Source organism: Gopherus flavomarginatus, chromosome 8 (genome assembly GCF_025201925.1).
Source record: "Gopherus flavomarginatus isolate rGopFla2 chromosome 8, rGopFla2.mat.asm, whole genome shotgun sequence".
Classification (NCBI taxonomy): Eukaryota; Metazoa; Chordata; order Testudines; family Testudinidae; genus Gopherus; species Gopherus flavomarginatus.
In genome coordinates, this window is record NC_066624.1 from 39355607 (window position 1) to 39426445 (window position 70839).

Consider the following 70839-nt stretch of genomic DNA (forward strand, 5'->3'; position numbering starts at 1 on the left):
CCAGAAAAGGAGTAGTCATGAGGAGTTGGTTTCACAGATGTTTCCTGTAAGCAGAGGAATGGTGAGACTTAGAAGTCCTGGGTTCCATTTCAGGCTCTGGAGGGGAGTGTGTCTAGTGGTTATAAACTCTTCTACCTATTATTCCTAAGATGGACCCCCTTCTACCCTGTTCCCTCAAAGCTGTCCTTGTCCCAGTGCTGTCTCTTCTGTAACCTTGATCCTCATCCCATCCTCCTCACCTAGCCACTCTCAATCTCTAGTTCCTAGAGTTCTCATCTCAGTCCTTGCACTGCAAGTCTAATCTCACTGCTATGGACTCTCCATCACAGTCCCAGTCTCTGTCTCCTCCTCTCATCTGAGGATACTTGTCCAGTCATTTCCAGTTTCCTCTTTACCCTGTCTCCTTTTTCCTCAGTCTCTTTGCCCAGCCAGTTCTGGTCTTCCTCCACAGACCTCATTGTCCTAGTCTGCTTCCCCCCTCAACCCCTGCCTACAGGTCTGGCCACTGTCCCATTTGTACTGGACTCTGGCAGCTTCCTCTTCCATGCTGCCTGTACCCAGTAAAGGGGGCACTGAGATCACTGGAGAAGCTACCTGCCCTTAGTTCTGGTGCCCAGCTTTACATGGCCCACGAGAGCCTGGAATGGCAATTGCAGGGAGAGTCCTGCTCATCTCTGTGCTGGTGTGGAACATGCTGTGAATCTTCAATGAATGTACCTGTTAAGTTCTAGCAATCTTCACTGAGCATGTTCAAAGCACATGTACTTCTCCCACCCAACTTGGCTGACATTTTTCACAGGGATGGCAAAAGGCAAGCTCTGGCATACAGGCCACCCTCATGCCAACCTTAATCCCCCTGCTTTGGTGTAGGGACTTGAGAATGTCTCAAAGGAAAAAAGCTTCCAGGGTTGTTTTTAACATGGGTAAAATAACATACCTTTCCTTAGCATTGTTCTCAGAAACAGTTGAACCATTTTGGCTGAAATTTTCCAAAACTCTATCTGAGACAGACACCTGCCATGGAAAACTTCAGCCCAAATGGTTAAAATTTGGCAAAGTTACATGCAACGAAAATGGGCCTTTATAATGGGAAGTGTCAGGTAACCTTAATCGTAGCCAGAGCTACCAGCCCTGACTGTAATATCTGTTTGTATCTGTATCATATGTCCCTAACTAGCCATTTGGCTGGCAATCCAGAAAACACTGGCGCTGATTATATTTGCCTAAGAGCCAGATTAACCCCTGGTATAATTCCAGTGACCTTAATTTACACCATCAATTAATTTGTCCCTGGCTATTGGCTTGAGGCCTTGGGCTGATTCTCTGTGAGAGTCTGACAACCACTGTGATGTCTCTCTAGATTCAAACAGAGCAGGCAGAAAATAGTCTGTGTGCCTGATGTGAAGCCCAGTGAAGTGTTTATGTAAGGATCTTTATGTCAGTGGTCAGAACACAGGACTGGCAGCCAGGAGTCCTGTGCTCTGCTCCTGACTTGCTGTGTGTCTTTGGGAATGGAGCAGGCCCTTACTTTTGTAATCAGTACCGTGGTTCACAGCCTCCTGCATGGATGGCAATGTCAGGCTCAGCTTTGTGTATGTCTCCCTCTGCGGAGGGCTGGGGAGTGAGCAACCCCCTGCAGTGCTGTGAATATGGGAACTGAGAACTGCACAAAAGTGCTTGGGAGCCAGGAGGGAGTTTGGGCTGCTTGATGCCCCTAGGCTGACAGTGTGCTTCTAGCCTTGGGGAAGGGGAGAGGGGCAGTTGTACATTGCCATTCAGGCCCCCCCTTCCCTCCCATGGTTACACTGAGAAAAGAAATATTCAAGCCGCTATGCCTGAAGGGCAGAAACCCAAGTGACTTCTTCTATCACTGCCTCTCTTACAGGGAGGCTGCTGGTTGTCATGGTTACCACATCAGACAAGGGAATTTAAAGTAGTAATTCTGGGACAGAGCAGCTGGCTAGGGAGGGAGATCTCAGGCAGCCTGGCAGGGTGAGAAGAGTGCCTTGCTCCTTCCCAGTTCACACTGGGGGCGTGGGACCCAGGGACCTCCTTGTGCCAACAGGCAGAAGGTGCAAGGGGTGCATAAGGTTTTACAGGGATCCCCATGTCAGATAGTTGCATAACAGTTCACCAAAGGGTGGCATGTAAGGTCTCTAGCTGAGAACCAGTAGCCCACTGGTTGTCATAATCATTGTGAAATGCATGGCTGGAGGAACTTAAGGTGTTACATATCTATACTGGCTGGGGGGGACAAGGTAGGTAAAGGGGTTGGAGAACAGGGTGGGTGGTCCAGATTGGAACCCAAGAGAATCAGGAGTGGGCCAGAGGAAGCTGCAGCAGGGGTGAGGTGGATAGTCCTGCATGGGCAAGTATAGGTGGGCTAGACTGAACTAGAAATACCAACCACACAATGGTCACGCTCACTGGAAGCACTGCACCTGCTGGAGGCCACCTCAGCCTGTCAAGGAGCTGGTGTTTCTGCTGCTTAGGTAGTTCTGAGCAAGGCTAGTTTGAGCACCAAAAACTGATTGCCAGCTTATTTCACTTGTTTGGCCCTAAGCAGTGAAGCAGGCTGAGTTGTCTGTGCCCATTTCTGATGTGGAGCCTCTACTAGGGGGTGAGGCCAGGAACAGGCCAGCATCCCCACTGAAAGTGTTCCCCCAGGGCTGAGCAAAAGCAGTGATGTTTGGGAGAAGGCTGAAGTCAGGTTTGGGTGGAGAAAAGGGAGAGGCAGATGGTTCTAAAAGGTACGAGCCAGTGCTTTGCCCTGCACACCATTAGTGAGAGGCCAGGGCTGGGCTGTCACTCAGAGATCAGCTCTATTGAAAGTTGGCTGTGAGGACAGAGGGAGATTGATGTTCACTCCAGAGTGGAGTAATCAGCTGTGATCTCTGCCTCACCCTGATGCCAGCTGTCAACAAAAGCGCTGGCCCTTCATGGTACTGCAGAACTGTCCAGGCTGCCCTAAGTCTCCGAGGACAGCTGGCAATTCTCTAATGCTGGCTTCTGACCAGCTTGGAAAGGGGAGGACAGATACGGGGGTTGGAGGTGAGGGGGCAACAGGGGAGGAGCTGTCATTTAGTTAGCCGACTCTGTGAGGAGAGCAGTTATGTCCCAAGTAAACCTCACCCTTTACTTCCCACGGGTGAAATAGCTCATAGAAGTGGGACTTGGGGTTTCTACCAGAGATGAGACTCCTCATTAAGATCTTTCCCCTTCTCCCTCACCCCTGTGAGCTTGTATTGCTTCCAAAGCAACTGGAGCTACTGTGTGAGACTCAGCGCCATTCTAAAACTTACTATAGACTGGTTTATTCTCACTGTCTCTCTGGAAGCCACGGAAGGGGTCAGCCTCTGAAATACATGCCCCAGCTATAGCTCATGCATGGGAGCTATGACCAGGCAATTGGCGGTCGTGCTGTCTGGGCAGTGGGCAAACTTTGGATGCATCTTGGGCAGTTAATATAGGGCACTGAAGTAGGGATGAGAGAGGAGGGAAGCAGGTCCCAGGGTCACCATGATGTTGGCTGGGCTGTTTTGTAGCAGTAGTGGTTCAGTGAACTCATTAAAGGGCTACATAGCAGTCTGGGGAAATGTTAATTAAGTTGTTAATATCACCTCAGGGTATATCTCTATCAGGCTGTGTGTGTGCCTAGCACTGCAGAGGAGTTGAGGGATGCAGAGGAGAAAAAGGCATAATTGGTTTTTCTAATGGAAAGAAGAGGAAAGCACCTGTACCACCCTGAGGAGTTAAAAGGAGAAAGGCCATGTGTGTGCATGAGGGAAAGTGTAGGGCTGGATTCATGGAAATTCATCCTGTGTGTCTAATTCTGATCTTACACCAGTGAAACTCCATTGATTCCATGATCTGACTTACACCAATGGGAATGAAAGTAAATATCACCTACTTATGAGTGAGATATGCATCCACTTTATTCCCACCCCACAGGTCCCACAAGCTCAGCAACCTGAGGGAGCCAGCCTAAGCCCCTCACTAGAAAGCTGGCTCTGGTATGACACCCTTTCTGCTAGGAGGCCATAATAACTAGCTCTGCCTGCCTGTGCATGAGGGCAGGTTATATTTCCTTTCATTGTAGCAGTGCTTGCTCTCGGCTCTGATGGAGGGTGGGGAGGGGATCTGGTAATTCTGTTAGAGCGCCACAGGATTTAGAAACTCTTCATTTCTTGGAAGAGTTGGAGCTTCCTATGGATTTTTGCTATGACAGCAGGTAGGTTGTCCCCTATTCCCGCTGCTTGACTCATTTCCAAGGTCGGACCGACTAGATTCTTGAATCTAGGGAATCCATGTGCTGGGGTCTGTGGGACCTGGGAGCAGGAGATTGTCAGTTATGTTACAATATAAAATGTTTCTGTCACAAAGTCAGGATTAGCCTGAAATGAGCCTAGGGAGACAAGCTGACGTGAGTGGCACATACTATGAGACCTGAGACTGGAGGAAGGTAATGCCAGGCCTGCTGACCACCGGATGGGCACACGGAGAACGCAGTGGGAGTTCAAAGGACACTGAGCAGCTTGTGATGCTAGCTGGGACATAATGACGTGGTAAAACATAGGAGACCCAAGGACAAAGGGAGGGGCATAGGCCACTGAGTGACCATAGCTGTGGAATGTTGGGCTGAGTAACCATAGAAGTGACAGTGGAGACTTGGTGATCACAAGTGGAGATGTACAAGAAGCTAAGGCTCTGACCAAGGCACATCCGAAACCATTTAGAGAGTCTGCCCTCTGAAGTTATTAGGATTAGTGAAGGAGAAGATACTCAGGAAACTCCAGGGGGATTCAGCCAAGGTTTTCTCGTCTGCTGGTCCAATAGGGGCATCTGCACAGGGGAGTGCAATTGGGTCTTCACTATGAGTTCCTGGGTCCATGGAGGAGAGTGGGGGACAATGTTATAGATGTGACTCTTCACAGGTTTGAGATGATAGTGGAGGGGGCTATGCCTCTGACCGCTTTTGGGCTATGCCTTCACTGCAGTGGTAATGTCAGTGATCGGCACTGGGCATGAGTAGCCACACTGCAAAGCTGTGTCTGAGGCCTTGGAAACAAAAGGAATATAAAGGAAAATACCAGCCTAGCCATGGAGGCTGGAGGCGTAGCCTGAGGAATTCTCCACACGCAGCGTGACTGGCACTTCTGAGGGGAGCTTGATGGCAGCTGACTGAGACAGGGCTTGTGAGGGGGCATGAGGTCCCAAGCTAAGTGGAGGGATAAGTGCAACTGTACCCCCATCCCTACAGTCAGCAAATGCAGGAGGCTTCCTAGCTACAGGCTCGGAGTGCTGGGCTCAGCAACTGGCTGTGTAATGTCTAATGAAACAAGACAATCACTGCCAATTATGTCAGAAAAATCACCACTGGAGATAACTACATCCCAATGCAATTCTCTGCCAGGGCTGCTTTCCACCTGCAGCTGCCTCAATCTCAAGTCCAGGCTGCTGCATGTGCTGTTAACAGCCCACAGCAGGGAAAGCCAAGAGCACTGTTTACAATTGATTGAGGCCAACATTGCCCTATGGAAACAATATGATACTGAATGTGGGCTTTACTTAATGTGCACTCCCTGCACCAGCGTTGAATGCCTACTAAAGGCATTCTTATCACCTCCCCTCCTTCCGTACCCAGCTATTGTATTGCTGATGCACCTGCCACTGTGAGATCTCATGGTGGCTGACATCCCCTAGTGGGTAAAATTAGTACTGCTTTCACTGTGTCAGGGACCCTGTACTGCTCAATGGAGATTCTCCTTTGCTTCTAAGGGCAGATGCATGTGCTTTTGGAGCAGAGGTATTTGAGATCTTGCCTTGATGCTGCTGGGAAGTTCAGCGTGGCCATGGCATGCATCATAGTGACAGACCCAGGAGACATGGATTTGTAATGTCTCATGGGAAGGCTGCACTCAAGACAGAGCAGACCATAAACACAAGCAACGTAAGCTTCTGTGGGCCCTTCAGTTACTTGTCCTACTTTGTTGGGAGAAAGGCCCTAGACTACTTCTGGGGTTTCCACAGTAATTTTCTTGCTCAGGGTTATAAGAGTGGCCTCTCGTCCAGTGATAGGAGTGGAATGGGGCAACATGCCCCAAAGGTGGTGCTGCAGGAGTGGGGTGGATAGAATCTGTGTTATCTGCTTAGGCTGATAGGTTTCACATCTCCTGACTTGAGCCCTCAGCACAGGAAGCTGCTCTAGAAGTGAAGATGGGAGAAGGGGTGGGAAATTGTGTGTGTGTGAGAGAGTGAGAGAGAGAGAGACTGACTGATGCTGGAGGATGAGGCCATCTAGGTATCCACAGAAGTGAAAGCTTCTCCCCTTAGTGTGGCTCAGCACCGATATGAAGTGATGGGGAGCTCAGTCCTGGCCTCTGCTGAGATGGAGAAGGGGCCAAATGCACGGTGATGGGGAAGGGATTGTGATGGGGACACCTGTCTGTCGAGTACCATCAAATTCATTGCACACAGGCCAAAGAGCAAACATCAGACCATAACAACTTTAATTCACTGCCACAGCAAGCTGGGTCTAAATGTGTGACCCAGGGCCGTTACGTGGTCTACACTGAACCCTGTCTGGCAATCTCCCACTGCTGGTCTAACACAGATTTGGTTCTAACAGCGTTAGGAACAGCAGAAGCACTAGGCTGGGTCAGCCACTGACTGCGTAACCACAATTTTGAGCAGAGTTAGGTCAATGACACAGCTCTTTCTTTTCTTTTTCCCTGTCTTAGGTGAAAGAGAGCTTGTGGTTGATCTACACTAGTGATCCCAGTGCTAGAGCAATGGTGAGATCTTTCAAAGACAGCTCAGTGCAGATGCAGCAGATAAGGTGAAAGGCTCCAGTCCCCAAAGCTGGTCAGCCCCCAAGGGCCTGGATTTTCCTTAAGGAAGTCAGAAGACACTAGTGGAGGGCAGCACTACCTAATTCTCTCAGCGCCAGAGGCTGGGCCTGACACCAAGCCTTGTGTCTATGACACTCCTTGTACAGGAGCACCTCGGAAAGTTTAACTAATGTGATCCCTCACTGCAGATCCTTTCCCTTGACATGCAGCCTCTGCACTAGCTTGTCCTCTCTTCACTGATGAGAAGGAGCTTCTGCAATTTCATTTAAATGGAGATGATTGAAAATGAACCTCTGTAACCAGCCCAGCGTCCTTGCTATGTACAACACTTAACATTGTAGGAAAAGAGTAATGAATATGCAGTGGACTTCTAGTCACGTTTCCCTCTGAGGAACAGGGATGGTCAGTGTAAATAAGTCTCCTTTTTTTTGTAACAAATGAGTTTTTGCTTATTTAATTTAGTACCTGTTAGTAAATATTAACCATTTGATTCTTTTTTTCTTGTATAGTCAATTCATTTACATATTACCTATTCTCCCCAAATCTTTATGGTATTAGCAAAAAGTGTGTTTGAATTCTAAGGCCAGGGTGTTGATTTTTAACCTATGACTGACCTATATTCAGGTACTTCATGTGATCAAATATTAGACTGTACTTCATTATGGCTGATGCCTCCAAGTCTATAGGAAAATAGGTGTCTCAGGGAAGACCCCTTCAAACTACTAAAAGTGCCTGCAGCCATATAAACAGAAGTGGGTGATTGACCAGGAATACTTGTTATGGCAGATGTTTTCTGTAATGGACTGGGTGGTTGATAAAGGATAATTGTTAGGACAAATGGGTTCTGTAAGGGATGAAACAGTACTAATGAGCAGATTAGAATTCCCTTTAGCCTATTAATCATGTAATCTAAGCAGGAACAGCTCTAGACATCAGCACAGCAAGTGCCTGCCTGGGGCAGCAAGCCACGGGGGGGGGGGCGGCCTGCCGGTCGCTGTGAGGGTGGCAGTCAGGCAGCCTTCGGTGGCCCGCCTGCGGGAGATCTGCTGGTCCCATGGCTTCGGCGGCAGGTAATTCGCCTGACTGCTGTGCTTGGGGGGGCAAAAAACATATAGCCACCCCTGAACCTGAGGATACCATCAAAGAAATTCTATAAGTAAAATGAAAATGTCAGAACAGAACACACAGTGAAATTAATCACTTGGAAGTATTTTTTTCCTCCACAATGGGATTTATTTGTTTCAGACCCTATTAAAAGACAGAGGTTTTAGGAATTAATGCTGGGAGTGCAAATTGACAGCATCCCACCAGTTACAGAGAAGAGTGTCTCAGAGGCCACCTCTTACATTATCACCCCTGGTGTACAGTAATCTGTTCTTCCTGAACTAGGGCATGTCTACGCTTATAGCGCTGTAGCGGCGCAGATGTACTGGTCCGGCTGCAGCACGCGTAGTGAAGATGTTCTCACCCCCGTGAGCAGCAGAAGCTATGTTAGCAGGAGGAGCTCTGCCGCTGACATAGCGCTGTGCACACTGGCGTTTATGCCAGCATAACTGTGTTGCTCGGGGGGTGGAATATTCACAGCCTGAGTGACACAAACTTGGCTGACGTAAGTGATAGTGTAGATGTAGCCCTAATCTATGACTGATCATCTTTGATTGCATAATTTCATTTGAGCTTGTTTGACAATCTCAAATTGTTATTACAGTAGATCCTCAAAGATACAAACACCAGAGTTACGTACTTACCGGTCAACTGGATACCCTCTGGAACCAGAAGTAATCAGAGAGCAGCGGACACCTCTCCTCCCCCAAAACAAATACTTTACTGCCTTGGGGCTTCAGCTGGGATAGGGGGGCAGTTAGGGCTGCAGCTGCAGGGTGTAAGTGTCAGGGGTCTGGGCAGGGAGTGGAGGTCAGGGCTTCTGACCCTTGGGAGCACCGGGGCTTGGGGCTTCAGCACTGCAGCTCCTTTCCTGGCTTTAGCCCCACAGGGGGCGCTGAAGCTCGGGGCTTTAGCTACAAGGGGAGTGCTGGTTTCAGTCCCAGTGCTCCCCCTGTAGCTAAAGCACCAAGTCCTGGCACACTCCTTAGCTGAAACTGGGGAGCAGAGCCACAAGGAGCCCCGGCGCCCCTTGCTGGGAAGAAGCTGGGATTGTTGCCCTGAGCCCCAGCACTCCCCCCACATCTACAGTCCTGAGCCCTGGTGCTCCCCAGGGTCAGAAGCCTAGGGGTCTCTCCTCCTCCCCCAGGCTGCAACCCCAACCTGCCCTCTGCCCCCCCCCCCCCCCCCCGATGGCTGAAGTCTATAATGTCTGGTTCAGAGTTATGGACAGCCTCCATTCCCAAGGTGTCTTCAACTCTGAGGTTCTACTGTAAATTCAAACATGCAACACCATTAACATTCTAGCCAAACTACCAACATTGTGTTTGCCTGTATTTACTCTTCTGAAGGGAAGGAATACCTTGCCAGAATGAGGTCCTCAATCAGATCGAAGACTGTACTGCAAAACTTCAGGAACTAAACTTCCAAAATTCTCTCAGAACAGTCTGTCTCCTAACTGGCTATGAGGTGTTTGTGCCTGACTGCCTACAGTCAGACTGGGCTGATTACGTATGTTGTAATTACTGCGTGACTACCTAGAGCTCTTAGGTTGTCACTAACTGCAGCTACATGGCGACAATGGAAAGAAGACAAATCCTCCTGCTCCAGCCCCTATCATCTGAGCTAAAAGGGAAATGTCTATCACCTGTGAGCTGTCTAGGGCCTATGACACACAGCAGAGAGTGGGGAGTTGAAAAAACACTTAATGGCATAGCTGGGGTTTTTGATGCAACAATGAGTTGAGGGACACCAAGGTTTGAATGAATAAGGAGTCTAATTTTCCCTCTGACCCACGGAAAACATGGTTTCTCCTGTGCAGGTTGAGGGTTGTATGCAACTTATGTCAAGACTGAAATGACCATGGAGACTGAATTCCTTCAGACCCCAGGAGAGGGTGGTTTCTTTGTGACAGCAGAGTTCAGATCTGTTGATGACAAAGAGCGAACAAGGGATGCACAGGTTTGAATGACAAAGGAGACCAAATAGTCTTTGTGCTCTTGAAGATGCTATTGTGATCCTCTGCTTCACACTGGGGACCAGTGATGGAGAAAGCAAGATCAGGCAAGAATGATCTCCTCTTTGAAGGGAGTAGGAGGCTTGTGGGAGGTGGCAGCAGGTCAAGACTAACAGGTGTTGTGTCAATGTTAAACTAAATCCCTTCCTCTATAAATAACATTAGCACTATTAATGAAAACCGCAGATACATTTTATTTGTGTAGGAAGATCAATGCTGTTTAAAAATCCCTCATTTCAAAACTTGACACTTCTCCACATGCCATACAATGTATGCACCTCTGGTGCTTCAAGGCTCCTCAGTGCCAGGAGAGAACAGTTAGCAGTTTTGCAAGATAGAGGAAGTGACTTTATACCAGGTGGAGGATCACTTCCAGTGGCCTCAAAGACTTGATCTGTCCAAAAGCAAGTCTTTAAATAGTCAAGTTGGGTTGTTTTCAGGCCAGACCTACCAACCAGGACTCGGAATCAACAACAAAACAAAGGGAGAGAAATATCTAGTAAGCCTGCATGACTTATGGGGACATTACTGGGCCCCATCAACATGAGTGGAACAACACAATGTAATTGATTTGTGGCCAAATAGGGTTCTACTGTAGTTTGACCACTCCTTGGGGAACCCTGGCTGTTACACTGACTCCTTTTGAACAAGTCACTTCAGCTTTCGGCCACCATTTCAATGTCTGTAAAATGGGAACAGCAATATCTACCTACCCACTGATCCCAAAGGGCGGGGCGAGATTTAATTCATTAGCGAATGTTTGTAAAAGTTTTGGATGACAAAAAGCGCTATGGAAGCCCAATCCTATGAGGTGCTGAGCATCCTTGTTGGGTTAAATCCTGACGTTCTTACTCCGGCAACTGATGTCAAGGGGGTAACGCCTGAGAAAAGACTAAGAATTCTCTGTGTCTCTAGATTTGTAGTAGGTTTCCCATCACATTCTGGGCACCTGATGTGACTGCAGTAGGGAGCTGAGGGCACTAGACCTTTCGCTGGGGTATTATTACAGCAGAGAGAGCTCTTGTGATCTGCACTCTGCCCCTTGTTTCCCTGGCCAGCGAGGCTGCTCTCTGGTCTTTTGGCTTTGATTCTGTATATGCTGGGACTGAGGTGGTGGTCTGGCACCAGCTGACTGGGGGCCTGGCTCCAGTCAAAGAGGCTCCCTTGTTCAGCCCCATTACTGTCCCTTGGGCATTGTCCATAAAGTTTTTCAACAAGGCGGATTTGTGCTGTTTGCCCATCTGGACCAGATCTACAATAAGAGGCACTGTGAGATGTGCCAAGACCTTGCCCCCTTTCTGCAGCCTGGCGCTTGGTCCCAGGCATGCAGAGATTTAAAAGGACACCCGCTGCTCACTGTGCTGTGGCTTGCACTTGCCTGTAACGAGCTTCTAGACAAGTGATCATCCCACTTCTCCTGACAAGGCTGTTCTGGTCCAACTGGCAAACACTGGTTCCCTCCCCTGCCCCACCTTGTGCATGGCGTGGAAACCCCAGACATGGCTGTACAGCATGAGCACCAGCATCTCTGAGGAGGTGAGCTATGCTTTGGGCACTGTCTGGGTTAGTTACATGTGAGCAGAGGGAACAGGCAAACTCAAAATGCCAGAGAGGGAGAATGATAGCACAAACATGGTGTTTTGTTTTGTTTTTTGTAGGACCTATATAAATGTTGCCTTTTGCTTTTATTTCTTGGGGCAGAGCAGTGGATTTTTCTAAGCTATTTCAGGTCTGCTCTTCCCCAGATTATTAGATTCCTTAAGATTTAGGCTTAAGTTACTTGACAAGACAACCTTGATGCAACTCCACTGACTTCAATAAAATTGCAACAGGGGTGAATTTGACCCAGTTTAAAATGAGCCAGAGAGCCTAGTGGTGTTGGAAAGGGAAAACAGGCGGGGAATGGAAGGAGATTGGTGAGGGCCAGTACTTCCTCCTGCTGCTCTTGTTATGGTGGGAAAACGCATTCACCCTTTCATGTCCCAGCAGGACTGTATCCTGCTCTCACTGCAACTGGAGGCAACTCCACAGGCGAGATCAAAGGTGCTGATCCAGGGACACTAGCCATCCGCAGACTCATTCCCCTCTGGTATCAGACAAGAAGGCCAATGGCACCTTAGAGAACCCTGCTGCCCAACAAAACCTTTTAAGGCAGATCAACTTTGGGCCTGATCTTGCCAGTTACGAAGAACCTCCTGTTTTGGTTCTGAGCACCATTAAGTTCCAGTTTAACCAGTGGGATTTAGGGGTGCTCATCACACACAGGATTGGGCCCTTATTTATTCTGACCTTTTAAAAAAACCTTCCCTTTCACTCCTGCACCTGAAATCTGTGTTAGAGCTCTGCATAATGTGCAAACTCTGGTGGCTCTGTTCACTTTGACATGAGAAGAGAAGGGGAGTGGACTGTCTGGAGCGTGAGGAGAACTGGGACTGTTTCTTCACAGAGTAAGTCAAGAACATAATCATGGCCCCCTAGACAGACCTTTGAAGCCTTTTCCTTTACAGTGAACCATCTCCACAGCTGGCTTCAGTGCTTTCTGCCTTACTGCCATTTTCACGCCCCAGCCTTCTGACCAGTCTCCTCAGAGTCTCAGAGGAGACTGGGTGTCTTGTACTTGACATGCTCACCAAAAGGGGTGCCCACAGCAAGCACCTCTGCCATAAAGAATCAAGGGATGAAAGCAGGAGACGAGAAGGCTAAGAATGTAAATATCAGAGGAAGAGTTGATTACCCTATGGTGTCCATTGCTGCCTGGCCTGGTTTGCATGGCTGGATGAGCTTTGCCAGTTTAAGAAGAGCTCAAGATTTGGTTAATAACCATAGTGGCAGTACAGCACCCTCCATCATCATGCTAGGTTGTCGGCAGCTGGAGGATGGTACACAACGCTTCTAGCAGCACAATGCATCCTAGCACCATGCTGGGGCTGTGTTGGGAGCACTGTTATGGTGACTTTCATCTAGTCTGACCACGAGCTGACTGTTGTCCACATTTCTACAGCAGATTATGGAGGAGGACAGAACCCCTGGGAGCATAGCATTACCAAGGTAGGGCATTAGCAGGTGGGTTATAGCTGGGTTAGGGAGGACAGCACCTCCAGCAGCAAATACCCTCTGTCACTTTGCTGGGGTGGTGTGAGATGGCACCTGTCCAAGTTTTGGCACGCGGTAGCCTAGCGCCCCCAGCTCTGTGCTGCTGGGGGTATTGGAAAGATGGAGCGTCTCGTTCTAGAACGATACGCTCCCAGCAGTCCATTATCCCATGTTACCATGCTGATTATGTATCGGGGGATGGAACATGTCTCTGTTTTGGAGGGCAGCAGCTCCAGCATCATAGCACCCTCTAAAGCCATACTGGTTATGAACAGCTGCAGTGCAGTACTCGCCAACTCCCTGCTGGGAGACGGAGCGTGTCTAGATGATAAAGGCCAGTGCCTCAAGCTACAGCAAACCCCAACGCCATGCTAGAGTATGGGTAGATGGAGTACAGCCAGGTCCTCAAGGCAGCATCGTGCCCCCTAACACCATGCAGAGCATGCCCAAGTTTCTCAGCTGGTACTAGAAGTTCTGGGTCAGAGAGAGACAAGCTCCTGGCAAACCTACTAGTGTCTGACTAGTGCTGGTGGAAGGTTCCAGTCCACACTTCAGTGCGCATATGAGACTGGGAAGACATAGCAGCTACCCTGCCTGGCGCCATGTCCCGTGTTGCATCAGGGTGCCTGGTGGATGTCCTCAGACCGCAGCACTTTGTAGATCACCCAGTAGAAGATGTTAAACACCAGGAAGGTGAAGGGGAAGACTGCTCGGGAGATAGTGTCAATCCGCTTGGCCCTGTCGACGTAGCGCCTGAGGATTGCCTCTCCCTCCCTCAGGAAAGGGGTTGGCGGAGGGGGGCTGTAGATGCTGGGACCCTCCACAGCACTGCCATCCTTCACATGCATGCAGTGGCCTAGGCCATAGCCACGGAAGTAGAAGCGGCTCTCACGGACAACCTCTTCCTCCTGGAGAGATGCAGATGAGAGGGGAAGGGAATGACATGTCAGTTCAGTATCACTGGCCACAGTTAGATGCCAGACAGTGAGAGAAGGTGTTGCAGTAGTGTGTCTATATAGGGAGTGTATATATACGCATGGCTTGTTTTGATCATATATACTGTATGGAAATGTGTGTGTAAAATATATATATATCCCTACATATACACAATATCTATACCAGCACATGGATATATAGAATTTAGAAATACCAAATACCATCACACACATTTATAAGCCTGGATTGTGCAGGTAGAAGGGTCAGGCTAGCAGATCCCATAGCAGGGAGTCCCATTGGCTACAGTGGGACACTCTGCTATGGGATTGTGCATGGGCCCAGGAGTTCACACTCACACATGCCTTTGCTGGACCAGGGCTGTGCTTTCCATGCATCTGTCCCATAGGCAGTGATGTGTGAGTAGCTAAGACAGTGTATCTCAACCTGCGGGCTGCTTGGGGCCCCATCAGCACACAGCTGCGGCCCCTGTCACATCCTCAGGGCTGTACAGATTGTGGGTGGGTGGGTGATGTGGATGTGGCCCACATAAACGGAGAGAGCCACATATGCGGCCCACAATGGTAAATAGGTTAACCACTGAGCTAAGATAATCCATCTCCACACAGTGTACCTCCCCTAAAGACCTGGAGCAGGAACCTGTTACATGTACATACCAGCATAGAAAAGCCAGGAAATCACAGTTAAGTGCTTACCCAGCCCTGGTAACCTCCTCTGGATTATTTTACCCACAACATTCCCACCTCCATGCACACAGAGTGCAGCCTGCACCTCAGATCAGGCAGCCGGGCTGGGAATGGCTCTTCTTGGATTGCTCTGGAGGTTGAGGGGTAGTACTGGAAGGAAAGGGCTTGCATGCATGGTGGCAGGTTGCCAGTGGATGGGTGTGTTTCAGGGTGTTGTGGTTGATGGGAGGAATGGCGTGTTTGTAATAGCAGTCACAAGGGGGTGTGAGGAGGACACGCACTGGGTTTTAGCAGTAGCTGATCTGGGAAAGGTTGAATGTGCAGTGTGGAGATGGAGGGGAGAAGGCCAGTGCACTGTGTGGTACACAGGTGATGTAAGAGCTGAAACCATTGCGCCTCTCCCCATAGCTTCTCTTCTCAGCGCACAGTCAACTTGTGGAACTTCTTATCTGAGGAGGTTGTGAAGGCTAGGAATATAACATCGTTTAAAAGAAAACCACCATGAATTTATCCAGTTAAGTCCATAAATGGCTATTAGCCAGGACGGGTAAGGAATGGTGTCCCTAGCCACTGTATGTCAGAGGATGGAGATGGATAGAAGGAGAGAGATCACGTGATCATTGTCTGTTAGGTTCACTCCCTCTCGAGCACCTGGCATTGGCCACTGTCGGTAGACAGATACTGGGCTAGATGGACTTTTGGTCTAACCTGGTATGGCCGTTCTTATGTTCTTACTCCAGTCCTTCCCCATGCTGTCTCCACGCAATCCTGCTCCCTCACATCCTCACTTGCCCCCCATGTTCCCCTTGCATAGCCCCTCGCCACCCCCTTGGGACTCCCCCATGCTGCTGCTCTATGACGGGTGAGCAGAGCAATAGGGGTAACCAGAGAGTGAATGGGGAAGAGGATTGTGGTGGGGGAGTTCAGGACCTCGGAATCAGTGCTTGAAGGATTCCCCAGTGCACTGAGGCAGCAGCCCTGCTGTGAGCCCATTGCCTTGGTGCAGATGTGGTCTCCCCCACTGTTTGCTGGTTGGGGTGCTTGAGAGCCATGGCAGCAGGGTCCGGAAAGCCAAGTGTCCCTTCCTGGAGACATTATCCTTGGAAGAGTTACCAGGCCAGGTCTAGAGAACATAAGAATGGCCATACTGGGTCAGACCAAAGGTCCATCTAGGCCAGTATCCTGTCTACCAACAATGGCCAATGCCAGGTGCCCCAGAGGGAATGAACAGAACAATTGATACATCCCCTGTTGCCCATTCCTAGCTTCTGGCAACCACAGGCTAGGGACACCATCCCTGCCCATCCTGGCTAATAGCCATTGATGGACATATTTTCCATTAATTTGTCTAGTTTTTTTTTTAACCCTGTTATAGTCTTGGCCTTCACAACAATCTCTGGCAAGGAGTTCCATAGGTTGACTGTGCGTTGTGCAAAAAAATACTTCCTTTTGTTTGTTTTAAACATCCTATTAATTTTGTTTGGTGGCCCCTAGTTTGTGTTTTGAGAAGGAGTAAATAATACTTCCTTATTTACATTCTCCACACCAGTCATGATTTTATAGACCTCTATCATATCCCCCCTTAATCATCTCTTTTACAAGCTGAAAAGTCCAAGTCTTATTAATCTTTCCTCATATGGCAGCCAGTCCATACTCCTAATCATTTTTGTTGCCCTTTTCTGAGCCTTTTCCAATTCCAATATATCTTTTTTGAGATGGGGCAACCACATCTCCACAAAGTATTCAAGATGTGGGCATATGATGGATTTATATAGAGACAATATGGTATTTTTGATCTTATTCTCTATCCTTTTCTTAATGATTCCCAACATTCTGTTTGCTTTTTTGACTGCCGCTGCACATTGAGTGGATGTTTTCAGAGAACTACCCACAATGACACCAAGGTCTCTTTCTTGAGTGGTAACAACTAATTTAGAACCCCATCATTTTATATGTATAGTTGGGATTATGTTTTCCATGTTTATAGAGACTTGCTGCAATCACTGGAGTCTGAAAGAGAGGGACTGTAATACAGAAATTGTTAACAACCCCTTAACTCTGGGTCACTACTGATGCCTCCACAATGCAGGGATACGGTGGCAGCTGGTGTAAAGGCCTGATCAGCATCCGCTTGGGATGAGTGGGTGGGCCCTACTATCCATATCTATACATTGTGAGGACATGTTGTGAACTACACCCATTGTTGTGTGTCTATAGAACAAAACTTACAGACATAAGCAGCCATATAATAATAGGATTGCAGGCAGTGCTCAGGGCCCAGAACTGATGCCCTGGCAGCCTGGGCATGGTAGGTGAGCTCTGAGCTGCTGTTTCTAACCCTGTCTGCTTACACTGCATTATCATCCCATAGAGCAGTGCTGTATCTGGCTTGCTTCATGGGGAAAGCTTTAGCATGCCTATCGGTGTGGGGTACTTATAGAAACACACATACAGTGATACAGATCCAGGGGATAAGCCTTTGCATAGCTTCCCTGGGGTCACCTTACCTAGATAAACCTGGAGGGCTGAACCACCTGTGCTGGATAGTGACTCTTTCATCCAGCATGACATAAATTGACTGTCGCCCACATTCCCACAGTGAATTATTCTGGCCCTGGTGTTTTTGTCAAGACACCCAGAAGCGGGCTCTGTAGCCTCACTCAATCCATATGGACTGTGGTTTTCTTTGAGACAGACAGTTCTTTTCACTCCTTAGTAAGCTGATCCTTAAAGCTCATTTCTTCTTTCAAACAAGATGTAAAACTGAGACCCTGACCCCGGTGGCATTTTTTACCAAGGTAGCAGTATTGCCCCTTATGTTCTGGGCAAATTCCAGTCTGGATAATGACACTCAGCTTCACTTCCTCTCGTGGGTAGTGTCACTGTGTGCTGGTTAACAGCTGCTGTTTGACTCCAGAAGTGGCTGCATTTCAGTAATGGGTCAAATGAGCCATAGTCATCCCTTACCTACCTCAGCGAGGAGTTCCAATATTTAGTGGGCCAAATTTAGCCCTGGCATTAACAGGATCCAGCGGCACTTCAATGGTCTTGCTCCCAACTATGCCAGCAATTAATTTGGAAAGAAATATGATCTTGAGGTTAAACTATGGGGCTGCAACTAAGGTGACTTGGGATCAACATGTGGCTCAGCCACAGACCTTGGACAAGTCATTTGATGTCTGTACCTCACTCCCCAAGCTTCTGTTTGTATGTTGTAACCCTTTTTCCCACCCACTGTCTCCTCTGTTTAGGTTGTAAGCTCTTCAGGGCTAAGCCTGTCCCTTTCTGTGTAGAATGGCTGATACAATGGGGTTCTGATCTCAGCTGGGGGGTCTCTGAACACTATTGTCCTACAGACAATCATGAAAAAGGTTTCAGTAAGGGACTGTCAGATCCTCGGATGAAAGGCTACAGAAATGGTAAAGCATGATTCTTCTTCATCATCATCATTGTGCTTATTTCTCACTTTCACAAGGGTCCTCAGCACAGACCCGCTCATCTCATTGCATGAGTGAGCAGGGTCCATACTCCTCCCCGATGTTAGTTTCTGGGGTGGAGAGCAGCCAGCTCAGGGGGTTCTCATGCAGAGAGAGCACTGATTTGGTTTTTAACAGATAACTGCCTACTAAGCAAATCTCTCCCGGGGGGTGGGTGGAGAACAGGAAGCTGGTAAATTATTGATATTAGTTTTCTTTCATTGCAGAGATTTATTTAGCCCTTTCTTTAGATTTACTGCTAGCTGCAAAATCCAGGAAAGCAGAGAGAGCGCTTGGAAGAATGGCGCACACAGCAGGGTTGCTAAGGGTGAACTGCCACGCCAGACAGAGGGTTGTGCCCTTCACTGCTCCTTTAGGAGCTGGAATGATGACCTCAGCTTTTTCTTACACTGCAGAAATAGATGCGGTTTGACTCACCTCTCTTGGCTGGAGGAGTTTGGTGCTTTTGGGAAGAGGATCACCAAACCCCAAGGCTGAACCCTGACCTGCAGTTGTATTAGGCCTTGCCTGGATGGAGGCTGTGTCCCAAGAGCTGCCATTAATAGCAGCCACGATGCAGCTGCAACAGAACAAATGTCTAGTGTAGGTAAGCAAACCTGTCAGCCAGGTGAGCTGCACTGGCGCAAACCGCAGCTGATTGGCCAAGCTCTCTCTGCATGGGGTTTGTACTGGCGCAGCTGTGCTGGCAGCTGGAATGGGGGAGAATCCCTAGACAAGGCTCTGTCGCTGGGCTGGAGGGTCGGCTGGCTGTGCGAAAGAGAGATTGAAATCAAGAGATGTTAAACTTGACATTCCGAATGGAATTCCCTCCCATGCCGAAATCCTGCTTTGCCAGTTTCATCCAGAAGAGGGAGCAGCTCTTGAGTAAAGCCCTGTGTGGGCAGCAAGCTTGAGCTACTTTCTGCAGCCAAGTCCTTCCGTTCTGTGGCACTCTGGTGCTAGGGTGACCAGATGTCCTGATTTTATAGGGACAGTCCCGATATTTGAGGCTTTGTCTTCTATGGGTGCCTATAATACGCCACCCCCTCCCGATTTTTCATACTTGCTCTCTGGTCACCCTATCTGGGGCGGTCAACTAGAGATTCGGTGGCAGTTCCAGGTATAGTACTAGAGCGAGGGTTGGATTCACCTGGACATGAATAATCCAGTAGCCAGGGAGTCCTCTCAGTTATTTAATCTGATATGACCTTCTGTTTGTTTTATGCTGCCCTCAAAATGTACGTGTCCAACCTGCTGCAGAACTTTGTATGGCAGCTGCATAACAAGCTGGCAGCAGACAGTGAGTCGGGGAGGTAGTCTGGGTTTCTGGGATAGGCATTCTAGCTGGGTGTTAAAACAATCAGCAGTGGAACTATGTTGTCACTGAAATTAGCACCATGTGTCAGATTTTAAATTGAACACCCCCTTGAGAGGAAAGGGGCAGTTCACCCCTCAGAGAATTATTCTTTCAGCTGTCTACAGACTGCTGCACTGGTTCCATTTGCATCAGGAAGGTTTTCTTCCCGGCCATAAGGGCTAGAATCACAGGCTGAGGTTCTCTGTTGCAGCTCCAGGAAGCACTCCACAGAACTCTCAGCCCTGTGGGAGGGCAGGCAAAGGCAACTTTAAGCCAGGGATCCTGTTACAAGGTCTCCTCCTGACAGCACTGCTGTTGAAAGCAATAACATAATGCCACCTTTGTGCCAATCCCCATCCATGGACTGCCACGGGGAAAAGCAGGTGGCTGACTCTGGCTGGAGGGCTTTGCAAAAAACAGTCATTTCTTTCTTCCTTCAGCAAAGGTTCCACTCTAACAAGTGACTCTGTGCAAAAGGCATTGTAGTCTAGTGTGTCCCATGAGCCAGCAAGCCTTTGCTCTGTTACATCTGTGCAGTCCCACTCTCTTCAGATTAGACCCTTGGTGAGATGCATGCAATTCCCCCTTCCCCTCGACCACCTGCCCTTTGCAATGGGTTTGCCCATCTGCCACAGACTGGCCTTGTCACGAGGCACAAGAAGGAACAGACTCCTGCTCTCTCTGTCTCCAGTGTTGTCTGCACTTGGGGGTTTGCCCCAGTTCCAGCCATTGATTCCTGGCCACCAGCATAACCTCCCCAGTGCAAACCCTTAGGGTTGCCCCGTAAAGCTGCTGCGAGCACCAGTGGCGCTGGAAGCTGGGTTACGATGCACTAGGGGAAAATGGGAGCTGCCAGCACTTTACTCTGTCTACATTTGGGGTTTGTACCACTGCAACCATGCTGGTGCCTGGCCACCAAAGTCTGAAATCAGGACTCCCTGCCAGCACAGGCAGGCCTTAGCTACGCAGGCTCTGCACCATTAACAGCAGTAAAACTCACACACACTTATGATAGTGGCTCTGTCAGCAGCTCTGGCTCTCCTACAGCCCAGGGGCTGAGATCTGCTGAGTAAGAAGGTGTCAGTTCTGCACAAACCCTGTTCAGAATGGAGCTGGGCTTTAAACAGCTTCAGTTAGGGCCTCAACTACACTCCAGACATAACTCTGTCAGGGGATTCAGTAGCGACACTGTAATGCTGCCAATCTGGAGCACAGATGGGCCCTTACAATGTAAACTCCTTGGAGCAGGCAGCTGGGCCCAGTTCTACTCTCTGCAAGGCTGGTGTAAATCACTGGATTCAGTAGGTTTGTCCCAGATTTACACTGGGGAGACAGAGCAGAATGTCTCCTCTTGTCTTTAATGGATCTTTAATTGGAAGGATTGCATATGCTCTGATGGCACAAAATATGCCGCTGAGTAATTATGCAGAAGGGAAACCAGGAACATCCAGTCTAAGTTGGCTTCTATTATCCCTTTTGAATTATGGAGCTGTGTATTCAGAGCAGGTAGGTGGTACAGGAAGCTGGCTGTGCCGAGGGAGATGAGTGGGGATGAGGCAGCTCGGAGGTGTGCACAGATGACTGGTAAGACAGCTGGGCTTTCTGGGGCTGCTGGGGGTCTGCAACAGGATGCATAGGGGGACTGGGAGAGATCACAAAGGGAGAGCAGTAGGGGAGGAGGCATGCAGGGTTACAGTGCTTTGTTGTTAGTAGCAAACATGGACATTTCGTTCTGCCTGACCTTGAAACTCTTTAGAAGATTCCTTTGAGGATGTTGGGGAGTCCAAGAGCAGCACTAACAAAAATACAGGAAGCCTGACCTGCCCTGAGTGTGACAGTCCTGATTGCACACCCAAATACACTCTCCCTGCTCTGAACTGCCCTGAGTGTGACAGTACTGATTGCACACCCAAATACACTCTCCCTGCTCTGAACTGCCCCGAGTGTGACAGTCCTCATTGCACATCCAAATACACCCTCACTGCTCTGACCTGCCCCAAGTGACAGTCCTGAGTGCACATCCAAATACACCCTCCCCATTCTGAGCTGCCCCAAGTGTGACAGTCCTGATTGCACATCCAAATACACCCTCACCACTTGGACCTGCACTGAGTTTATTAGTCTTGTTCCCACCCTCACCATTCTGACCTGCACCAATCCCTGTTGTTCTCACTGAATTTAGCATTCAGGTTAGAGCATTGTTTGCTTTCCCTGCACTCACCTGCCCCACCAGACTTCACCTGTTGCACTTTTCTGAACCCCATATGCACGTCCTCACTGTGCTGGACTTCGTGTTTTTATGACCAAACAGAATCTCTGTAAAGACAATGTCAGAATGTCTCTGCTCAGGGGTTCTCCAAGACTTTCTTACGCCACCTCTCTCTCAGTGCACTGGTCTGTCCAGCTGTGGTCACTCTCCTCAGGCGTGAAGGCTCAGGGGAGCTGCTGCCCACTCCTGGGAGTGCGTTTGGAAGAAATTCCCAGGATCACTGATAAGAAGGCTCTGACTCGGGGTGGGCAAACTTTTGGGCCTGAGGGCCACATCGGGGTATGGAAATTGTATGGCAGGCCATGAATGCTCATGAAATTGGGGGTAGGGGTATGATAGGGGGTGAGGGCTTTGGCTGGGGATGCGGCCTTTGGGGTGGGGCCAGGAATGAGGAGTTCAGGGTGCGGGAAGGGGCTCCGGGTTAGGGTGCAGGGGAGGTGGGATGAGGGCTCTGGGGTGGGGTTGGGGATGAGGGGTTTGGGATGCAGGAGGGGGCTCCAGGCTGGGACTGAGGGGTTCAGAGGGCAGGAGGGGGTCAGGGCTGGGGCAGGCAGTTGCAGTATGGGGGAGGGGTGTGAGGGCTCTGGCTGAGGGTGCAGGCTCTGGTGTGGGGCCAGGGATGAGGGGCTTGGGGTGCGGGCGGGTGCTCTCGGTTGGGACTGAGGGGTTTGGAGGGCAGGAGGGGGATCAGGGATGGGGCAGGCTGTTGGGGCACAGGAAGGGTGAGGTCTCTGGCTGGTGATGCGGGCTCTGGGGTGCAGCTGGGGATGGGGGGCTTGGGATACAAGAGGGGGCTCTGGGCTGGCATCGAGGGGTTCAGAGGGCGGGATGGAGATCAGGGCTGTGGCAGGGAATTGGAGTGCGGGGGGGATCAGGAGTGCAAGCAGCTTCTGGAAGCATGTCCTCCCTCCGGTTCAGAGGTGTGACCAGGCGGCTCTGTGCGCCGCCGCATTTGCAGTCACCATCCCTGCAGCTCCCTTTGGTCAGGAACCGCGGCAAATCGGAGCTGCAGGGGCAGCGCCTGTGGACGGGGCAGTGCGCAGAGCCACCTGGCCACACCTCCGCATATTACGTAGGAACCGGAGGTGGGTCATGCCGGCTGCTTCCTGGGAGCCGAGCGGAGTGGAGCAAGCCCCCGACCCTGCTCCTCAGCTGGAGCTGAGGGCCGCATTAAATGGCCATAGTTTGCCCACTCCTGCTCTGACTGGACATTCTTCTATGGTCCCTAGAGAGCTGCTTTGTCTGCCCATGGGGAATCTGTAAGAAGCAGTGACTGGCACGCAGGACAGGAGATTGCCCTTCTGAGGAGAGATGCGGAGTAGAAGCCTCAAAAGGAAGAGGAGGAGAAGACTAGACGCAGGACTGGGGGTCAGAATGCCTGAGTTTTAGACCCGGCTCTGCCATTGTTTCTCTGTGGGGCTTTAGGCAAGAACCTTCACGTCTTAGTCCCTCTGAGGGATGTCTGCAAAAATGCTTTGGAGAAGGTGCAAGTCATGGAATGTGACTGTTGTTTCACAGAAATCGTACGGCTCTTGTGATCAGCAATACGTCTTCTATACATCAGTCATCCCCTACCCGAGGTACTTATCATTACCTGAGGCACATAATGGCAGAATGCTTTGCCCCAGGTCACACAGTGACAGAGCTGGGATTGGAATCCAGAAATTCCTGCTGTGTCCTAGTCACTATGCACCCGTCCTGGACAGTGAGACTTTTTCACTCCCTTTAAATCCAAATCCCACCCCCACGCCAAGTATTTTTGTGGCTCTCATCTTCCTAGCCTTTGAGCATCCCTGCAGGATAACTTTGCTGTGCTGCCAGGCCAGGTCATGGATGCAGGTAACCCCAGTGGAAAGGACTACCCCATTTTTTCATGGCGGAGAGTGCAGGCGTGAGGGGAGGTTAACATAAGAGAAGGGGACAGAATGGGCTGAGCCAGGGAGGTTTCTCACAGTGGGGAGTGGTTGGTTTGCTTTTACCCTGGAGCTGGAGCTGGAGCTGGAGCTGCAGAACTGAGAGAGTGTTCCATAGGTGGGCTCGCGGCTGGTCAGGCCATTCAGCTGCTGCAAGGACTCCAGGCTGGGCGTCTGGCTGGTCAGGCCCTTTTGGAATCCGATAGTGCAGACCAAACAAAAACAGGACAGTGGATGATTGGTGGCGCCACCAGCCAGCACATGTGCACAGAAGCTTTGAGTAAGGGCCATAGTGCCAGGGAAAAGGAGGGGGGTATAATGGGCAAGGGTGAAGGGTGCCCACCTGGTGATGCAGTGCTGGGGAGAGTGAAGTGGCAGGTTATGAAGGTACATATCTCTGGCAGCACAGTGCCTCTAGCACGGGTGTCTGGAGAGGTCGGACAGCAGCACTGTGCCCACACGCAATACGGATGTGCCAGGAACATGTCCAGACTGAGGGTCTGATTCTGGCAGTGCTGAGCACTCTGATCTCACATTAACTGCAGCAGAAGATGTGGACGCACGTCCCCATGCAGGACGGAATGAGGGAGTCTATGAGTCTATGAGTGGGGCCGATGGCCTGATTCTGCCCTGCATCTTGGGTAGTTCGTTCACATCTGGGCCAGGGGGCTGTCACACGCTCCCTTCTGGTAAGAGGCAGGGAAGAATCAGGCCTCTATTAACCAGGCTATATTGAGCCTTTCTTTCTGAATAACCGGGATCTGCAGTTGTTACAATATCCACCAGAGGGCACCCACCCAGCCCCTCTGAATGTAATGAGGACACTGGAAAGTGAGAAGCACAACTTAATTACAAATTGAATAGGAAGGCTACAAAGGGCCAGCCCTGGAGCTGGCTCCCTGGGCCTACCAATCTTATGGAAATCAGGCCTCGTGTGCTGGCTGCTCTGCTTCTTCCAGGGAACGCCTATCTGCCTTTTGCTCCCTGCCTAGGAGCCCCCTGGAAGGCAGCGGGAAGGATCCCACTGATGATGGGGTGTTGGCACAACCTCCCCCGAGCAGATTTTAGCATGGCCTGGGCAGCTGGCTCTGCTGGAGGAAGAGGAGCCTAGGTGAGGGTTGGTGTCTGAGCCCAGGCCCCACTAAGCTGCCGCAATCCACGGCCGGTTGGTGCAGAGACTTGGCCGGGGTCGCTTGCCGGTCGTGAGCGGCAGCATATGGGCCTGGCATATGGGCACTCCCCAGCCTCTAGCGCGAGCAGGCAGAGGCCCTTCACTTCAGATCAGAGCTTCACTATTAACAAACACCATCTATCTTGGCTTGGTCACTAGGCAACGAACGTGCAGCTTGGCAATGCTGCTTTTATTTATTTAGAGCCTGTTTGATGCCCTGACTGTTGATCAGCAGCATATCCTCTGTTGCCATGACGACATACTGATAACCTTGCCCCTGGGATGGGGGACGGAGGGCCATCGCCCCCCACCCTCCAGCACACCCACACCTTAAAGCACAGAGAGTGATGGCATTACCTATAGGAGGAAAGCGGCTGCCCTGGAATAATCCCTGTGCCCCCGCTCAGCCTGCTGGCCTCGGATGGGTCTCCAAGTGGAGATCTCTGGGGACCACACACACCGTCCTTTCTCTGCTCGGTTTATTGATACCTCCCACTGGCAGGCATTCTAGGCTCTAGAGGAGGATTTACCAGCTCTTCTGTTTCCACACACTGAGTCTGGGGTCAGGATGGGCAGCATGACTGAGCTAGCAGCTGGCGGCACTGTGTCTCAGGGCCTCCTCCATCTCGGGCCTGATCCGGTCCCAGCCACGGCAATGAAAATCTCTCCTTGGCTTGAATGGGAGCAGGACTAGGCCCTACGAGGCTCATACTGGGGGCAGCAGGATGCTTCGGGGATATTTTACAGGTGTCTCGGGGCTGTGGGTTTCCAGAGCTGCTCCCAGGTAACAGAACCCTCCAGCCAGGCTTGTGACCATGGGCCATAGGCGGAAAGAATAAGGTGCCATCAGGCCCTTGGCAGGCCACTGTCTCCCCCAGCTCGATGCTATTACTGGGATGCATGCCCCCCTGCAAGGAGGCACTGCCTGCTCCCAGCCCCTGTGATGTCATTCTAAACTGGCTGGGAATTTGTGACCGTATCTGCCCAAGCCGAGTGGCCATTCCCAGCCGGGCTGTAGCTGGGCAGCAGGATTGCAAGTTTTAAGTCTTGTAAGGCTTGCTTCCCGGATGCCCCAAGGCTAGGTGCATGTCGCAGGGCTGTCCCTTGGGCTCCCTGGAGCAGAAGCACTGGGACACGACTGAGAGAGCCTGGTTAAACTCCCGGCACAGGCGTCTCCAACTGCTCAGGGCTCTGGGGGTGGTGGGGTGCAGAGTATGGGCCTGGGAGGGCCAGCCGGGGAGATCCCCACCAGCCAGTCCCCATGGTAACACTGAGGATGTGGTGCATGCTGGAGGGTGTGGGGGGACTCACCATCCTCTGGCGCCGCTGCCTCCTGCGCAGGCGCATGAACTCCTTGTGCTGGCGGGAGACGAAGTTGACGGCCGCGTATTCCAGCAGGGCGGCGAAGACGAAGAGCAGGCACACGGCCATCCAGATGTCAATGGCCTTCACATAGGAGACCTGCAAACCGGCATGGAGGGAGGTCTGGTCAGAAAGCGCAGGGCCTGGGCTGCTCCGGCCTGTGGGGACATGGCCATCCTCTGGCCCCAGGCCTCCCACACCCCTCTGCTAGACAAAGCCTCTCACCATCTCCTCGGGCCTGCCCAGCCCCTTTCACTTCTCCCTCTCTCCTCCCTTTTTCAGCCATACTTCCCCTCCCCCATCCTCGCTCTCCCTCTCCCTCTTTTCATCTCCGACCCCAGAACTGATTGTGCTAAAGCAGTGAGGTGCCCACCCTCTCCTGGAGCCCCTACGATGGAGCAGGCCCCATGTGGGGCCGGCAGGGGCCATGAAAAGAGGGGAAGAAGAAAATCAATTATGCAGCATTTGACACATTTTCCACCCATGTGCCTCCTCCCAGCTCCTGCTTTTATTAACCCAAAGCAGCTTTCGTCTCCTATCATCGCTGTCGCTGCTTCACGGGTCCGCTTGGCAGAACAGCCGTGGGCCTCTGCCGGCTTGGTGCTCCTTCTGAGTGCTGCAAGAGAGGAGGAGGATCTTGCTCCCCATCAGCCCTGACTCACCCAAGGGCAGGCCTTCCCAGGCTGGCTTCATGGCCCTTCCTGAATGGGAACCCCTTAGCCAACGCCACAATAGACAATGCCAGTCCCAGACACTGCTCATGCCTGGGAGCGTGAGGGGGGCTCAGTGGCCTGAGTCAGTCTTTTCTTAAGAATGAAGAACGGATTCGAGAGCTGATTAAAGTCAGGGGCTTGTCCCATCGTCGCCTGTACATCGGGCTGGCAGGAGCTGAGCTAACTTTGCCAAGGCACCTTTGTCCTGGTCTGGAAATCCATTTCTCTTCTAGTCTTGCCCCACTCCTCACACAGCTCTGCCGATGCCCCTCACTCCTGACCTACAGCCCCCTGCTATTCTAGCCTTGAATCTCCCTTGCCAGTCATGCAGTTTTATGATGTGTCAATGGGCAGCAGGACAAGACATCCCAACTCACTTTACTTGTGATATAAACAAAAACCTCCAGCTTGTGGTGCTGAAAAGTTGGTGTTCTGATGCAACGCACCACTCATTCACTCTCGTGGGCAGGGACTGGCTCTTACTATGTGTCTGTACAGTACCTGCTATTATGGGGCCCTGCTCTGAGTCGGGGCTTCTACTGTCATGTGAATACTGAATAACTCATAACTAGCTCTTGCCCCTGTTTGAGCTGAAAGAAGAACCTTTAGTACAATCCCCTTCCCCCTGCTAAAAACTAGAAAACCTCATTTAAATTCCCCACAAAATCTGGACTCTGTCAGCTTTGGAAGAACATGCAGCCAGGTTTTCAACTGAGCTTAGCACCAAATGTGCATCCAGCATGCTGAGATCTTTGGCCCACAGTTAAGCAAAGACTTTTCCTTCCCTGACCCCTTAATAGAACAAGTGGGAGTGCTTGTAACTCCTCTGGAGCTGACTCTGCTTATGCTGACTGTCCTCTCTGTGCATTTCCCTCTGCTTGGACACTGGAGCTCAAGGACATCTGATTCAGTTGTTTAGAACTGGTTTCACTCCGAGTGAGTCAATAGCAGGGTTGCAAATGCTGCCAGGGGATGTTTGTTTGCTTTAAAAGGTGTTCTGCTGGAGTCAGAACAGAAAGGCACAGGAATGTTCCCTCTCAGCTTAGCTTTTCAGGGCCAGGTTTACCCTGTCAGCATCCAAGACTGTGTCTCTGTCCCTTACTCCCCCTCCCAGACTCCAGGTGCAACAACTGTGCTTCCTCTAGCTCCTGCGGTTACAGGGACATCACCAATATCTAGGGCAGGACTCTTGGAACATGTGCTTACTGGCTAATGGCATCATTTGTTTGCACTCTGTGCATGGGGTTAGCTGGAAAAAACCTAGCATCATCCTCAAGATGTGCAGGAAGCAGGACAAAACATTTTGCTTCTGAATTAGGAAACTATAAATAGTCCTGGTGAGCAGATGGGCTGAGCATGTTGACAGGAGCCGGCCTGGCCGAAAGGGATCTTTTCTGGCAGCAGAAAGGTAAAATTTGAAACACCTCCTTCAACTACATCAGACAGTGCAAATCGCGTGTGAACTGGGGACTCAGAGAACAGACTGGTGTGAGGCACGGTGCATGCTGAGGAGAAGCACGCTTTTCCTGTGCTCAGCTCTGACAGAGTACCTCAACCCTCAGCTGCAGAGCCCCCTGCTAGTCCAGCCCTGGGCTCCCCACACCCACTTTGCCAATGCCCCTCTTTCCTGACATGCAGCCCCTTGCGAGTCCAGGTCTGGGCTCCCCCACTGCTCTGCCAATGCTCCTCAGGCCTGACCTGCAGCCCCCAGCTATTCCAGGCTTGAGCTTCTCAGTTCCATTTTCGAATGCAGTGATTGTAATTACAGTGTAGTTCTGCTTTTGCATCCTTGCAATTGCTACTAAATTCACATTGTTGGGAGGTTAACAACGTGACTGAGAGTGATCCTGGCGTGAGGACAATTTGCTGCATCACAGGAGAGGAAGCAGAGCTCCAGTGAGGCCCAAAGGTGGTAAGGTGAGACTTTTCTCCACAGTGCATGCTCCTGTAGGTTCAGCAGGTCCGGAGCACACTGAGAACAGGGGCAAGCTCCTCAGCTGCTGTAAATCAGCGTTGCTCCATTGACTTCAGTGGAGCTACATCACTTTACTGCAGCTGAGGATTTGGCCCTTGGTTACTGGTACCTGCACTGGGTTCTACCCCACACAGGATTTGAGACCTCTTGTGTCTGTGATCTGACATACAGTTACCATCCATTAGGGGGAGTGGGGAGAGTACTGGGGTACATGGCTTGTGCCCAGGAAGTTGGGATAGCAGCAAACAGCTTGCCCTGGGCCTGCTTTGCTCCAGATCTCCCTGCATGACAGCTGGCTGAAGCTGGAGGAGTGGGAGGAGCAGTGGTGTTGGAGCACAGAATAGATGATATGATGGCAGAAGCAATGCTGATGTGATCCGTAACCCCCTTCCACTGACCTTTGGCAGAGAGGCCCGGGAGCCCGCACTCTGGGTGGTCATGGTCAGCACTGTGGTGATCCCCAGCCCTACCCGGGCGGGTGCAGCATCCATATTGATCCAAAAGGAGACCCAGGAGAGGATGACAATCAGCAGGCTGGGAATGTACATCTGGATCAGGTAATAGCCCATTTGTCTCTCTAGGTGGAACTTCACCTCGATGCAGGTGAACTTTCCTGCAAGGAGAGAGAAAAGGACAGGTCAGCGCCATGGATGGTCACTAGGTCTGGGCAGCCATAAGAGAAGTTGTGGTGACTTGGTCAGAACTCCCTAGCTCATGGCACATGGGCTGGCATTCTGGGGAGACACAAAACCAAAGCATTGGCCAAGTGTGACCACTGTTGGCCCGCTGGCACTCTTTGTAAGAGTTGGGGCATTAGCCCTGCTGGCCTGGCAAGTGATAACTCAGGAAGATATGCTCCCAGCTTCTCCTGCTGTTTCAATCGGAGACAATCTCCAGCCACACTTCCAGGCCTAAACTGTTGTTCCTGGGGTGGAATCAGGATCACCCTCCCTGCTCTGATCACTTGCAGAAACCCCAGGGTGGAGTTATGTGCGGGGCAGTCTACAGGGGTTGTTTACCTGTGCTGTGATGCTATCAGGGCAGACTTCTACTGGGGTGTGTGTGTGTGTGTGTGTGTGTGTGTGTGTGTGTGGGCGCGCTTACCTGTGTTGTAATACTTTGTACAATATCCCAAATCCTTTTCATCCCTCAGAATAAACTGTGGGAGCGTCAAACCCTCTGCCACTTGGACAGCTTCTTGCTCCGCCAGCCACTCAAAGATCAGGTCATTCATGGTGTAGCCAACTGGCAAACCGAGAGAGCACAAGAGAGAGTGAGGGCAGATGGAGTAAGGGAACGAGGGGAGAGAGAATGAAAATGGGAGACGATTCTCAGGACCCTCAGGCCAACTCTAGAAACAGGATGATGGAGAAGCAGACTTGAGGCTGCTCCGTGTGCTGGCACAGGGCATTCCCACTGAGGTTAGCCCATTATCCCGCAGTAGCTGTGAAGGGCTGTGGTGCAGTGGAGAACTTCCCAAGTTGGAATTCTGCCCTGTCCTGTGAGACCCTTGTTTTGGAGGTGAGACCTGCCCTGCACAGCTGGACATGTTGAAATGCTGCCTTCAATGCGCACTGCGAGTCCATGCATTCACGCCTTGGGACTAGAGCGGGGTAAGGACTCGGAAGTGCTCCTGTTTGGAAGAGAATAGCCACAAATGTGTAGATATGCATGCCATGTAATAGACATACATGCATGTGCAACGTACCACAGACAAGCATGCACTAAGAAACTCACACATGCAATAACAGACCCAAATGCATGCTCATTGTGCCATAGAGATGCACGACTCCACAGAAATTCATACTCATGCAAACATACTGACGAGCACGTGTGGGATATACAGGCTATTCGCACAGTGAGAGCACTCACAAGATGGGCCCAGCACTCTTCCCCCCACCCCCCGTCACACACACACTCTGACACTTGTAATCATTCCCCCCAAGCATAGCATCAGAAATACTTTCTCTCTTTCTCTCCTGGAAGTAGAGTATGGATGAGTTTTTCTAGCAGCCATGATCCTCTCACCAGGATCTCATATAAGTATTAAGTCTATTTTCTCCCCACTTGCCCTTCCCCTCCTGCAGTGTAGGACACCCAAACCCAAAGTGAGGGCCACTCACCCCAAAATGAAGGGAAGGCTCAGGGTCAGAATTCCCCCCCCCCACAGTGTCTCTCAGCTGCTCACTAATCATGCCCCTTTCCCTCCTGTGCCCACAACCCCCCTCAACTGTGTCTCCATAGCCTTTCTTGGCTCATCTTTCTATTGCTGCCACCATTTGCCCCTCCTTTCCACCTTTTCCTCTCCTGCTTCCCCCTCACCTCCATTCATCCCTTTCCCCATCTCCCTCCATTGCACCCCTCGCCTTTCTCCTCTCCCGGTTACCCAGCAGCCCCCTCAATCACAAGCAGTAGCAGGGGCTGCAGGTGTGTTGGGCCGAGGGGGTCCAGGCTGCAGGAGAAGTGAGGTTACATGCAGGGCCGGTGCAACCATTTAGGCGACCTGGGTGGTCGCCTAGGGTGCTAGGATTTGGGGGGCGCCATTTTCTTCGGCAGCAACTACGGCAGTTGGATCTTCGGCCGCCCCGGTCACCGCCAGTACTTAGGCGGAGGGAGCTGGGGCAGGGGAGCGCGTGGAGGGCCACCTGCAGCAAGTAAGGGGGGAGTGGCACACAGGGGAACTCCCCACCCCTGCCCCGCCTCCTCCCCGAGCACACCGTGGCTGCTTCACTTCTCCTGCCTCCCTGGCTTGCAGTGCTTGTGCTCGTGCATGGAGCAGGGGTGAGCTGGAGTGGGGAGGGGTGCCTCAGGGCGAAGGGTGGGGAGTGGGGAGCTGCCGGGGGGGTCGCCTCAGGGCAGGGGCATGGGGGGAGGTTCAAGGTAGAAGTTTTGCCTAGGGCACCGCGCCAAACATCCTTGCACCGGCCCTAGTTACATGCAGCCAGCTCTGGAGGGGGCCAGCATGGGAGGCATGTACAATGACAGCTGCTGGACACAGCCTGCTGATCGTCCTTCCCCTAGTGCTACAGCAGGCAGCCACCACAGGAGCAACCTGGAGAGATGATGGGACACGGCCCTCAATCCTGCCTCACATCCTTATTCCTGCCCTTTATTCCCAGGGCATACTCACAGCTCTCCAGCTGCATGGTGCACGTCTGGATGTCCATGGGGAAGTTCTTGAGATCCATGGGGCAGGAGAGGATCAGTGTCAGCCTGGGAGGAGCAGAAAGAATGGAGCAGGTTTGCCTGAGCCTGCTGCGTTTGGATAGCCCTTCCCGCCCTTTCTCCTCCAAAGCAGCCCTGGGACTTTGCGGGGGTCGGAGAGCTGTGCTGCTGGACCATGGTTAACAGCAGTCGTGGAAACTCTCGTTAGTTCTGTGTGTAATGGCTCCCACACCGGGGGGGCTTGAGCCAGGAAACTTCAGCACTGCAAGCATGGGCCTGTATCACTCCAGCTAAAGGAATAACTCCCTGAGCTGGTAATAGTAATAGGCTATTCACCGCTGGGAGGGACATGTGCGAATCAGTGGAGTATATATGCCATGCGTGATGGGGTAGTGACCTCACACGGGTGATGAAAGGGTTAATGTAGGCCTGAGCGGCATCTGGAGGATGCACCTGGTGTAATTAAAGATGAGGCCTAGTTGGGGAAGTGCTGGGTGGGACTATAAAGAGAAGTCTGGCTCAGAAAGGGCTGTAGGTAAAGAGCTTTGCAGTTACTCTCTGGCAGATGCAGGATTGGAGCAAGTTCCTGCAGCTGACCCTGACACAAGGACAGGAACTGAACCCCTGGGGAGAAGCCCTGGAAGGTGCTGCTTGTTACCAAGAGCCAAGGAAGGGGCTGGGTAAAGACCTGAAGAAAGGCTAATTGAAGGAGTCCAGGGAGGCAGCTGCAAGGCATCTGACAGAGCAGACCTCGGCTGCTCGTCCATGGGTCCCTGGACTGTAACCCAGTGCAGAGGATGAGCCTGGGTTCCCTACCAGCCACAGATTGTAAGAGAATAAGGATGATCTGAAGTCCTGAGAGAAGTATATAAGAACCACAAGGGTGAGAGCTGGGAGCCTGATGCAAAGATACTGGATTATCTGTGAGACTTTGTCATCTTGGAAGGGGTAGAACTGAAATGTGACTATCCTGGAGGGCCAAGTTGTAAGATGAGGCACCACCACAGGACCAGAGTGACCAGTGGCAGCTAACGTCAGCAGGGGGTGCTGGAAAGGAAAAGGATGCTACACCATATCCAGCCAGGCCTCCGGTGAGTGCTCCCTTCTACACAAGTCAGAGGATCAAGAGTTGAGGGAAATGTGATCCTGATGAAATCACTATAAGGGGAATGCACACCTGGTTGAAAAAACATACTTGCAATAGTTATCAATGGCTTGCTGTCAAATTGGGAGGGTATATCTAGCGGGGTAGGTTCCCCAGAGGTACATCCTGGGTCTAGTACTGTTCAGTATTTTCATTAAGGACTTGGATGATGGAGTGGAGAGTACACTTATAAAATCTATGGATGACACCAAACTGGGAGGGGTAGCAAGACCTTTGGAGGACAGGGTTAGAATTCAAAATTACCTTGATAAATGGGAGAGATGGTCTGAAATCTACAAGAGGAAATTCAGTAAAGACAAGTGCAAAGTACTTAAGAAAGAAAAATCAAATGTACACACAGCTACAAAATGGTGATTAACTGGCTAGGTGGTACTATTGCAAAAAAGGATCTGGGGTTTATAGTGCATCACAAATTGTTAACTCATATTCAATGTGATGCTGGCAGGAAAAAGGCAAATACCATCGTTCTGGGTGTATTCACAAGAATAATTATTCTGCTCTGCTCAGCACTGGTGGGGCCTCAGCTGGAGTATTGTGTCCAGTTTCGGACACCTCACTTTAGGAACAATGTGGACAAACTGCAGGGAGTCCAGTAAGAGCAACAAAAGTAACAAAAGGTTTAGAAAATATGACCTATGAGGAGAAATTGAAAGAACTGCACGTTCTTAGGTTACAGGAAAGAAGGTCTGATGAGTGTTCAGATATGTTAAGTGCTGTTATGAAGAGGACAGCGATCAATTGTTCTTCATGTCCACTCAAGGTAGAACAAGAAAAATCATCTGAGTTTGCAGCAAGGGGGATTTAGGTTGACACTTGAGGAAAACCTTTCTAACTCTAAGGGTAGCTAAGCACTGGAACATGTTACCTAGGGTGGTTGTGGAATCCTCATCAGTGGAGGTTTTGCAGACCAAGTTAGAGGACAAACACCTGTCTGGGATGGTCTAGGTATATTTGGACCTGCCTCAATACAAAGGATGGCCTAGATGAGATCCCTTCTATCCCCATGTGTCCATGATCCTAAGACTCATTCTTGATCCCTTTTTCCCTGGGATGACCCTGCCTTGTTTCCCCCCTAGGTAGGCGGAACCGCCTCTCCTGCTTTCCCTTCACACACCCCCAAGGGAGCTCTCTCTGTTTCTTCCTGCCCCGTGGGTACCTGATGCTGTACAGCACGTTGCCGTTCTTGAAGATGCGCAGCAGCTTGTTGTCGGTGGTGACCTCGTGGAAGTTGGCCCCCTTCTCGTTGGCAAAGAACAAATCTGGCTTCCAGATGGAGTCCAGCATGGAGGGGTCCAGGTCCAGGGAGTCGTCTGGGTATTCCCTGTACGCCAGGCGGGGGTCGTTCCACTGCTGGCGCAAGAAGACGTTCACCCGGTAATCCTAAGGGGAGAGGACCAACTATCACAACCAGCTGGGGAGGAAGAATATTCCCTACTATCAAACACTCATCATGCCTCAAGGGACTTGGCTCTAGTGTGATGAATGGGGCTGGAGAAAGAGGGCCAGGTTCCTGGGGAAGAGCAGTCAATTGGAGCTGCTGCAGGAAGCAGGCAAAGCTCTCCTTCCTCCCCGCAGGGCGGAGAGACGTTCTTGAGAAGGGCTGGGTGAGAGGGAGCAGCCCGTGACAGGTACTATGGCACTCTGGAATAGTCAGATTTTTAACAACCTTACTGAAATATCTAGAACATTTATAGTGACTGTTCCTGGCTTCATGGATGTGTCCTACAGGAGCTAACGTCAATCAAGGTGACTAATGCAAATCCCCAGTTACTGAAGATAATGCAGGTAACAAATCCTCTTGTATCTGAGAAAAGAAGACCGAGTGACCTGGCTCAAAGTTCCTGGCAAACAAAGTACTTGGAACTAGACAGGGACAGCCCTGATTGCAGAAGGGGGTCGGTGTCTCATGTTGAGACCAGGAGTTTGTGACCAGAGACAGGCCTTGTGAGAGGATTTGGGGTTGTTTCAAACCTGCCAGGGTCTTCCTATGGAAGATGGGTAAGCCAGGCCTGCATATAAACTGTCTAAAGTTTTAAAGATACGTTTCTCTGAAATGCCTTTTTCCTCTGATAGTACTCGCTTTCACAGCTGTTGGCACTTACTATAAATTTACCACTGTCCTAGGCCCCCCCACCACTCCCCTGTCACCAGCAAAGAAGTCACGGTTCCTGTGCTAATTGTATCTCTCAAACTGTCCTCCCCATTTCTGTGAGGGCACTGTACTTAGGTTGCAGGCCTCTAGCCACAGGGTGGGATGATCCATTCCCTCCTGCCTGAGGCTTAGCCTAGGACTCCTATGATTTTTTTTTTTTTTTTTTTTTTTTGTAATTTAAGCAGCTCTGACTTCAGTTCAGCCCTGCAGCCCTCTTCTCTCAGGGTCACATGCCAGAGTTCTCCCATGCCCATTCAGCTCTTCTAAAGCAAAGATCTGTTTGTTCTGACCAGCAGCACAGCTTTCTCTACCATCGCAGTGCCGCCTGCTGCACCTCACACTGCTCCGAGTTACATGTGGGTTGCTACTCGCTTAACTCTGCAACTGGAGGGTGGGGAGGGGGAGTTGGCAGCATTAACAGTTGCACACACTGAGGCAAAGAGAGAGAACTCAACGAAGAAAAAAACAAAAAACACATCATCAGCTCTGACACAAACATCTTGAGGGTTTTTAAGTCTCATGATTGGGTGGGGGGTCTGACTCACGGTTGTAGGACCTGGGGGGTTGCCCTGCTGCATATGGTTCATCTCCTGTGCTGGCAGAAGGTGTCCTAGGGTCCTCGATGTCCAGGAGTGACCATGGCCTGTCAGTTCAGTCTCATCTACAAGACTGACAGTGGGTCTGGCCAAAGGACAGGACTTCTGGACCCCGCTGCCTGGCATGTCTTAAGGAAACCGTGAGCCTCAGGGGCCCCACCTCAGCTGGGGAAGGCAGCTAGGGTACTTGGCTAGACATCGCTGCTCCTCACAGGGGAGCTGAATGTACTGTGCCAGGCAGCGCTATCCCACTCCATTGGGGATGAAACACTCCTACTGGAACCAGTTCAGAGAGGCCTTGCACATCCTTGGGGAGCAGCAAGACTTGCCTGCGGAAGGGAGAGAATACTAATCTCTTTCCTGCATCCCTCTCTGGCCCCCAGAAGGCTCCAGCTTCTCACGAGGTTCCTGCCATCCACCTCTCCCCACCACAATGCGGTTCCTAGTCCATTCTCACACCCTTCTCCCAAGGCCCCACACTGCTTAGCCCCTTGTCCCACAAGAGTCCCACCACTTCCCCATAAGTCTCCCAGTACCATGGGCAATGGGTCTCCATGATAGCTACAGGATTAACACTACAGCTGGGGTTGAACAAACCTTCAGGTGGGCTGGATCTGACCCCAGATCTCATGGTCACCCATTCCAAGATCCTGGTGCAGGCACAGCAAAGAAAGCCAAATTCCCAGCCCTTGATGGGAGGTGCCACACCCAGCTGACCCCTCCGCAGGCTTCTAGGGGAGTGGAAGGGGCTGGGAAGGAGAGTGGGACAGATGGCGAAGTCTTACCATGGTGGTTTCTGTGACAGAGCCGAAGCTGTTGATGAAGATGTTGCATGTCACATTGACAGGCCGGCCTGAGAAACAACCAGACAAAGTGTGAGCCCTCAGTGCAGCTGGTCTGAGGGGAATTGCTCCCCTCTGCACTCCAACAGTCACTCACCTCAATAAATACACAGACACTTGCCTGGATAGATATACAGTCATGCACACACAGAGAACCCCTGTACACCTGCGCACACACACGCACTCTAAGGGGTTGGGGGGAGTTTCCAGACCCCCCATGGGTTCATTTACACTTACAAACTCTGTATCTGTGGGTTTCTCCAGGGGATGGAGAAAAGGCCATGGGGGCAAAAATCTGGCTGGTTCTTCACCTTCTGAAAACTTGTAGACAAAAGCAAGGGCAGTAGGCTGGGAGTCCTGAGCCCACAGTTCTGGTTCCAACTCTGCCGCTGGGACCTTGGGCAAGTTGCTTCCCTCTCTAGGTATATGCTTCCCCTCCCTTCTTTGTCTGTCCTATTTGCTAGACTGTGAGCTCTGTGTGGCAGTGGCTGTCTCTCAGTGTGTGTGTGAACGTACAGCCCTGAGCACAATGGGGCTCCAGGCAATACTGTAATCATAACAACTGGTCTGGAATAGTGGGTGGCTGCAGGTCAGAATGGAGGGGCAATGGCAGAGCTGTAGCAGGTTCCCAGGCTGGAATAGCAAGGGAGGCAGGTCAAGGTTGAGGGGCATTGGCATGGGTCCTGCACTAAATCACTTGCTCACACTGTCCCTGGTTCTAGTCAGTGCTGTCTGAGAGACTCTGGGTTTCAGTCGCTGTGGGATTTTTAAGCCTTATTTGGGCCCCATATTTACCTTTGAAGTTAGGTCTAATCCGGGCGTCATACCCTGATGTTTTTCCCATGAGCTTGTCCAAGAAATCAGAGGGTGACATCGGCTGGCCAGAGCCTGTGGAAGTGGATTTAATCTCCTCTTTCCCGGAAACCAACCTGAAGGGGGAAAGGATGGAGGTTAGCAGGCTGGAATCCTTCCTCTTTGGCCAGAAATGCCTCAGCATCTGCCTCAGTGCTGTATGGAGGGCCGGGGAGAAGGAGTCTTCAAGGCACTGCTGTGGTGGAGCTCCTAGAGCCAGAGACCTGCCTGGCACAGACAGGGCTTTGGGTTGAAGAAGCTTGCTGTCATCCTGGCTGGTATTGCCAAGGCACTGCTTTGAGGAAGCTCACAACCTGCTAGCATGGTTATTTTCAATGTCAGGGTTGGGTGGGAGTATTGTAAATATCGAGGAATTGGACAAGCATCTGTTCCCCTTTGCAGTGTGTTCGAAATACTGTACGTGACCAGTGCTAAACAGTCACATGCAGCTGGGGAATTGCATTGCCGGTGGTAGGGAGGCGTTCGTTCTTTGCTGGAGCTGTTCTTTCTCCTCTTAGGCCTGGTCTACACTACGCAGTTAAACAGATTTTAACAGCATTAAATCGATTTAAAGCTGTACTCGTCCACACTACAATGCACTTTATATCGATTTAAAGGGCTCTTTAAATCGATTTCTGTACTCCTCCCCAACGAGAGGCGTAACGCTAAAATCGATATTAACATATCGGTTTAGGGTTAGTGAGGCCGCAAATCGACGTTATTGGCCTCCGGGCGGTATCCCACAGTGCATCACTGTGACCGCTCTGGACAGCAATCTGAACTCAGAGGCACTGGCCAGGTATACAGGAAAAGCCCCGCGAACTTTTGAATTGCATTTCCTGTTTGGCCAGCATGGACTCTCATCAGCACTGGTGACCACACAGAGCTCATCAGCACAGGTAACAATGCAGTTTCCTGAGAATAGAAAAAGAGCTCCAGCATGGACCGCACGGGAGGTACTGGATCTTATCGCTATATGGGGAGAGGATTCAGTGCTAACAGAACTCCATTCCAAAAGACGAAATGAAAAAAATTTGAAAAAATTTCCAAGGCTATGATGGGAAAAGGCCACACCAGGGACTCAGTGCAGTGCAGAGTGAAAGTTAAGGAGCTCAGACAAGCCTACCAGAAAACCAAAGCAGCAAATGGAAGGTCCGCGTCTGGGCCAAAAACATGCCGCTTCTATGCTGAGCTGCATGCAATTTTAGGGGGCTGCGCCACCACTACCCTGCCCTTGTCCGTGGATTCCGAGGTGGGGGTTATATTCTCAACCATGGCTGAGGATTCAGCGGAGGGGGAAGATGAGGAGGAGGATGAGGAAGAGGAGGACGACCTTGCAGAGAGCACACAGCACTCCGTTAGCCCCAACAGCCAGGAGATTTTTGTGACCCAGACGGAATTACCCTCCCAGCCCTCCCAAGCCACTAGCCCAGACAGTGATGCCATGGAAGCGACCTCTGGTGAGTGTACCTTTGTAAATACAAAACATGGTTTAAAAGCAAGCGTTTTTTAATGATTGATTTGCCATGAGGGCTTGGGATACATTCACAGCCAGTAAAGTTACTGGAAAAGTTTGATAACATGTCTGGGGATGGAGCGGAAATCCTCCAGGGACACCTCCATGAAGCACTCCTGGAGGTACTCCAAAAGACTTTGCAGAAGGTTTCTTGGCAAGGCAGCCTTGTTCCGTCCACCATGGTAGGACACTTTACCACGCCATGCATGTAGCAAGTAATCGGGTATCATTGCATGACAAAGCATAGCTGCGTATGGTCCCAGTGATTGCTGGCATTCAAGAAACATCCGTTCTTTATCTCGCTCTGTTATCCTCAGCAGAGTGATATCGTTCATGGTAACCTGGTTGAAATTAAGGAATTTAATTAAGGGGACAGAGATGGCCATTTTCCTACTGGGCTGTTGCTTAAAAGAAATCCTTCCTTGCACGTAGCAAAGCAGGGGGAGGGGAGGAAGGATAGCGCTGAGCTTTTTAGCGTTTGGCCAGCAGGAATCTTCCCAGCTAGCAGCCACACGGTGGGGGAGGGGGGAGGAAAGGGGGGTGATTAGCAGTGATCTTCCATGATACCAGCCATGCGGTGGGGGGAGGGGTAAAGCAATCCTAGAGAATTGGAGTAGGGAGGGGAGGGGTTGGCGTCTGCCGCTGCTTGTTAACAGGAAAGAAGCATTAGAGGGCACTGTGTATATGAAGGCTGGAGAAGCTGAAAAACAGTGGCTTACCATGGACGCATGCAAGCTGAATTGTGATGCCCGGACCTGCGTCTGTGAGATCTGTAACACCAGAGCCGCAGGCACTCAATATTAAAAGATGCAAAATGCGACCTTGTAGTGAAATCACATGTGCTATGTAAGGTGAATAGTGTTGTTCACTGTGAAAGAGTATAACCATTGTTCTGTAAAATGTATCTTTTTAAATACTTCTCTCCCTTTTTTCCCTCCCTCATGCAGCTGCACATTTTTCAATCCTCCCTACTCCATCCCGAAGGCTAGTTCAGATAAGGCAGAGGAAGAAGAGGACGCGAGATGAAATGTTCTCTGAAATCATGGAAGTAACCCGCAATGAAAGAGCTCATCTGAAGGAGTGGAAGGACGTGGTAGCAAAGTACAGGAAAGATGCCAGTGAACATGATGATAGGAGAGACGGTCGAGATGAGAGGTGTAGGCAGGAAGATCAGCGGTGGCGGGATGCAACGCTGGAGTTGCTGCGTGATCAAACTGATATCCTCCGATGTCTGGTGGATCTTCAGGAAGAGCAGCGGGGTCACAGAGTGCCGCTGCAGCCCATGTTTAACCACCCTCAGTACACACCATGTTCCATATCTTCCTCACCCAACGTGTACGAAAGCGTGGGGGAAGGCTATGTGCACCTGCCCACTCCACCCCCGTGGACAGTCCAACCAAAAGGCTGTCATTACATTGAAATGTGCTTAATGGCCTTTTCCTTCCCTCCTATCCTCCTCCCAAACCATACCCGGGATACCTTGTTAATTCTCTGCCTCTTTTTATAATTACTTTTTAATAAAGAATACATGCTTTTTAAACGATAGTGACTTTATTTCCTTAAGCAAGCTGTAATCGAAGGGGGAGGGTGGGTTGCTTACAGGGAATGACTTTTAATAAAGAATACATGCTTTTTAAATGATAGCGACTTTATTTCCTTAAGCAAGCTGTAATCGAAGGGGGAGGGTGGGTTGTTTATAGGGAAGGAGTCAATAAAGGGGGGGTTCATGAAGGGGAAACAAACACAGCAGTCACACCGTACCCTGGCCCGTGATGAAACTCGTTTTCAAGGCTTCTCTGATGCGCACCGCTTCCTGGTGAGCTCTTCTAATCGCCCTGGTGTCTGGCTGCGCGTAATCAGCGGCCAGGTGATTTGCCTCAGCCTCCCACCCCGCCATAAAGGTCTCCCCCTTACTCTCACAGAGATTGTGGAGCACACAGCAAGCAGCAATAACAAAGGGGACATTGGTTTGGCTGAGGTCTGAGCGAGTGAATAATGTGCACCAGCGAGCCTTTAAACGGCCAAATGCACATTCTACCACCATCCTGCACTTGCTCAGTCTGTAGTTGAACAGCTCCTGACCACTGTCCAGGCTGCCTGTGTATGGCTTCATGAGCCATGGCATCAAGGGGTAGGCTGGGTCACCCAGGATAATGACAGGCATTTCAACATCCCCAACTGTTATTTTCTGGTCTGGGAAGTAAGTCCCTTGCTGCAGCCGTGTAAACAGAGTAGTGCTTCTGAAGACGCGAGCATCATGAACCCTTCCTGGCCATCCCACATGGATGTTGGTGAAACGTCCCTTGTGATCCACCAGTGCTTGCAGCACCATTGAAAAGTACCCCTTGCGGTTTATGTACTGGGTGCCCTGGTGCTCCGGTGCCAAGATAGGGATATGGGTTACATCTATCGCCCCCCCACAGTTATGGAATCCCATTGCAGCAAAACCATCCACTATGACCTGCACGTTTCCCAGAGTCACAACCTTTCGTAGCAGCAGCTTAATGATTGCTTTGGCTACTTGCATCACAGCAGCCCCCACAGTAGATTTTCCCACTCCAAATTGATTCCCGACTGACCGGTAGCTGTCTGGCGTTACAAGCTTCCAGTGGGCTATTGCCACTCGCTTCTCCACTGTGAGGGCTGCTCTCATCTTGGTATTATGGCGTTTCAGGGCAGGGGAAATCAAGTCACAAAGTTCAAAGAAAGTGCTCTTACGCATGCGAAAGTTTTGCAGCCACTGCGAATTGTCCCATACCTGCAAAACTATGCGGTCCCACCAGTCTGTGCTTGTTTCCCGGGCCCAAAATCGGCGTTCAATGGGTAGAACCTCCCCCATTACCAGCAGGAGCTCCAAAGCTCAGGGGCCCGCGGTTAGGGAGAATTCAGTGTCCATGTCCTCATCACTCTCGTCGCCGCGCTGCCATAGCTGCCTCCTCCTCGCCTGCCTTTGCAGTTCATGGTTCACCATAGATAGCACGAGAATGCGCGAGGTGTTTACAACGTCCACGATTGCGCTATTGATCTGAGCAGGGTCCATGCTTGCTGTGCTATGGCCTTTGCTCAGTTCACCCAGGAAAAAAGGCGCGAAATGGTTGTCTGCTGTATTCAGGAAGGGAGGAGTGAGGCTGTACCCAGAACCACCCGCGACAATGATTTTTGCCCCATCAGGCACTGGGATCTCAACCCAGAATTCCAAGGGGAGACTGTGGGAACTATGGAATAGCTACGGAATAGCTACCCACAATGCAACGCTCCAGAAATTGATGCTAGCCTCGGACCATGGACGCACACCACTGAATTAATGTGCCTAGTGTGGCCGCGTGCTATCGACTTTATAATATCTGTTTTATAAAACCGGTTTATGTTAATTCGAAATTATCCCATAGTGTAGACATAGCCTTACCTATAACAGCATCTGGGTCTCTCTGTGAGGAGCATCTGACCTGGGGAAGAGCAGCTGCAGCATACAAGAAGCAGAAGCTTTGCAGCAGGGACAGAACAAGCTGTGGGCCTCTGCCCTGCCTGACTTCACACAGCACAGATGCCTTCCACTGGTGGCATCAGTTTGCTTACCTATGCTTGGGCCCAGGGTCCTGCTGGTCTATGCTCATGAGCTTGTGGTCATCTTGTGTCAGGGTGGGTACCCCATTCTGTGCACTCTGGGTCTATGCCTCTCGTGTAAGTAGCTGGAGTTGACTCTTGGCCTGAGTTCTTTAGGGCAGGGCCTGTCTCTTTGTTATGTGTTTGTACAGTGCCTCACACAACTACGGAATAATACTGCCCTGAACACCAGGCTGGGAGCCAGGCCTCTGGAGTTCTACTCCTGGCTCTGACATGTACTCTCTCATCTCAGGCAAATCATTTAGCGTCTGGACTTACCATAATGAAAATTGATACAGACAAGTGCAGAGTGCTGCACTTAGGAAGGAAAAATCAAATGCACAGCTACAACATGGGGATTAACTGGTTAGTGGGTATACGGCTAAAAATGGATCTGGGGGTTACAGTGGATCACAAATTGAATGAGAGGCAACAGTGTGATGCTGGTAGGAAAAAGGCAAATGTCCTTTTGGGGTGTATTAACAGGAGTATCAGATCTGAGACCCAGGCACTGGTGAGGCCTCAGCCTGAGTACTGTGTCCAGTTCTGGGGATCACGCTTTAGGAAAGATGTTGACAAATTAGACTCTATAGGAGAGCAATAAAAATGACAAAAGCTTTAGAAAACCTGACCTATGACTAAAGGTTACAAAAACTGGACACGTTTTGTCTTGACAAAAGACTGACCTGGGGGGAGAGCTTATAACAGCCTTCAAATGTGTTAAGGGCTGTTCTGAAGAGGGTGTTGATCAGTTGTTCATGACCACTGAAAGTAGGACCTGAAGTACTGGTTTAATCTGCAGCACGGGAGGTTTAGGTTAGATTCCAGGAAAGCCTTTCTGACTGTAAGGATAGTTAAGAAGTGGGATGGGTGTCCAAGGTGTACCACCCCCAGCACTGGCAGTATTTTAAGAACAAATTAAACAAACTCCTGTCAGGGCTGTTCTAGGTTTACTTGGTCCTGCCTCAGCGCAGGGAGCTGGACTTGATGATGCCTCCTGGTCTCTTCCAGCCCTGTATGTCTGATTCTAGGATTTAACCTTTCTCGATGGGTGAAATCCAGCCTCCAGTGAAGTCAATGGCAAAACTCCCATTGACTTCAACCGGGGCCACAATGTCACCCTATGTCTCAGCTTTTCCATTAGTACGTATCCAGTATCTCTGCCATATATACCTGCCTCCCAGCGCATGAGGATGGACTGGTTGACAATAAAGCATAATTGCTAGTAAAGCCTGTTTGCCTTACTGTCTATGTAGGCATTGATGCCTTCTGCAGTATGTGAGCAACTCTGCCAATGGCCATGTAGTTTGACACCAACAGGACCCCAGCTCTGTGGCACTGGCTTTGCTGGAGTCATGTGCAGTGGGTCCTTTCGCTCCTCTAGGGCTGTGAAATGCCTCCTAACCCTGCTGATAGTGAAGTGATCTGGTGCAGGGACTCTTTGCTGGTTCTGGCTGGGCCTGGACCAGAGCAGGAAGAGGTGAGTTCCCCCAGTGGTGCAGCAAAGGGGATGGGGGGGGGCTCTGTGTCCAGCCCACTTGCAGCAAGGGCATAAAGTGACTGAGGAGTGCAAGGAGGTAGGAGGGTGATGGATAGAGGTGTCACCTCCTGTCTAGTTCTCGGTTAATCAGCTGTCAGCTGGTAAACTCACTGATTAGAGGGACTGGCTCTGCTGCTGCTGCTGCTGCTGTCAGAGTGTTTGTCCTGCAAAGGAGGGAGGGTTACACATCAGCTCAGTCTGCCTGGCTGCTGGCAGAGCTGTGAGTGCCCGGGTGGGTGTGAATGGAAGGATGAAGATGCTGCGCCCACATACAAATACGCTGGGGATGGGTGGTGGGAAGTTTGCTGCCTTCCTCCTTTCTTCCCTTTCTTAATGATTGTCCCTTTGGAAATAACAGCACCTCCTCATTCCAGGAAGGCTGATGTTTGGGGTTAAACTTTAGCTGGGATTCTCCATCCGATCTACCTGCCCCTTCAGGCAGCCTTGCAAGATACTGCTGCACACCCACCTGCCTGGCGAATGTCCTCTTTTGTGATGGGCCAGTAAAGTATTATTCCCTCCTCACCTGCTTCCTGGTGCAGCTGGGAGCAGGGGGGCAGATCCTCAAGGCTACTTAGGCTCTGAACTTCCACTGGTGTCCTGAACCCCAGCGCCGGGCACTCCGCTCCTAGACACTCCGGCTACGTCTACACTAGGAGCTAGGGGTGTGATTCCCCAGCTTGTGCTAGCGCTCATCATGCTAGCGTGCTAAAATAGTAATGTAGTCATGGCAGTACTGGCAGCAGTGAGTAGTGGGAGAGGCAGGCTGCCCTGAACACAAACTGGCCTGAACCCTGAGGTACGTACTTGGTCCGGCTAGCCCGTGCCGCCCTCACTGCTGCCCTTGCCACGGTGGCTGCACGTCTATTTTTAGTGCGCTAGCTCGAGGAGGGCTAGTGTATGAGCATGTCTCCTTGAATGAGGCCTCACATCCCCTAGCTCTGCTCCAGTTGTGGATGTAGCCTCCGTTATAAATCCCAGCACTGGGCCTGACACACAGTTAGTCAATGACCAGACACGGCACTAATGCAGAATTCAGGTTGCCCAGAGGTGTCTTGGTTTTGTTTTGAGTTCTGCAAAACGCAAATGCTTGAGAATGAGAAAATGAAGAGTTAAGGTTCACCCTCACAGTACCTGAATTCTGTCCCCCTGGAGCTGGCCATAATCACTGGGAATTATCTGTATGCACTCTGTTCAGGGTAGCTGTACTGGATGGTGGAGGGATTGCTGGGAGCAGCCTGACAGAGCTGGAACTGTGATCTGAGGCAATATGGAGACTGTGTTCCTTGGGAGGAAGGGATGTGATCCAGTGCTTAGTTTGTTCCAGGGCTGAGCCCCGGCACCTCTGGGCTTGGCAGTTCGTAGCCCCGGCACCTCTGGGCTTGGCAGTTCGTAGCCCCGGCACCTCTGGGCTTAGCAGTTCATAGCCTTGGCACCTCTGGGCTTGGCAGTTCATAGCCCCGGCACCTCTGGGCTTGGCAGTTCGTAGCCCCGGCACCTCTGGGCTTAGCAGTTCATAGCCCCAGCACCTCTGGGCGTGCTGCATTAGTTATGAAAGTAAAAAAATTGCTTGAGCCCCGACACCTCTTTCATTACAAATTAAGCACTGATGTGACCTGTCTCCCTGACCCCTGGGTGTGTGATTGTAGGGAAGAGGCTCATGTGTATCTTGAGAAATCCAGTATGGCTAACTTCAGCACTGTGTGGTGTAGGCTGTGTCAGTAACAATCCTCATCCAAGGAGTTAGGTGGGAGATAAGGGTGGTCTGTAGGTCTAATGAAGGGTAAATGAAAGTGCAGTGTTAGATGGCACTGTGTGCCTGATGGCGGAGGGCTGTAAAAGTAGATGTGGGGTTCTTTCTTTGGAGTAGGGGAAGTGTCTGAGTGGAGATCCACTGTAGGTAGCTTGTTTGCTACCGTGCAAAGGCAGAATGCGAATGAGTTAGCAGTGTATTGAGGCAAAGAGGGCTGAGTAAAGGTCGAGTAGGTGTTTATCTTAACTCTGTATTTCCTAGCTATTAGCTGTTTGAGTTTTGCTGAACTTGACATTTGGGAAGGGCAGCAGATACCACTGGGCAACCTGAATTCTGCACTCATGAAGTTTGACATCACTGAATTTCCTAGGTTTGATTTTGTTTTAATGAAAGAGAATTTTTGTTTGTAGGAGTTAGTGATCATGTATGCAGCTGTAGTGAGCGTATAGGTTTGCAGTTAAGATGTTACTGTGGCTAGGTAAAGGATACTACATGATTTCTGAATGCTTCTCCCCACTCCTGTACATTTTGTTATAGTGGAATGGGGATTATAATCATGCTTCAGGGTTTATAACTGAGTTTTGGAGGTAGGAGAGTAATATAAGACATGCTTTGAGCCTCAGATATGTACAAAAAATATTGGTAGAATCTGTGAACCTTGAGAGGCTTTTTGGGGGTGGGGGTTGTTTTGTTTTCCCCTCGTATCTTGGGAAATGACCCCAAATTTGGAATATGAAACTTATCCTTGCTGTGAACCCCCAGGAGGCACAGCAAATGTTAATCCAATCCAGCTATACATGCAATTTTAGAGAATTTAGAAGAATCTCCTTTAAACAGAAAAGTCTTTTCAGCCGTAACTGTAGTAGAGCAGCTGCTCTGCTATAATGTTACATGAAATTAATCATCAGCAACTGCTTTGCTAATGCAGATCATCAGCATCGGGGAATCCTGAAAGGGGAACTTCTTGCAAGGACACAGGGAGGTTGGAAGGAAGTGGCTCTGCACATCCAGCTGCAGCACTTGAGGTTCAGAGAGATGCGAAGTGGCCCCATCAGCTAGATAAGTTGTGCTCAGCTGAATGAGAACGCTGCAGGGAGATAAACGCAGCCTGAGATGATGGCTCTGAAGCAGATTGTAGCAACCTGCCATGCTTCACCTTCAGATTTCTGCCCAGGGTGTACTCAAACTTGTAGTGCAGGTTCGGTGGCCACAGTGTGAAAACTGGCCGTCTAGCAAGCCTGTGGGCTCATCTATCTGCGCATGTGCTGTGTATCCACTTGTCTTTTGAGTGTTAGGCTTGATCCTATCTGGAGAAAGCGACAAAGAGTCCTGTGGCACCTTATAGACTAACAGATGTATTGGAGCATAAGCTTTCGTGAGTGAATACCCACTTCGTCAGATGCGTCTTACGAAGCTTATGCTCCAATACATTGTTTAGTCTATAAGGTGCCACAGGACTCTTTTTATCGCTTTTTACAGATCCAGACTAACACGGCTACCCCCCTGATACCTATGTGGAGAGTAACTCTGCTGAATGATGTTTTCAGTACTGCTTCCCTGAAGGGGCAGTGGGTGCCATGCGCTAGCTGGAGTAAATATTGATCAACTGAGACCACTGAGGGCATGATCAGAGACAGGGCTACACACACACACACACACACACACACACGCACGCACGCACGCACACACACACACACACACACAAAACAAATGTTGGCAGAATCAGCCAACATGAAGATATGCCTGTCTTTTTTGGGGGAGGCTGTATCTCAGGAACCTCTTGCTCAAATGATGCCAAATCATTTTGGATCATGAACCTCCCATCTGCCCCCATGAGGCATGGCAAATGTCAAGGCAAACCAAGTAAGTATGGGGATTCTATAGCACATGGAGAAGCTGTCATTTAAACAGAAAAAGCTTCTCTGCATTAATTATAGAAGAGTTAGTGCCAGTGCTGGGCACTCAGCTCCCTTACACTCTGTTCTAAACCCAGTACTGGTGATTGATCTCTGTCAGTGCATAGTATCTTCAATGATATTTCCCCTTCAGTGTTGTACGGTAGTTTCCTGCCTGATTAAATGATGCCCACTGATTAAATGGGCCTGATGGGATTACTATTCCAAACTTCATACTATTTTGTAAGAATTCATATCAGCTATGTAAACACTTTGTATGTGTGCATAAGATTCGCTGTTTACTGCACATAGTGTATGTGGCTATAGGGTCACCCATAGAGTTTAGTGGCTCAGTACTGGAATGTTAGTCAAGCTGCAGGTTGGGAATCAGATGCACTGGCCAAGCTCTGGGGTGATCTAGGCCTGGAGTATCTGGGATGCTATGGGTCTAGAGTGTGGTGCTTTGGCACAGCACAGCGGTGTCCTGGAATTGAAATATCTTAGGGATGCTGAAAGGCAGAAACGGGCTGCACTGGGTGGTGTGTTTGTGCGGTTGGAGGGCTGTAATACCCAGAATGCTGTGGGACAAGAGTGAGGTGCATTTACAGAGCGGCGTAGGGACAGCTGGTGTAGAATATCTAAGGAAGTTATACCCAGAAGTGAAAAATATTGGCAGAGCTTCATGGGACTGCAGGAGTGAAACAGCACAGGGGTGAGCATTTACCCCAGGCACTGAAATCATAGGAGAATCTGACATGAATTATTTCCTGAACTGTTTCTGTGGATGATGGAGACTTATCTGAACTGATCTCAAACGGTATATTTTTATGAATTTACATTTGCTTGTCAGTTTCTCTCCCTTCGTCAATCTGTAATGATCATTTGAAGGAACAAAATAAAAGACATTGACTAAACACATTGAAGGGCGTGCTGTAACACACAAGAAATGGCTGGGCCCAAGGGAGCTCTGGCACTAGCTCTTAGTGATGCTACATCCTTGCTTGCTATCATGCCAGATCTAGGCACATGTGATGCTGCTGCCCCTACTTGCAGCTGCAAATTCCATTTCCTAAGAGCAGTAAAACACAGCATGCTGGGTCTCTGGGAAAATAAAAGTCAGTCGGTTACCTCATAGCACTGCCCAAGGCAAGTGTTGATCCCTGCCTATGCTATAGTCACCCAAAAAGACACAGCCTGGGCTAGAGTCAACCAGGAAAAACCCTGCCTATCAAGTTATATTGCTTAATTCCTATGTGCACCTGACAACATCTCTTTCCATATTAGCTTGTTGTTGCATGAGCAGCTTGAGTGAGACCAAAAGGCTGGAAGAGAATCTGTGAGGAGTGGGGCAGCCCAGTGATAGGAAACCCACTATGTTCCAGAAACCAGCTCAGCAAAGAGTTAAGTCAGGCCTTTGGCAGACAGACCAGTGACCTGCGCCCTCACTTTAGAGGAGGATGAAAGATTCTCCCCCCTCCACAGTGCAAATGGAAGGATCGATCCATTAGTGCTGTTGCATGTGCAATAGGCAGGAGCGGCACCAGGGTTTTTGGCGCCCTAGACAGGGGTCTTTCCATGCTCCTGGTCGGCGGCAATTCAGTGGTGGTGGGGGGCCTTCCACGCTCCCAGTCTTTGGGGCACTTCAGCAGCGGGTCCCGGAGCGAGTGAAGAACCCTCTGCAGAATTGCCGCCGAAGACCCGGAGTGCGGAAGGACCCCCTGCCGCCAAATTACCGCAGAGGGCAGCAAAATGCCATCCCCCCCCAAATCCTGGTGCCCTAGGCAACCGCCTAGGTCGCCTAAATGGAAGCGCTGGCCCTGGCAATAGGGAACTGCAGGGAATAGGCCATTGCCTCTGGAACTAGCTACATGCCCATTCAACAAACACTGCTTAGCACTGCATACTGTCCTGGAGACAAATGTCCAGTTTGCAGTCAACGAGCAATGGGCAGCGCCTCCTTACCACTCAGTTATAAAACCTAGTTCTGGGCATTCACCTCCCAGAGCATTATACACCCTGATGTTAGGTTATAAACCCTGGCACTGGCTTTGTGCTTACCAGATCCTCAGGCCCAGGTTCCCAGCTGTCTCCAAGTTTCTCTCAGTGCATCAGTTGAGAGAAGAGGAAACAGGTGACACAAAGTTTGCTGCAACTTGTACTGAACTGTCCATGACCCAAGAGTCTGTGTCCTGTCCATCCCCCCTCATACCCCATCTATAACATCTGAAGCATATAGGTAACCTAACCATGCTCCCTTTCCTTGCCACTCCCCCTACACCATGGACTGGGACAGGGTGGGGTGGGGTGTAGATGGGGTGGGGTGTCTCAGTCACCTGGGAGAATCCCTTATGAAAGAGGAATTCCAGGGTAGGCCTCTGTGTTGTTTTTGCAACTACTTTATGCCAACAGATCTGTAATGGGGGGGAGGGTGGCCTTTGGCTACAACCCCCCTGTTTGGCAGTCGCTTCCCACCCTACCTGGTCCTAATTCTCCTGTCTCTCCCTGTGAACTCAGAGCTATGAATTGCTCAAGCCCTGCTCCACAGTGTTGCCTGTTCTCTTTAGAGCCCTGCCTGTGACCCGGGAGCAGGGGTGCTGGAACAATTTGTCTAGTGGGGGTGCTGACAGCCACTGAACCAAACTGTAAACCCTCTATGTGTTGGAAACCACTTCAAGCCAGGGGGTGCAGCAGCACCCCCAACACCCCTAGCTCCAGTACCTATGCCCAGGAGGGTTTCTCCAGCCTCTCAGCATTACCTCAGATCCTTCCCCTCTCGTGGGTTGATGCCAGAGGATTTGGTGGGGCATGCAGCCCCAGGTTGGGGGCATAGGGCACTGGAGAGTCAGCAGGAGGCTGGTGGGGTCTGGAATTGCTGGCTGCAGCCCCAATTCCCCTCTGTGTCTCCGGCTAATGGCACTTGAGGGGGAATAGCTGGGCCAGGGTTGGAAGGCAGGCTGGGCTCCCTGTGTCCCGAGGCCGGCAGGTCTCCCTGTTCCAGGGAAGGCTCAGAGGGCAGGGAAACCACCACCCTGTGGGCACGCCCCTGCCCGATGCCCGGTTCCTGCCCCTGGCACTGCCCACTAACACTGGGCAGTCAAAGCCCGGAGCAGGGCGAACCTTAGGGGGAAGCTCCGTTATGAGTCTCTCCAGCCCCTGTATGGTCCCCAGGCAGCCTCACCCAGCCCTCCCCAGGGCTCTTAGGCAGTGCCTGGTGTCTGTCCCGCAGCCTGTGGGCAGCAGAGTGACTCTGAACCTGAGAATCCCGCTCGGGCTCCTGCCCTGCAGCACGTGGACGGAGCTTCTCAGTGCTAACCCTGCGTCTCCCCGGCAGTGCCCAGCCCTCACCCCTCCGCCTGAGCTCACCCTTCCTTGCACCCGGCGGCCTTCTTTAAAAAGCAGGTTCCCTCCCCCCCTCACTGCCTGCCTACGGAACCTCCTTTATTCCTTGTCTGCCAGCGAGCTGGGGCCAGGCACCACTTCCACCTCCACTGTGCAGCGCCATGCACCCCTTGTGCCTGGTCGCCAAAGGCTAGTGGGTCAGTACCGTTAGGAGCCCCAGGGGGAGACCGAGTGGTGTGGCCCACAGATCCCAGCACGCTGGAGGGGGCTAAGTTTCACAGACAACTGCATTCCCACCCTCCTCTCCTTCCCCTGGGCCATAATGGGCAATGCTTATCCCTGGTGGGATTTGCAGGTCAGGACCCCCCCCATCACCACCAAGTTAAACCACCAGACCTGCTCGTGCGTGTTCCCCTGCGCTGCCCCAGACCCTGCTCCTCACCTGAGCGGGATGTGCTCTTGCAGAAGGCAGAAGACGAAGAAGGAGACGGTGCCTAGGGCGAGAGTTTTCATTCCTCGGCCAAGCTGAACCCCCCTTCTCTGCGTGCGAAGAGGAGCTGCTAGGGGACGCAGGGAGCCCGAGAAAGAGAGCGCACCCCCCCTGCCTCATCACAGACATGTCCTCCCCCTCCTCCGCGGGAGTTTCCTCTCCTGCTTCCCCCACCCCCTGCCTCGCTGCGAGCGCCTGGAAGTCTCCTCCTCAGCCCAAAGCTGCCAGCCCAGGGCTCCTAGCGGGCAGCGGTCGCTCTCCGGAGCCTGGCGGAGAGGAGCCCCCCCTGCCCGGGTTGTGGCAGCAGAGCTGTAAAGGCGCAGCCGCTGGGAGCGGGGTGCAGAGCAGCTGGGCTGTGCTGGGGAGGCGCTCGATCCAGCCTGCAGCTGTTTGATCCGTGGGACTCCCGCCTGGCAGCTTCCCTCTGGCGGAGCTGGAGTCCTACCGCAAGTGCCAGCGCCGCTCGCTAGCCCAGCTTGGAGAAAGCCAGGGCGGAGGAGCTGGGCGTCCTCCCGCTGCCAGCTTCCTGGGGGACGGGCGAGGTCAGTCCCGCAAGTGCCTTAAGCAGCCCTCGCTGTAGCCTAGCTCTGAAGCACTTTGGTGCCGGGGCAGGATCTCTGCCCGCTCTCCGCCCTGAGCTGTGGGCTCGGCCTCCCCCGCTCTAGCCCTCTTTCTGGGACGGCACAATGCAAGACTGGCCCCACACCCAAGGCAGCTGATGACATCAGTCTAACCCCCCAGGGCCAACCTGTGCTGGACTAGAGCCGCTGTGCTCTCCCGCAGAGCCCCCAGGACACAGGGCTTTCACCTGCAGCCCCCTTCTCCTTCCCTTTCAGGTCCTTCTCCTCGGCTTTCCTGGCACTTTCCTGCTCAGCAGCATTTTCCTTCCATCTCCCTAGTAAGGCCAGCCCCTCAGCTTGGTTTGGGCTCGGAAGGAATGACTCTCTTCTGACTACAGCACAAGCCCGGCTGTCAGAGAATCTAGGCTCAGATCCTGCTCTCAGACACATCCTATATACACCAGATCTCTGCGGGAGAATTTGGTCCTTGGGTTCTGGTCCTAACCTTTCATATGACTTTGGGCAAGTCACTTCACCTCTGTGCTGCTGTTTCCTTGGCTTGCCCCTTTCTCGTTGTTTAGTTATTTCATTAAAGTGCCACTGGGAATACTAGAAACCACAGAAAATCCTCTCTGGCCCTGGATAAATGAAACCCAAGGTCACGCAGGGCCTGATCCAAAGCCCACTGAAGTCAATGGAAATATTCCCAGGGTCCTGACTGGGCATTGGCTCCGATCCATAATGCCTGCTAGCATCTTCCCTTTCGAATGGCACAATTTCCATCCCATGAGTCCAGATGGTCGCAGATTTCAAAAGCACATTTTTGCATCTGTATCGGCTTCTCTTTCTTAAAAAAGCCAAATCACAGATTTTGAAAGCTCTCTGCTGAGTTTCGGGGTTTTTTAATGAGGAAAAATGAGCGATAGATATAGAAAATGTTTGTCTATAGTTTCCTGCGAGGTTTTTTCCCACTGAAAAGGGGAGAAGTGTAGCCTGTTAGCAAGGATCACTTGACTCGGAGGCAGGCTGCTTGGGTTCTAGTCCCATTGCATCCGCTGATTTGACATCTAATCCTGCACAAATCTCCTATAATTGTTTGCATTACAGAAATGTGAGAAGCCCCACCATACTAGATGCTGCACAAACACTTAGGAAAAATACAGTTCCTGTCCCTGAGAGTTTACAGTCTATATATAGGGGAAAGGAAGTAGTATTATCCCCATTTTACAGAGTGGGAAACTGAGGCATAAAGAGAGGAGCATGATTTGCCAAAGGCTGCACAGGAAGCCTGGGACAGAGACAAGCATTGTGCCCAGGTCTGTGGACTCCAAATCCAATGTCTTACCAGCAAGGGCCATGTTTCCCATGTCCCTGTTTCCTCAGCAGTAAAATGGAGCTAAACCTTATCTACCTCCCAGGAAAGCGAGTGCTTTGAGGTTCTGAGTCAGCTGGTGCTGTACAGAGCTCAGCAGCATGGAAAATAATCTCATGCAAAAGGAAAATGTCAAACACACAAGCATGGAAATCAAAGGGGAACTCTAACAGCCACTGAAATGCTGTTGGGGCTTTTGGAGGTTAGGAGATAGACTGGAGGTGCTACAAACCCGCCCCCTGCTCCAGTCAGTGTCCGTGGGACTTGGGGGAGTACTAATCAGGGCATCCAGGGTGGGTGATCTTGGACAGTCAAAATGAGCTGCTCTCCACCAGTGCAGCTGCTCCCCAGTCATCCCTGACTCCTAACTTTTAGCCCTTTCCGTGTAAACAGTGAAAGACACCCGTGCACAGTCCAGCGGTGCAGTTGAAGCTCGTAGCATTCTGCAGACAACAAGCACCTGGAACAGCCAGGGCCCTGCCTTTCTCCGTATACTCCCCAGACCCAGCCAGGGTGTGGAGGGCTGAACGAGCAATGTTCTGGCCCCTGGGGAGGGAGAAGGCTTGCTGCTACACAAGCACTCACAGTGGCCAGTGCTCTGGCTGGAGCTGTATTCCTTAGTAACAACATTCTCCAGGAATAGCCCCAAGCCCTGGTAGTATCCCGCTAGTGAACTGCACACTTTGGGATCCTTGCTGTACTGTTGTACTTTTGTGAAGAATGGGATCCAACCTTTCTTGGAGACAGCTTGTTTAAAAAAATTACTGGAGCAATTGCCAGCAACAGTCCCATCCCCTGCAACAACACTATTGCAAACAGGCAGCATTCCAGACTATCATGGCAGGATATTTGTCATGTCCTATTAATAAGGGGAGACTCAACACACCATGAGGATGAAAGGTGCTGATGGGGGCAGGAGGAAGAGACAGAAGAAAGCATCACACCTCAGAGTGTGCACAAAGGGGGGCAAGCAGGGGACCATCCTTCCCGTATTTGACAGGGGAACAGAACTCTGGCCCCAGGGTTGGGGGGGTGGGCACAGAACGTGCCCCTCCAAAAGCGATCAATTTTTTATTCCTGCACAGGCCCCTGTCACCCCTACAAAAAAATCCCCATAGGGGCCAGATCCTTAGCTGGTGTAAACCAGCCTAGCACCATTGTTTTCAACAGAGTTGTGCTCATTTAAGCCAACTCAAGAGCTGCCCTCCTTTGTTAGGCTAGACATAAAATTTGGCGTCACCCCTTTTTTTAGAGTATATATCTTTGATCCAGGCAGGTAAATGTACTGAGTGCCCAGCTAACATGGTTTAAAGTGGTTGAGTGATGAAACCCCTGAAAAACAGGATTTCTGGAGGAAAGGTTGGCAGGACATTTAAACTATGCTGCTAAGTGAACCATTGCTTCACAATCAATATGACAGTGGTAGTGTTATGGCAGGGAGGAGGCGGTTGGATTTGATCTCAATACATGGCTGCAAACAGTTCTCTAGAAACTTCCCCTTAGCCCTCAACCCTGCTCTGTGGTTCCAGGCTGCTGGAGACCTGGCCCCATGCACCTCTCAGTTTTATTTAAAAGAACGGGTGCACTTTTTATGCAAGCAGTGATTCCAGGGAGACCCCGAGGGTAGAGCCACTCTGTGCTGGCAGTGTGTTTATTTGACTTGGGGGAAATTACAGGGAGTTTAGCTGCTTTCACAGAACTGTGCAGTCCTGTTACTGAATGTGCTAACAGGGAGGGCAAGGCCTATGCGTGTCTCTGAGGAGCAGGCTGACTCTTTCTGCTGTGTTTTGGGTTTTTCCTTTCAGTTAATTTTCTCTGTTCAAGGCGATGCCGTTCTCCCTGCAAGGCTGTGGAATGGGGCTTTAAGGGCAGTGGAAAGCAGCTTTCACACTGGAACCAGGCTTCAGCACTTGGACAGCGCTCAGTGCCCAACAGCATTTAAGGCAGTGCGGTCCTCAGAGGGATTTCCATGCTTGGGAGTCAGAGAGGGTATGTCTACGCTACGGGATTATTCCGATTTTACAGAAACCAGTTTTTGGAAACAGATTGTATAAAGTCGAGTGCACTCGGCCACACTAAGCACATTAATTCAGCAGTGTGCGTCCATGTACTGAGGCTAGCGTTGATTTCCGGAGAATTGCACTGTGGGTAGCTATCCCATAGCTATCCCATAGTTCCCACAGTCACCCCCGCCTATTGGAATTCTGGGTTGAGATCCCAATGTATGATGGTGCAAAAACAGTGTCGTGGGTGATTCTGAGTAAATGTCGTCACTCAATCTTCCCTCCATGAAAGCAATGGCAAACAATCATTTTGCACCTTTTTCCCTTGATTGCCCTGGCAGACGCCATAGCATGGCAACCATGGAGCCTGTACAGCCTTTTTTCACTGTCACCATATGTCTACTGGATGTTGCTAACAGGCGCGGTACTGCAGCACTACACAGCAGCATCCCCTTGACTTTTGCAAGTTATCAAAGATGGTTACAAGCCATACTGTACCATCTGCTGCTTTGCAAGTTGACAGTGATGGTTACCAGTTATATTGTACTGTCGGCTGCTGTCATGGGTGCTCCTGGCCGGCCTCAGCTCCCAGGAGGGACTAAACACCTGGTGGGAGTGGATTTCTGAAGGTATCTAGATGCCTAATTCCCTCAGTGCACGGGCAAATGCTACTCTTTGTATGGATGGCATGTAGTACCTCAATCAGGAGCTGGGCCTTGCTAGGCCAGGGGCTGAATGATTTGTGGTTGCAGATACCGCACCCTATTTCTTCCCCCTTCCCAATCAAGGCTGGAAGCAATTTGGCCTTACTATAGTCAGACTCATGCTGTTTTCCACACCCACTGCAGGAAGCTCTCTCGGTCCCCTCTGTCCACCAGGCTTGCTTTTTGAAATGGGTTAGCTCTGATCACAATAGCAGCCAAACCACTTTCCAGCCCAGTTGAGGGGAAGACATCCATTCCCAGCCACAGGTCATTTTTGTAGGGAGAGAGGATTTAGGTGCTAGACCTGGGTTGGAAATGTTCAGTCTGAGCGACTGGCTTCAGGACTTAGGTATCGCACAGGCTGGGCCAGGTGTTCAAACAGTAGGGATTTCTCAGTCTCTTAGGAAGAATTAATTTGAAGGGGAAGAACTGACTCTTGCTAGGGTTGGATGATACCAATTTTACACTGATGTAACACCTTAGATCCAGAGGGATCCTGAAGAGCCAGCTCATTGAATAAGCCAAGGACCAATCCCCAAATCTTTACTAAGGAAGAATTCCCACAGGCTGCAACGGATGTAGGACAGAGTAAAAGTTGGGCAAATTAAGAGATCCTTATATATCTCTTATCTAACCTTTCTGTAAGGGGGGTCGACCATTCAAGTTACAGACCAAGACAGAAATTGAGAGCGCTCTGAGGTGGGTGGGTTCTGGTGTGGGATACTGAATAGACAGGAAGCTCAGCCCCAGGCCATCTCCACCTCAGGGTATTGTTGTTATGTACTCTTTTCAGAAGATGCTGCTGTTATCAATGTTTCCATACTGCATATGAGCAGAATTCACAGGAGACAGATATCATGTGCATTGCAGGTTGCAAATACACTTCATGGGTGCCTTTTGTTTTCTCCTCTGACTTGAATTCTGATTGGCTATCCTGCTATTTGCAGATTGCAAACTGCTTTTGATATCTAGTACTAAGAGCAATTCCCTGACTGTCTCAAAGGAAGCAACGTGTATATGTCACAATTGCCCTCCACCGGATGGAATGGGAACTGCTGTGCCGTGTGTCATAGGTCCTATATTGCTACTAAGTAATGGAGATTCTCCTGTAGTTCAAGTGCTTTTAGAGAAGGAGGTGCTGACTTCTGTTCCTGCTGCTGCTATGAAGTTCTGCATGTGAGGAATAGTGAGAACCATGAAGTCCTAGATGATCACAGATTTGTTATGGCTTTTAAACAAGCTGTCTAAGCTGTCAATGTTTGTCCTAACCAGAGGGGGGAAGAATTCCAATACCAGATCCCAGCTTTGCTCGGTGCATGCACATGCACACACACTTTGGGGAATGTTGTGAATCAACCTTTGTCCTTATAGCAGGGTGCTGGTGCAAAGGCACCTATTTAGCCCCTACTCAGCCAGCCCCAATCAGGGGAAATAGATTGGGGCTGGGGAGAAGTCTGGTGCCTGGCCTTTAGAACTGGCTGCACCTGTGGGCCTGAGGGTTCAAGGATTATAAAGGCTGGTTGGCAGCCAGAAGATGGAGGATGGCCAGAGGAAGGTCTCTCTCTCTTGCTTGTTGGCTGGGCCGAGGGCAGATGTTGGGTGGAAGAGGAGACTGTACGGCCTGCTCTGTATATAACATATCACTGGTGGTAGGAGGACACGTGAAAATAAAGCCATGGGTGCTGCAGAAGGAGAAGCCTCTCTGTGTTTTATTGGGGCAGCCAGTGGGCCCCAGGAAGAGGGGCAGGCAGAGGATGTGTTACAGTCCTATAATAGGTTTAACTGGATGCCTGAATCCACAGACCCCCTGAACTTTGGGGATTCTGGTCTGATTCCAAATTCACATTTACACATAGGGCCCCATCTCTAAAATAAATAGCATTGAAGTGTCAGGCAAGGACAGCCCCAGAGTTAAGCCTTGCCCACCACTGAAGTTCAGCCATCTCTGGGGCTTGGATGCACATGGCTGAATCAAAAGGGTTGGAGTGAGAGGGGAGGGCTGGAGGTAGGGGTTTTGAGAATTGCAGAGGATGACAGCAGCATGCAGTGAGAATTTCAAATGGCTTCAATTAGAGTGTTCCCAGCCTGAGGGAGCTGAGCTTAGAGAGGAGAGAATGTAAGAGCAATTTATAAGGCAGCTCTTTCAGATGGCTCAGGCTGTGGAGAAAGCTCACGGAGACCCTGATTCTAAGTCACATGGCACCAGGCAGCATTTGGAATGGCCCCAGAGAGGGCAAAATGAACAGGCAAACCACAGACAGGATAATAGCTATGCTATTAATCAGTGGCAGAGACAGATGCTTCAGGAGAGTCTTGGCTTATTTTAATTAAATGTCAGAGTTGCAAGCATAGGACAATTTCCTTCATCAGGGTCTCTAACAACCAAACCCAAAACTCTCGTCACTGTACCCGCCCAACCCCCTTTTACAGGGTCACTCAGAGTAGGTGACACCATTGCCTGCCATGCAGCGATATTCTCCTGCCATTCTGAAACTGGACAGTCATAGCCACTGAGGAATCTTGATTAATCCCTTGTTAGCAGGATGGAGAAGGTTAGCTATGGAGCAGACATTGCCCCGGTGCTAAATGATTCAGTCTGTCCTGGGATAACAAGAAGCTGCAGTGCTCCTAACAGCCAACTGTGGCACATGCTGCATTGGCCAGATGCTGCTAGCCATCAGGGGTGTTCCTGATGAATCCAATCGCCAGTTTCACAGAATCCACTGTTCAAGATCTGTGTCAAAACCCATGGAAATCAATGAGGGTCTCTCCATGGACTTCAATGGATTTTGCATCAGGCCCTCAGTAAGAGAGATGCTACAGCTCGTCTCTTTCATTCAGGCTCAGATTAACATTAGAGATGGGGCCAGAACCAGACTCCTGAGGCTGAACATTGGGTGTCCCAAATCCAGAATCAAATCCCAGTTATGCAAGAGGAGCCCATCTCTAATTAGGACTCACAGATGCAGTTGCGGAAAAGATTGTGGTTCCAGAGCACCAGCCACCTGAGGGGTCAAATCCTCCGGAAACAATTCACGCTGCATGTAAATCCCTATTGAAACAATAGTAACCAATTGCAAGGGTGTTTCCATGCAATGGCAGGTGACGGCTGGGGACTTGGTTTCCTTCTTTGCAATGTATAAAGGAGGCTCAGAAGATCTTGTTTTGAACGGGCTGTATTTCACATTAGAAGCATGTAGACTTTCCTGTCCATAGGCTGTATATGGCCCTTGTTACCATAGGAGCTGAGCACCTCACAATAGTTAACATATTTACTCATACCACATCCCTGTGGCATCAGGAAGAACCATTATTCCCATTTTACAGATGGCGAACTGAGGCACAGAGAGACTAAAGGGCTTACCCAGACAGAGAACTGAACCTGGGTCACTCATCTCCTAGATTAGTGCCCTAATCACTGGACCTCTCCCTTCTCTCTGTTTTATTGGAGGACTGAGATTTTATCACCAGAAACAAGAGCTGGACACCTGTGTTAGTGAGAGGGGGAAGGATTCTGAGGTAGAGTGTTTAAAATGCTGTTTTGAGTTGATTTGGTTAATTATTTTAATCCAAACTCCTAATGAACCCTAGGGAGGAAAGAACCTCTTGCTCATCGCCTTCACTATACCCCAGGGCAATGAAAGCTCCTTCTGCTGTTTCATAGTCCTCCTAGGACTTCTCCTCCAAAACTGGAAAAACCAACTTGATATTATGCATATCTCTAAGGAAAACCGACAGATCTACATCACAGAAGAGGCAAAAAGGGCATAGGTCCCCAATTATTTCCCTTCCCCTGTCATTCATGACAGGCTGGAAGGGTGGTGGGCTTCAGCCACTTAGCCACTCGGGCTGATCTCTAACTACCTAGCTCTGCCTTGCTGACTGTCTCTAATAAATCATGACATTATTTTAAAAAGAAAAGAGGAAAAATGGGTTTGTGTCAACAAGTCCCAATCTGAACATCATGCTGCCATGGATACGATGATCTCAATACAGCTCTGGGTCGGGATGCTGCTTAGACTTGTGTGGGTTTACACCTGCATTATCCCACTGACCTGATTTACACCACAGGAGGAACAGAACAGGCCCAGGGCTGTTCTGAGCCATAGAAGACTGGCCTAGCAGCCAGTAGCAAAGCAGGACTTTATTCTTACTGTTCCGTTAGGTTTGTAATTATCCTTCAGGACTGCTGCACTGTGATGTGAAACACAGGCCTGAATGCCCTGTGTCTCCCATCAGATCCCAGCTTAAAAGCAGTACAACAAACCTTTGCCCTTCTCTAGTGCCTCTCAGAAGAGGATCTGGTGCACTTTACAGACATCTGTGAGTCTCGCAACATCTTCCAGACTCTCCCCCTAGGGAAGGGGACTACGTTTAGCCTCATTTTACAAGTGGTGAAACTGAGGCAGAGAGGTGAAATAACATTCCAAGGTCACACAGTGAGTCGGTGGCAGAGTCTGGGGTAGAATCCAGGGGTCAGATTCTCCTTTGCTTTGCCTCTTGTGGTCATTTACACATGTCCTCTTGTGGGCAGTGTATTGGTATCACGGGGGGAGCATTTTATACCCTCACTACGTTCATTTTGCCCAAGTGTAAATGCACAGAACTATACAAGGTGCAAGTTAGGGGAAACTCAAGCTCGGTGTCTCCCCTGTGCTCACACTGTGGGACACGAATACAGTCTTAAGCACAGAGCCATTTGCTGTCATTTCTCACTCCATGCGAGGGATTCCCCGGGTTAGGTAATAGCAAGTGACTTCCCAGTAAGCACACATTTGAGCAATCCAATAGGGTCACGGGTGTAAAATTAATGTTGCAGAAAAAGAAGTCCCAGAGGCTGGTTGTGGGTTTGTTTCTCTTTCCCTTTTGCTCTCTGCATGTGCTGTGCTGGGGTGTTTATTTCTTATTTATTTTCCTGGTTTCTCAGAATTGTGTTGGCCTCTGTGTTTCTCTGAAGAAACAGCACAGATATGCTGTGTGCACCTTAACATCCCAGCATGGGTAATAATAAATAATCCTAGTATAACGTACTGATGAGTAAGTGCTTCCATACACAGCAATTGATACTTTGCCTTCCTAGAGGATCTGAGGCTCTTGCAGTGCTTTGCACACATTCATTAATGAATGGGGCCTCGCAATGTCACTGCGAAGTTGGTATCATCTCCCATCTTTCAGATGGGGAAACTGAGGCACAGAGCGATTAAATGACTTTGTTCAGGGTCACACAGAGAGACAGTGGAAGAGCCAGAAGTAGAATCAAGGATGCCTGACTCCTAATCTGATCAATAAACCAAAAACCCATCTCTCCTTGGGAAGGAATGGTCCATCACCTGTTATTTAACTGTGTGTGCAGTACAGTTATATAATCTCAAATATGCATAACTTTTAAACCTAAAAATTCCTCTTTCAATGTATTTCTTAAAACCATATCCTGTCCCCTCCACTCCCACTACAGCTCCTTAGCAACTCTGAGATTTCACAGGCGTGGGAGATGAAGCCTGGAACTTTCCCACAGGTACAAGAAAAGAGACCTTCGGCTAAAAAGGCAAAGGCTCCAATTATTTTAGATTAGCCCATCCAGTTATATTTAGCCAGGAGCCAGATACATTATGTAAAAATTCAGCAGTCTTCCCACAACGTTAGCTTAATAATGCCATTTACCAAGAACATCATTCCCTGATGCTCAGTCCTAGCTTAGCCATGCTGCTCCACCAATGGGTCTCCGGGTTGGCTCATTTCACAAGGCCCACTGGATGCTGTTAGTCAAAGGCATTCATCCTCCATGTTAATTCACCCTGGCCTTCCTCCCCATCCTCTTGCTCCACCAGCGGGCTCACATATTGATTATTTCTTCTTCTCTGTATTACAGAAGAATTCAGAGACCACAGTCAAGGTCAGGGCACCATTGTGCTAGGTGCTGTGCTCAAAAGTGGTTAGTGATTTTGAGTGCCCAGCTGGAGACACCTTGCCAGGATCTAGTTTTCAGAGGGAGGATGCTGTGATAGGGTGTTCACCCCACACAAGGCCTGGAGTGGCTAATGGGGCCAATTAACTGCCCAAGCTGGGAAAGGAGACAAGGAGCAGGGATTTAATTAGAAGAGGATCAGCTGGGCAGAAACAGGCAGGGCCTATATAAGCCAGGAAGCTGGCAGCAGAGGAAGTGACAGAGAAGGAGTCTGTATTCACACCCTAGGAGAAGGGAGGGAAGTCTGGGGCTAGAGGCAAGTAGCCTCAGGGCCACCCAGAGGATTCCGGGGGTCTGGGGCCATCGGTGGCAGGCGGCTCCGGTGGATCTCCCGCAGGCGTGCCTGTGGAGGGTCTGCTGGTCCCACGGCTCTGGTGGAGCATCCGCAGGCATGCCTGCGGGAAGTCCACTGGAGCCGCAGGACCGGCAAGCGGCAGGGTGCCCCCCGCACAGTGAAATGTCTAGAGCCGGCTCTGTTCGGCGGCAGGGGGCCCTTCCGTTCCAGGACCCACCGCCGAAGTGCCCCAAAGACCCGTGGTGGGGGCCCTCCGCCGGCGAATTACTGCCGAAGCGGGACCCACCACCGAAGTGCAGCCTGCTCTTCGGCGGTAATTCGGTGGCGGGGGACCCCGTCGCGGGTCTTCGGGGCACTTCGGCGGCGGGTCCCAGAACAGAAGGGCCCCCCACCGCTGAATTACCGCCGAAGACTGGGTTGCACTTTGGCGGCAGATCCCACTTCGGCGGTAATTTGCTGGCGGGGGGTCCTTGCCCCCGGAGCTGAAGGTCCCCCCCGCTGGCAAAGACCAGGAGCGGAAGAAGCTCTGGGGCCTGGCCTCGCAAGAGTTTTCCGGGCCCCCTGGAGCAAGTGAAAGACCCCGCTCCAGGGCCCCCGAAAAACTCTCGTGGGGCCCCTGTGGAGCCCAGGGCCTGGGGCAAATTGCTCCTCTTGCCCCCCCTCTGGGCGGCCCTGAGTAACCTACAATTACTCCCTGGCAAATACAGACAGAGGGAGAGGCAGAGAGGGGGAGGAAAGGCTCAGGGGAAAAGCAGCAATGCATAGGGTAAGTCAGACCTTGGCTGCTGACGAGAGGACCTCTGAGCAGGACCTGGAGTAGAGGGTGGGCCGGGTCCCCCTACCAGTCACTGGTGGGGTGGCATGGTCAGAGCAGTAAAGGGAAGACTGCCATTTTGAATAGAGGGAATTTGATATACTCCCCTGGAAAGGGAAAGTTGGTGATCTGGCTGGAAGGCCAAGTCACAAAGAGGGATCCCCTTGAGTGGCAGATGGTGAGAGGATGACAGGAGAAATGCCGCCGGAGGAGAGCACAACCCCTAGCCAGAGCTGATCCCCAGAATGGCCAGGAGGAGGGGCCACTAGTGGTGGGGGCACCCCATGACAGATGCTTAATACTTTCTGAAGAACCAGCCCCTTTCAATGTCTCCGTCAATGGGCCTATCACAGGTGAACCCTAGGACAGTCACAAGAGCCCAGAGATTTCTGTGGAGACTGTGGGCCTGATACAGGGGCTCCTCTGGATTGGAAGAGATTGTGGTGGGGGATTTGAACTGCCCCGTTTATCTACTTAGTTATGATTCCTTCTGAGACAGCCTCTCTGGGGCCATGCAGCATCTCTGCCATTGTCTCACTCCAGCTGTGGAGCTCTAACCTATCACACTGGGTTTGTTTTTTCCCCCCAAAACAAGTGTGACTTTCTTGCTCTTCAGTTTGCTGCTGGGGAATGTTCCCGGCTGGGAAAGCAGTGCTGCGAAGCTGGAGGAGGGTCTGAATAGTTGCTGGAACATTAAACACAACTGAGGCAAAATAAAATGAACAGCTGCTGAAATGAAATAAAAGCAGGAAGTTCTGTGGAAAGGGAGAATTTGCCAGGCACTGAGTGCCATAGCAGGGCCACCAATCTCTTTATTACTTCAAACTGCTCAGCTGAGTGTCATGAGCTCTATATTGCTAGCAGCTACTGGAGATCCTCCTATAAGGGTGGTAGAAGCTGGGACAGGAGCACGTGAGTTCTGTCCCCTCTGCCGTGATGAGGTCCTATGTGGAGAAGTCATGTAGCAAGCACAGTAAGGATGGCAAAGTCCTAGGAGATGCTCTTTCTCTCTCTCTCCTGGGCTTTTGCTCTGAGTCTCTGTTTTCTCTCTGAAGAAGGCAGGGGTTCTTGACGGCGGGGCCAGGGAGTGGGTGAGAACACCCTCCTCTTCTCCATTGCTCTCTGGGAAGGATCCTAGCTAGATGAGAGGGGAAAGCTGCTCAGGAGAAGGCTGGAAAACACCGGCATAAAGCAAATATAGTCAATCAAATACAGGAAATCAGTGGTGTCACGGAGATAGCTGGGAGTGCTGGTGGCATAGGGTCTGAGTGCAGCTCATGCCTTGCTCCCATATAAACAGCATGATATTTTTAGCCCTGGAAAAGAGCCATGGAACTGGAGAGAGACATTTAATGCAGTTTTGACCAAAGTCTCCTTTCACCTTGCAATCTACTCTCCTTCTATTCAGACCCTATGCCACCAGCACTCCCACCTATCTCCGTGATACCACTGATTTCCTGAGGAAACTACAATGCATTGGTCACCTCCCAGAAAACACCATCCTAGCCACCATGGATGTAGAGGCTCTCTACACAAACATCCCACACACAGATGGAATACAAGCTGTCAGGAACACTATCCCTGATGATGCCACAGCACAACTGGCTGCTGAGCTCTGTGCCTTTATACTTACACACAACTATTTCAAATTTGATGACAATATATATCTCCAGATCAGTGGCACTGCTATGGGCACCCGCATGGCCCCACAATATGCCAATATCTTTGTGGCTGACCTGGAACAACGCTTCCTCAGCTCTCGTCAACTCACGCCCCTTCTCTACCTACGCTACATTGATGACATCTTCATCATCTGGACCCATGGGAAGGAGACTCTGGAAAAATTCCACCATGATTTCAACAGCTTCCACCCCACCATCAACCTCAGCCTGGACCAATCTACACGGGAGGTCCACTTTCTTGACACCACGGTGCAAATAAGTGATGGTCACATTAACACCACTCTATATCGAAAACCTACCGACCGCTATACCTACCTTCATGCCTCCAGCTTCCATCCCGGACACATCACACGATCCATTGTCTACAGCCAAACACTGAGGTACAACCGCATCTGCTCTAACCCCTCAGACAGAGACCAACACCTACAAAATCTCCACCAAGCATTCTCAAAACTACAATACCCGCACGAGGAAATAAGGAAACAGATCAACAGAGCCAGACGTGTACCCAGAAGCCTCCTACTGCAAGACAAACCCAAGAAAGAAACCAACAGGACTCCACTGGCCATCACATACAGCCCCCAGCTAAAACCCCTCCAACGCATCATCAAGGATCTACAACCCATCCTGGACAATGATCCCACACTTTCACAGGCCTTGGGTGGCAGACCAGTCCTTGCCCACAGACAACCTGCCAACCTGAAACATATTCTCACCAGTAACTGCACACCGCACCATAATAACTCTAGCTCAGGAACCAATCCATGCAACAAACCTCGATGCCAACTCTGCCCACATATCTTCACCAGCGACACCATCACAGGACCTAACCAGATCAGCCACACCATCACTGGTTCATTCACCTGCACATCCACCAATGTAATATACGCCATCATATGCCAGCAATGCCCCTCTGCTATGTACATCGGCCAAACTGGACAGTCTCTACAGAAAAGGATAAATGGACACAAATCAGACATTAGGAATGGCAATATACAAAAACCTGTAGGAGAGCACTTCAACCTCCCTGGCCACACTATAGCAGACCTTAAGGTGGCCATCCTGCAGCAAAAAAACTTCAGGACCAGACTTCAAAGAGAAACTGCTGAGCTTCAGTTCATCTGCAAATTTGACACCATCAGCTCAGGATTGAACAAAGACTGTGAATGGCTTGCCAACTACAGAACCAGTTTCTCCTCTCTTGGTTTTCACACCTCAATTGCTAGAACAGGGCCTCATCCTCCCTGATTGAACTGACCTCGTTATCTCTAGCTTGCTTGCTAGCATATATATACCTGCCCCTGGAAATTTCCATTACATGCATCTGAGGAAGTGGGTATTCACCCACGAAAGCTCATGCTCCAAAACGTCTGTTAGTCTATAAGGTGCCACAGGATTCTTTGCTGCTTTTACAGATCCAGACTAACACGGTTACCCCTCTGAGACCATCCTTCCAGTGGCAGGTGGAGATGCTGGGGTGATGTTTATTGCTCACACTCCAGTACCATTTGGGGTGGTATGAGCTTCTTGGTGCTGACAGAGGCCTGGGAGTAGCTGGAGTCCATCCAGGGAATTGGGGCATCTCTCCTATTTATCACAGCCTGGGGGCACCTCTCAGATTCCCCCTCCTCCCCACACCTTCCTCCTGTTTAGCAGGAAATCTCCACATGCCATTCCCCTAACTTGCCACACAAGCAAGTTCCAGTTCTGGACACATCTCCTGTTCCACCCACCCTAGCCTGATGGGCCTGTATCCTCCTGTGGCTGGCATGGCATAGGAGTCTGGAGCACATAGAGGGGTTACCAGGACCATTCTCATGTGGGAGCATCTTCTCTCACCTTTGCCCAGGTGCAGATGATTCCACCGGGTACAACGTGATGGAGAAACAGGGGCCCTGGTGCCTTCCTGGAATAGGATGCTCCATGTGGAAAGCCCTTGTGGTTTGGTCCTATGCCACACCCTCTTCCCTTCTGGTGTAAGGACAGTCTCACCCTGTGCTTTTAATGAGAGTGGTTTGTCATGCCTAGGCTGCGGGATGAATAATTCAGCGATGGAAACCCATGCAATGTTATTCTTTCAGCAAAAAGTCCACAGACTGTGAGGATAAGCAGCGAACAACTGCATCTCATTACGGGAGAGAGAGAGACAGTGAGTGCATGCCGTGGCACCAGCAGCATTCAAAGGGAGCCTCTTAAGGCCCCTTCTCCAATCCGGAAACTGAAGCTCCAGCTGCCACCTCTGCTGGTGCAAATCCCCAGTAATCCTTCGCCTATTGCTTTGTCCAGAGGGGATCTTCTATAATTGATGCCTTTTATTCTTGATAACCCTGTTTTAATTTGCTGGTCGCTGCAGTATGTTCGCTTTCGGTTGCGGGCTTTTAAAAGATTAAGAGCAGGGGGAAGAGCAGGGAGGGCATTGGGGGCTCACTTTGAACGCCTCATTTTTGATGAACGGAATGCCAGAAACAAAAAAGTAAACCCCCCTCAGAAGTGATTTTCCCAGTTTTCACAGCACTTGGCCCTACACCTGCCGTACCTGAGCACCAGGTTTTGCCCAAAGAGCTGCTGCCCTGCTGGAGAAAACTCCCAGGCAAAGGTGGATCCAGCCCCATCTCACATGATGGTTCCTGTTTCCTCTTGCTAATTACCAAAGCTCTCCGGGCCCTGGCCCCACCCACCTGGCCTGGCACACCCAGAGCTCCTGCTGAATCCAGCTTCAGGGTGGGGAGGAATACAGGATTAATCTGTTTTTTTAGATGTGGACTTCCTCCCTCTCCCCCTCCCTGCCCCATGCCAAACATGAACCCTGGTGCTAGCAATGACGGAAAGGACCTCTAGGACCTGCAAAGCCCATGGCCAAGGGAGACTAGACTGGTGAGATTCACGCTACATGGGATAGGCCTAGATTTTACAGAGGCCTGTGAAATCTCTTGTGGACTGAGCCTACTAGTTAGAGAGACTGGGGGAAGAGAGACTGGTTGAGGGGGAGGGATCCCCTTCCTCAAAGAATAACCTCACTGCCCTCCACCTCAAAATCCTAAATTGTACAGTATCCGGCTGTCTAAGCACCTAGCATGAGAGCGGACTAGATAAATAACCAGAGAAAGGACGTTGCTGGGATCCTAGGGATCTAGCGCAGTGGTTCTCAAACTGGGGTCGCCGCTTGTGTAGGGAAAGCCCCTGGTGGGCCAGGCCTGTTTGTTTACCTGCCCCGTCTGCAGGTCCGGCTGATCGCAGCTCCCACTGGCTGTGGTTCGCTGCTCCAGACCAATGGGGGCTGCGGGAAGCGGTGGCCAGTAAGTACCTCAGCCCGCACCGCTTCCCGCAGCTCTCTTTCACCAAATGTTTGATCCACTGTGACAGTCCCCCTTCAGGTCCCTCCGAGGGTGGAATCCTGACACCAGACCATGGAACAAATCATGACATCAGCATTAGAGCTATGCTGGGTATAGAAGAAGGCCAAAGAACAGAACTATCCTCATACACCAGATAACATTCACCCTGAAGATAAGCTCAAAGAAACCACTGCAGGATGAGGGGGCTAGCCTGGGACGCAGGAGACCAGCATTCAATTCTCCACTCTGCCACCAACTTCCTGTGTGACCTTGGACAAGTCATTTAGCCTCTCTGTGCCTCAATTCCCCCATCTGTGCAATGGGGATCCTAGCACTGCTGTAGCTCAGATGTGTGTTGGAAGGATGAAGATGCTATGACTGTGAGGGGCTCAGAGACAGTGGTGATGGGGGCCATTGAAGACAGAATGTCGCTGATGTTTAGGGCCAGCTGCTGCTACCTGCACTGCTCCTTCTGCCATCAATGGCAGTTGCACCTGTGTGTCTGAGGGAAAGATGCTCTGTCCTGTGCTAACCGTGGTGTGCTGTTTGTGTTTATGAAGCTGAACTCAGTTCTCCCTGGGGATCCTTTCCCATGTGTTCCATTGCATTGTTAGTTGCTGCTGTCCATTTCTGCAGGCAGAAAACTGCAGTGGGGTCAGTGTCTCTTCTATTAATAGTGACCCTGACTATTCACACTCTTATAGCAGGAATGAATGAATTTGGAGACTAAATTCTTCCCCTTTCAGGGGCTGGAGTCCATTAGTGGAGCAATGTTGGGGAAGTCCCTTCAGGACTCAGTGAATTGAAACTGAATTCCCCTACTTCCTGCAGCAGGTGACATTTTCAGGCTTGTGTTGAGCTCCTGTGGAGGAATAGAATGGAGGGAGTAGAATACAGCTGCCTGTAGCTTAGGTGTGCAGAAATGCCCCTCAATGTTTAAAACCTTCCTCGCAGCCACTGTGGTCAGCAGTGGTGGGATCTTCTCCCTTCTCTTTGGAATGGCCCTCGTAGTCTGGGCATCTTGTAAGAGTTTGGATCAGCTAATACATGTCTACTCGGCTATAACGCGACCCAATATAACACGGGTTCGCATATAGCATGGTAGCAGCAGGGATCCGGCGGCGCTTTAAAGGGTCTGGGGCTCCAGCAGCTGCAGGGAGCCCAGGGCCCTTTAAATCACCGCTGGAGCCCTGCCGCCACTACCCCTGGGCTGCAGCAGCAGGGCTCCAGCTGCGCTTTAAAGGGTCCGGGGCTCTGGCTGCTGTGGGGAGACCCGGGCTCTTTAAATCACCACTGCAGCCGTGCCACCGCTACCACAATATAACAGTGTTTCACCTATAACGCAGTAGGGATTTTTGGCTCCCCACGACCGCATTATATCGGGGTAGAGGTATACAATCTGCTTTCATCCTTCCCTCCTGGCACCAAGGGGATTTTTAGAACTAAGGAATTGCTCAATAAGCTGGCAAACCATTACCAAGCCAGGAGAGGTTACTCCTACTCCCTGACCTCACATAGTATTGATTCAGACCTTTTGGATGCTGGCTTCTTACCTGCAGTCCATCCACCTAAGCCCTGGAACATGAATCTGTGGCAGACACAGTTTACTGACTCTGGAAATCAGTCCATTACAGTGTATTTCAAAAGAAGACAATCAAATACATTTTCTTTAAAAGTCTTTATAGTCAGTTGAAGCCAAGAAATAATACAGCTGTAAGGTATTGAACCTGGAGTTTTGGCATAAGGATAATTTATGCCATGCTCTAGCCTGGTTCCCTATCTATATATTTTTGTCTGTATACGAACATACACAATGATGTCTCCCCTTGTCGGAGTTAATCCACCTGTCTGAGAGGGGTACCTAGGCTGACAGACAGGAGAATTCTTCTGTTGACCTAGCGCTGTCTACACTGTAGGTTAGGTTGGCATAGCTCTGTCTCTAAGGGATGTGGATTTTTCACACCTCTGAGAGACACAGCTATGCTGATGTGAGTTTTCAGTGTAGACCAGTGTGACGTTATCTGGTTAATATGACCGTATAGATCATTGTTGCAACCACTGTTATATATTTGCAACAAATCTTGTACAAAATGTGGCATGTAAGATGTCTATAAAAAGGTTATGATTTCTGGTTATGATTATGCTATCTGTATGCAGGTATCATTTTTGTATTTGAAGTTATGAGTATTGGCTCTACACCTGGATTTCAAAAATTTGCTCTTGGGGTAACTAACAAGATAGTTAGCCAGCACCTCTTGGAGGG

At 50.6% G+C, this 70839-nt stretch overlaps 1 protein-coding gene across 3 annotated transcripts; it reads right to left on the bottom strand.

Annotated features, from left to right (window-relative positions):
• Positions 1-10143: 10143 nt before the first annotated feature.
• On the bottom strand, positions 10144-52728 carry LOC127056786 (glycine receptor subunit alpha-4). 3 transcript variants are annotated; one of them, XM_050965063.1, is made up of 11 exons: positions 52655-52728; positions 51799-51896; positions 37654-37787; positions 36802-36869; positions 34425-34648; positions 32069-32151; positions 30043-30183; positions 29337-29551; positions 26200-26349; positions 23784-23906; positions 10144-13970 (listed from the first exon to the last, which is right to left on the bottom strand). In XM_050965063.1, exons 2-11 carry the CDS (start codon positions 51867-51869, stop codon positions 13680-13682), a joined length of 1500 nt encoding a protein of 499 aa, XP_050821020.1. In that variant the 5' UTR covers positions 51870-51896; positions 52655-52728; the 3' UTR covers positions 10144-13679. The 3 variants fall into 3 exon arrangements, with proteins under 3 accessions (XP_050821020.1, XP_050821019.1, XP_050821021.1); XM_050965062.1 differs by lacking the exon at positions 52655-52728 and having other exon boundaries at positions 51799-51965; XM_050965064.1 differs by lacking the exons at positions 23784-23906; positions 52655-52728 and having other exon boundaries at positions 51799-51965.
• Between the last annotated feature and the right edge of the window lie 18111 nt (positions 52729-70839).

What these genes read in the sequence shown, in the direction of transcription:
- LOC127056786 (XM_050965063.1), bottom strand. Translation starts at nt 51,869, where the DNA reads ATGAAAACTCTCGCCCTAGGCACCGTCTCCTTCTTCGTCTTCTGCCTT. An exon ending in CACCATGCAGCTGGAGAGCT is followed by an intron (nt 30,184 to 32,068) that starts GTGAGTATGCCC and finishes TCGGTTTGCCAG; the next exon opens with TTGGCTACACCATGAATGAC. An exon ending in GGCAGCGGCGCCAGAGGATG is followed by an intron (nt 23,907 to 26,199) that starts GTGAGTCCCCCC and finishes GGATTCCAAAAG; the next exon opens with GGCCTGACCAGCCAGACGCC.